General features: G+C 39.9%; 4 protein-coding genes across 4 annotated transcripts; 3 read left to right on the forward strand and 1 right to left on the reverse strand.

The window, feature by feature from the left end:
* The first annotated feature begins 5721 nt into the window (after nt 1–5721).
* Nucleotides 5722–6651, forward strand: LOC117028947 (olfactory receptor 2AP1). Its single transcript, XM_033117817.1, has one exon. It carries the CDS (start codon nt 5722–5724, stop codon nt 6649–6651), a length of 930 nt encoding a protein of 309 aa, XP_032973708.1.
* An 18219-nt stretch (nt 6652–24870) lies between these two features.
* Nucleotides 24871–25800, forward strand: LOC117029014 (olfactory receptor 6C4-like). The gene has a single exon (XM_033117977.1). It carries the CDS (start codon nt 24871–24873, stop codon nt 25798–25800), a length of 930 nt encoding a protein of 309 aa, XP_032973868.1.
* Nucleotides 25801–34733: 8933 nt separating this feature from the next.
* LOC117028829 (olfactory receptor 6C76-like) lies at nt 34734–35312 on the forward strand. Its single transcript, XM_033117689.1, has one exon. The coding sequence runs from the start codon at nt 34734–34736 to the stop codon at nt 35310–35312; it is 579 nt and encodes a 192-aa protein (XP_032973580.1).
* A 20922-nt stretch (nt 35313–56234) lies between these two features.
* LOC117028830 (olfactory receptor 9) lies at nt 56235–57203 on the reverse strand. The gene has a single exon (XM_033117690.1). The coding sequence runs from the start codon at nt 57201–57203 to the stop codon at nt 56235–56237; it is 969 nt and encodes a 322-aa protein (XP_032973581.1).
* Nucleotides 57204–72089: the final 14886 nt, after the last annotated feature.

Below are 72089 nucleotides of genomic sequence, written 5' to 3' on the forward strand. Positions count from 1 at the left end.
CTTCCTAGGCTGAATCATGGAGAACTGGAAAATCTAAATAGACCAATCACCAGTAAGGAAATTGAATCAGTCAACTGAAACCTTCCCAAGAGCAAAAGTCCAGGACCAGATGGCTTCACTATGAATTCTACCAAACTTTCAAAGAGGATCTAATATCTGTCCTACTCAAACTCTTCCAAAAAATTGAAGAAAAGACAATACTCCCTAACTCATTTTGAGGCCAACATTACCCTGATACTAAAACCTGGTAAGGATAACACAAAAAAGAAAATTACAGACCAACATCTCTGATGAATACAGATGCAAAAATCCTAAACAAAATTCTAGCAAATCAAATGCAACAATGCATTAAAAAGATTATTCATCACGACCAAGTAGGGTTCATCCCAGGGGCACAAGGATGGTTCAACATCCGCAAATCCATCAATGTGATACATCACATAAACAAAATAAAGGACAAAAATCATATGATTATATCAATTGATGCAGAAAAAGTGTTTGACAAGATACAACATCCATTTATGATTAAAACACTTAATAAAATAGGTATAGAAGGAAAATACCTTAACATAATAAAGGCCATATATGACAAACCCTCAGCTAATCTCATAATTAACAGTGAAAGACTGAAGCCCTTTGCTCAATGTTAAGGAACATGACAGGGCTGTCCCCTATCACCTCTGTTTTACAATATAGTGTTGGAAGTCCTCGCCAGAGCAATCAGGCAAGAGAAAGAAATAAAAGGCATCCAAATTGGGAATGAAGAAGTCAAATTGTCACTCTTTGCAGATGACATGATGTTATATATAGAAACCCCTAAAGACTCCACCAAAAAGTTATTAGAAATAATAAACGAATATAGTAAAGTTGCCGGCTACAAAATCAACATACAAAAGTCCATTGCATTCCTATATACCAACAATGAAATCTCAGAAAAAGAAATTTTAAAAAAACAATTCCTTTTGCAATTGCAACAAAAAGAATAAAATACCTAGGAATAAACTTAACCGAGGATGTGAAAGACCTATATGCTGAAAACTATAAGACATTTTTAAAAGAAATTGAAGAAGACACAAAGAAATGGAAAGATATTCCGTGCTCATGGAGTGGAAGAATAAACATAGTTAAAGTGGCCATATTACCCAAAGCAATATACAGACTTAATGCAATCCCCATCAAAATCCCAATGGCGTTTTTTAAGGAAATAGAACAAAAAAATCATCAGATTTGTTTGGAACCACAAAAGACCCCGAATAGCCAAAGCAATCCTAAGAAAAAAAGCATAATACTGGAGGTATCACACTCCCTGACTTTAGCTTATACTACAGGGCAACAATAATCAAAACAGCATGGTATTGGCAGAAAAACAGATACACAGATCAATGGAATAGAATTGAGAACTCAGAAATAAACCCACATAAATATGGATAGATAATTTTTGACAAAGAAGCAAAAAACATACAATGGAGAAAAGACAGCCTCTTCAATAAATGGTGCTGACAGAATTGGATAGCCACGTGCAAAAGAATGAAACTGGACTGCTATCTGTCACCATGTACCAAAATTAATTCAAAATGGATCAAAGACTTAAGCATAAGACTTGAAACAACAAACTGCATAGAAGAAAACATAGGTATTAAACTTATGAACCTTGGGTTCAAAGAGGATTTTATGAATTTGACCTCAAAGGCAAGGGAAGTAAAAGCTAAAATAAATGAATGGGACTATATCAAACTAAAAAGCTTCTGCACAGAAAAAGAAACCATCGACAAAATAAAGAGGCAACCAACCAAATGGGAGAAGATATTTGCAAACGCCTCCAATAAGGGACTAACATCCAAAATATATAAGGGTCTCATACAACTCAACAACAAGTGTTCTACTTTCTTCATGACAAATATGCCACCTCTAAAATCAGCAACCAGAAACTCTGACATTGGAATGCTTCCTCAAAAACTGTTATAATTTCCAAAATAACTATCTTCCATCAGTTACATTTACCAAAATTATTTCCTTATCCTGCAACCTAGGTACTTCCTAAACTTTAGAAAGCAGCATAGCCTTTTCAAATAATTCATTATCCAATAATTTCCTCCATGAATTACTTCCTAAGCAAATTTTCACCTCTTAAATCTCCTTGTCTTATTTTATATTGATTTTTGTTCCTAAATTCCAAACACAAGTTGCAGCCTAGACTGACTCATCAATGAGCTATGACCCTTCATTCAACTTACTTCTCTTTCCTCTCCTTTCTAAAGAACAAATTTCTAGGGAAGAGATTTCTCTAAACAAACAGAGTATTTGCAATCTATCAGAGCCAAACAGTTTCCAATAGTGACTTTATCTTTCTTCTCTATGAACACATTTGAAAGAAACAGCTGAAATACTGTCTAATATACTTTTATAGTAATTCCCTCTATGGAGAAAAGGAAATGGGAAATTTTGGCCTATACTTTGTACCAGGTATTGATCTATGCTCTTTACAATTATAATTCTATTAATTGGACATTATGATCCCCATTTTACAGAAAACAGGAAAGTGAAATTCAGAGAGATGAAGTTTCTTGTGTCGTTCAAGATGGAGTTGATTATTGTATTATGTTTGGTTAGACCGTATTCCCTCTCTGGGCCTCACCATTATTGTGAGAATTATATGAAAGCATGTATTGGGAAGCCATTTGTAAGACATTTGTGTAGTGGGTATGTTGTCCCTAATTCAGGAATTTTGTTCCTAAGGCTAACATAGGTTTTTCTGGTGTGTTACTATATTTATAAGTAGGTGATTAACCTGATAAATTAACTGCCATGAAGGTATCTTTGGGTGGCAAAGGATTAGTCCTCCCAGGCAATATACACACATCTTAACAAGCACTTCACTACCTTAAACTGAAAATGTGCAAGTGTTTTCTCAGAAGTGACTCATAGGCCAATATAGTCTCCATCTTCTGCCTCAATCTGAGAATTTCACTTTTCTCTGTGTTATATTTCATTTTTGTATGTATACTCCAAATAATGAAAATGACTGCTTACTGTCTTTAGCCAGTAACCTACAAATGGGATAATCACAACCAAGCTAGTGACTTTTCAGGACCTTCATGACCTGCAAATGGCTCCAGCTAAGCTCCTTACCCATGGCCAACTATGCCCACCCCCTCCAGAGTGTCAACTCCTTGACTGCACAGTCTACGTCTACTCTGGAGCTGATATCGTCTTGCTATGCCCCACCACCACCACCTCACCTCCAATATAGTCTCTCTGGAACCTCATCTCTTAGCCATATGTTTAAAATTTGTTTCCAGAGTTATTGACAAAGGGACATTCATTAGCCTGCTCTGAAGAGTCCCAGGGCAACTTGTGCTTCTTCACTCAATTAATTCCTAAGGGCATGCTCTCTATAGAGCAACTATAACTCGTGTCACTCTGGGTAAAGGATAATCTCGGGTGGGAGGGGAGTTCATATTCTGCCTTCTGAGGTCATCAACCTCATTTCTCCTAGAACAGAACAATCCAGGACTTCTCTACTCTTCAAAGTTTTTCTTTCATCCCCCTATTTATGGCTCCACTTAAAAAAAGACAGAACATTTAAAAAAAAAAAAAAAAAACCTCTGATTCAACTCTAGTCTGAACTAGTGGAAGAACAGAAAGAGGCACATTCCCATTCAACTGATAAGGTACCGTAGGAGACTGCTTCTTACTAAGAGAAGCCCTGCAAGTTCTTGTTATTTCTGTGAAAATGCAGGATAGCACTTAGTGGCAGATAACTAGAAAATGCAATAATTTTTATATTACTTTGTAATTATGTGGCTTTATAATATGTATTCTCCTCTAGAATATTTAGGACTAAAATTGTACTATAGCCATTTGGATAGTCAAGTGAGGATGTATATTCCCTGTTTACAGCTTCCTTGATTTTACTTCTCTGTGGTTGTAAAGCCTGAAACGGATGCAGATGTGACTACTCAATCACTCCCTGAGGATTCCAGGTTGGTAACCAGGAGGGCAAGGGCATCCAGAGTACTTTGTAACTTTTCTTGATCCTTGATTCCAACTGTGGACTGCAACCTGCTAGTGGGTTATGAAATCAATTTAGTGAGTTGAAACCAGCATTTGAAAAAGAATTTTAATAAAATAAAATTTTAAATATCAAATTCTACTGCATAGTAACCCTATTACCCCTAAAATAAGATCTAGCTGGACAATCAGCTCTAATGCGTCTTTTGGAGCAAAAATTAATATAAGACCTGGTATTATATTATATCATATCATATTATATTATATTATATTATATTATATAAGACCCGGTCTTATAGTAGAATAAGACCGGGTCTTATATAATTTTTGCTCCAAAAGACGCATTATAGCTGAGTCCAGCTAGGTCATCTTTTTGAGGAAACACGGAAGTAAGGAGTATTCTGTAAAAATTTTATTTAAGTTAGATATATACATGTCTGCCATAAAATTATATAAAATGTAGAATGAATTATGGTCAAAAATGTTTGAAAGCTGCTGCCTTATAAATGTTTATAGAAACAATACGTAGAAAAAGTCTTGAATAAATCAATAATGACACTCCCATATAATGTGATTTTTAACTACATGAGTTCACAAATCAGTAGAAATGAAATGCTATTGAAGTATTTAAATATAGTCTCTTAGAAAACCCTGGATCATAGTTTTATACACTTTCCCTATAAAATTTCCATACCTACATACACAAAATGTTTTACACATGATTTTGTGAATTCATAGACATGGTAAATCCAATCAAGGAATTAATGGAGCCCTACTTTAGAACTCTTGCTTTAACTTTTCTTTAGCTCCTAAAACTTCCTTGGAACATAATAAAATCTCCCTATCCTATGAGTAAATAAAACTCTAGATCTAAAGATTCTGAATGTGTTTGTGTAAGTAAATGTAGATTTTTATCCTAATCTAATATTTATTGAGCCCTAGATAGATATGTGGAATTGTTCAAAGAACAGAATGACAATCCTAAAACAGTAGCGCACCACCCGCCCCCCCCTTATCAACAGGGGATATGGTCCAAGAAATCTAGAAATCTGAAACCATGGAAGCTGAAACCATGAACAGTGGAGGACTGCTGTCCACAAATCTTTGAATTCTAATGGGCAGAGAAGCTTGAAGAGTCCATTCGAAAGCAATGGGGAACTGGTACTTTTTGGAAACGAGAGAATTAAGGGAATTGAACCAGAAGGGAAATGAGAGGCTGCGATAACTACATGAAAAATAAAAACAAAAATGGCAGGGAAGAGTAAGAAAAACAGCAATTCTGAGAACTTAGGCAGACAAAGGAAGTAGGGCAATCAATGGAATCAGTGGGAAGTAAGGAAGGTAAATACAGGGAAAAGAAAATTTGTAACTATTCTGGAAGGAGGCAGCTGCTGGAGACATTCCTTTAACTCATTTCACACATTTTTTGAGCATCATCTATAAGACAGACACTTGTTTTATGTTGGCACTGGGGAGAGTACCATGTGGGGAAATAATAACAAGCACTTTTCTATACAGGGCAAATGGGACTGGCAAGGATCCAACATCATTCAAATGGGCCACTGGTCTGGGTATGTCATCAGAGGAAAATTTCATTGTCCATCTCTTTTTGTTCTCTTCAGATTTCAAATGTCCATTTTAGAGCACCTCTTCCTTTCTCACCTTTTATTACTATCATTTTTTTACCTTGAGATTCAAAATTTTTCAACAATGAAAAATAAAACCATGTTTACTGAATTCATCCTGCTGGGTCTAACAGATGTTCCTGAACTCCAGGTGTTGGTTTTCACCTTCCTGTTCCTCGCCTATTTACTCAGCATCAGTGGAAATCTGACTATCCTCATCCTCACTTTGCTGGATTCCCACCTTCAGACTCCCATGTATTTCTTTCTTCGGAACTTCTCCTTTTTAGAAATTTCCTTCACAAACATCTTCATTCCCAGGGTCTTAATCAGCATCACAACTGGAAACAAGAGCATCAGTTTTGCTGGCTGCTTCACTCAGTATTTTTTTGCCATATTTCTTGGGGCAACAGAGTTTTACCTTCTGGCTGCCATGTCCTATGATCGCTACGTGGCCATATGCAAACCTCTGCATTATACAACCATCATGAGCAGCAAACTCTGCACACAGCTCGTTCTCTGCTCATGGCTGGCTGGGTTAATTGTTATTATACCACCAATCACTCTGATGAGTCAGCAGGACTTCTGTGCATCAAACAGTCTGAATCATTATTTCTGTGACTATGAGCCCCTTCGGGAAATCTCCTGTTCAGACACAAGCCTCATAGAGAAGATTGTCTTTCTTGTGGCATCCGTGACCCTGGTGGTTACTCTGGTGCTAGTGATTCTCTCCTACACATTCATCATCAGGACTATTCTGAAGATCCCCTCTGCCCAGCAAAGGACAAAAGCCTTTTCCACGTGTTCTTCCCACATGATTGTCATCTCCCTCTCTTATGGAAGCTGCTTCTTCATGTATATTAAGCCCTCAGCAAAAGAAGGGGACACCTTTAACAAGGGAGTAGCTCTACTCATTACTTCAGTTGCACCTTTGTTGAACCCCTTCATTTACACCCTAAGGAACCAGCAGGTAAAACAAGCCTTCAAAGACACAGTCAAAAAATTTGTGAATCTTTAAAGAATTTCAGAATTAAAGTCTTAATGGATGAGTCCTTACTATGTACCAAGCTCTCTACCATTTACTTGGTATCCAATAAAGAATTAAACTCCAGGCCAATATGAGAAACTTGAACATAAATAAATTACAACCTATTAAGTGTTCATATAAATAAATGGTTAATGTTTTATAAATAAAAAAGCAGCTCAATTTGAGTTAGAGGGTCAATATATGTTTTCAGAGGGGATGCCATTTAAAATTAGTCTTAACAAATAGAAATAAGTCAAGCAAGCTAAACTAAAGAGAAATTTAGATTAAAAGAATACTGTTGGTAGGAGCACAAAATTTCCATCCAACAGGACTGAGTAAATGTTGTCATTAATTTCAGTGAAATAAAAAGGAGAAAGAAAAAAAGTTGTGGAGATGATAGTTTTAATTTTGAATGAAATTCCATTTTAAATAAATTAAATGCCCATAATTTCAAAGGATGAGGATCTGGGGCCCGATCTTTGGACTTAGCATTCCTCACAATGTAGATGGTAATTTATGTGGGAAAAGAGGAAATCACAAATAGAAGCAAGTATATAAAAGTTCAAATATTAAATTCTAGGGACCCTCTCAAAATTTAAAGAGCAGAAGAGGCAGAAGAGATAAGAAAGGCAACAGATCTGTGGAATTCATGGGAAGATAATGTCTCAAGAAACATAGGTGGTTGGCAATGTGAAATACTGCAGAGAGTAATTAATATGAAGAATGAAAGTATGAGGGGTGTTGAGTAGCAAAAAATCAGACTACTGTGGCACACTGGCTAGTGGGAGCTGAAAAGTTAGAAATGATAAAATGCAATTTCAAGAGTGGAGAAATGAAAAAAAAGGCAACCTCCAAGTTATGTTTCCTATGGTTTCTCATTACTAGTATCTGTGCTTTTTCACTACTAGCATTAGTAGTGAAAAAGTAGTGAAAGGAGTGGTTATATATTTAACCTGTATTCACTTGTTATAAGATTCAGGAGTGCAGGAATAATATCTTCTTGATCACAATTCCATCTACAACACCAAGCAATGTTGGGTGCTCAATAATTAGTGTTGAATGAATGAATGAATAATGGATGGATAGATGGATGGATGGAAAAATGAATCCTTATTCACTATTCAATCCCAGAATTAAATTTTTTTAAGTGAAGAAATTGATCATTTGAGAATTTATATATTCAGAGCAATGAAGTACCAAAGCATGCCTCAAATGGACTCTTTAGATCTGCCTGGAAATTTCACTCTATTTTACAGATGAGGAAGCTGAAGCTTAAAAAGGTGAAATAACTTGCACACGGTCACACAGCTGAGTGCTGAACTAGTACTAGAAGCCAAATCTGTCTGGTGCCAGAGTCCAACTGTTTAACTACTAAGTAATACAACCTCCCACCCTTTCTAACTGGTTTTAAGGTTCACTCTCCTAAGTGTTTCCAAGTATTTTAAGTAGCCTTGGCTTTCTACCTTTTTCTCACTTCTCCCAAGCTCTCAAAAAGCTTTGGTTAGAAGTCTTTGTGATGTCAATCTCTTTAGCAACTTGAAAGCATACAAAATCCCATATTATTCCAACTATGGCTCCTAACTTCTCCTAAGAAGTTTCTCCTTTCTGTGTCCATATCTGTTCTGAACAATGTGTGTCTCAACTCTTTCAGACGGAACAAAAAGACCCCAAGAGTATGGGACCTGAGAAAGCAGTATTTTTTCTCCGCCCTCATCTCCAATAAGCTTCCATTTAGGATTAAGTTATAAACAAGGAGGCTTGCATCCACTGCTAATTGTGCTCCCTCTTCCCTACTCATCTTCTTTCGGAGCTACAGGTCAATCGCTTTGGTTCCTAGGCTTGAGGACAGCAATGATGGCCTTATAGTATATAACACAGTGCCTTGCCCATAATAGGCACTCAATAAATGTTCAATTAGTAAAAGAATAAATGAATAAGTGAACAATGTCTTTATTACATCATATTCAAGTAATTTTCATAAACTTTTCTATCACCTACTTGTTTTTAAAGGACTGGGTTCTTTGTCTTCTGAACACCTTTAAGCATATTTTGAACCACAGAGTTTTTTCACTATAGAGACACCTACAAATAAATCCTGTTAATGTTACCTTGTTTAACATATTCTAACACCAATTTTCTCCTTTTCCCAGGGATATTCATAGATAAATAACTTAAATAAGAAACAGATTTTCCCAAAGGCACTCTAAGCATGTTTTCAGAAGTCTGAGAGACACACATACCCTTTTTAAAAATGTGTTTCCCATCAACCTATCTTTTATATCTACAATCTATTAGGAATTAAATTATTTAATTTTTTAAGTCTTTATTCCTATCAAAATGCAATTAAGAGTAGTATACTGGTATACTGTATACATCCCCCAAATCCCAGTGGTTTAAATAACAAAAGGCTATAATTTCTCATACTATGTGTCCAGTGTGGGTCAGCAGCTAACTCTGCTCCATGGGATCCTTCCACATTTTATGCTGCCATCTCCACATGATGCTTCAAGGGTCAACACAACAGGAAATGCACAGAGCTGGAATGTCTCAAACCTGCAATTAAATACTCTACCCAAAACCCACTGGCAAAATGAGTTTACAACTACAAAGGATCCAAGAAGTGTGATTTTCTCACACACAGAAGGAAAAGAAATCATGAGAACTTCTGTACAAAAATTTAGAACACCCTGTAGGCTAGAATATGTGACATTGTTTCCAAGTGACAGCCCAGTTGTAAACAAAATTAGCTAAGGAAATTTGGCTGAGTAAATTACTGCCATGAAAGCTGTAGTAGGATGAAATAAAGAAAATAACTTCCAAAGGTTTGACCTTTATAAAATACAAATCATATCATGTCACTGGTTCTTATAACTCTCTGATGGCTTCTCATTCCTTAAATTACAAATTCAGAGAAGCCAAAGAAACAAGAATGAAAATTAGTAAAGAAAGTCTACATGAATTATAGGATACCATTCAGAGAACAATCAGCACATTATTGGAGTCTCAGAAGGAAAAGAGGGGAAGGCGGCAGTAAGTTTATTTAAAAAAATAATGACTGAGAACTTCCCAAATCTGGGGAGAGCGGTGTATATCCAGGTTCATAAAGCTTATGTGTCCCCCAAATTTTCAACCCAGAATGATCTTCAAGATAAATTAGAATAAAACTGTAAAATCAATAAAAAGGAAGGAAGTTTAAAACATCAAAAGAAAAAACTTCTTCACATGCTAGAGAAACCCCATAAAACTTTCAGCAGATTTCTAAGCAGAAACCTTGCAGGCTAGGAAAGAGTGGGGTGATACATTCAAAGTGCTAAAAGAAAAAACTGCCAACCAAGAATACTTTACCTGGCAAGGTTGTCTTTCAGGAATGAGAGATAAAGACTTTCCCACCCAACAAACAAAAGCTAAGGGAGTTTATCACCACCAGACATGCCTTACAGGAAATACTGAAAAGGAGTTCTTCAAGCTGAAATAAAAAGATACTAATTAATAACATGAAAGCATAAGAATATATAAAACACACTGGAAAAGGTAAACATATAGTGAAACTCAGGACACTCTAATACTGTAATACTGTGGTGTGGCAATCACTTAACTCTAGCATAAAGGTTAAAAGAGAAAGGTATTAAAAATAAATATGACTACAATGATTTGTTAATGGATATAAAAAGTAAATTGTGACATCAAAAACATAAAATGTCAGGGGGGAGTAAAAGGGTAGAGTTCTTGTATGTGATCAAAGTTAAGTTGTTATTAGTTTAAAATAGACCTTTATACCTATAAGATGTTTTATTTAAAACTTATGGTGACCACAAAGGAAAAATCTACAGTAGATACACTAAAATACAAACAGAAGGGAATCAAAACATGCCACTATGGAAAATCATCATTCACAAAGGAAAAGAACAAGAGAAAAAAGAAGCAGAGAATGGCAAAACAATCAGAAAACAATTCATAAGCACAGTCGGTAACCACAAGATTGCCACGGGGAAACGAAAGTCAATTTTGGGGTATGTAATCAATAACGTTGTAAAGATTTTGTAGGGTATCTGATGGACACTTGTCTCATTAGGGAGACCACCTCAGGGATGATGTAGATGCCTGATCACTGTACTGTACACATGAAGCTGAAGTTGAACAATAATGAATGCCAACTATAATTACATAAATAAATAAATATATACATATATATATTTACAAGAAGCAGAGTACAGCATTAGGAATAGAGACAGTGGAAATGTAATGTCTGTGTGCAATGTCAGAGGGATAGTGGATGGTGGGGGTTGTCACTGTGTGAGGGATACAAATGATAAATGTCTAACTATTACATTGTTTTATGCATCTGAAACTAATAAAAAATGGGGGGGAAAGTTAAAAAAAAAAAGATGCATTATTAAGTCCTTACCTAGCACTGATTACTTTAAATCTTAATGGATTAAATTCTTTAATCAAAAGGCTGCTAAACTTGTAGAACTTGAGTTCAAAGAGCATTTTATGAATTTTAGTCCAAAAGCAAGGGAAGTAAAAGCTAAAATAAATGAAATGGACTGTATCAAATTAAAAAGCTTCTGCACAGCAAAAATATCTATTGAAAAAATAAAGAGGCAACCAACCAAATGGGAGAAGATTTTTGCAAACAATGTCTCCAATAAGGGGCTGATATCCAAAATATATAAGGAACTCATAAAACTCAACAACAAAAAACAAACAATCCAACTTAAAAAATGGGCAGAGGACCTGAAGAGACATTTCTCCAAAGAGGACATAAAAGTAGCCAATAGACGTATGAAAAAAAATGCTCAACACCACTAATCATCAGAGAAATGCAAATAAAAACCACAATGAGCTATCACGTCACACAAGTTAGAATGGCTATCATCAAGACAAATAGCAACAAGTGCTAGAGAGGCTGTGGAGAAAAAGGAACCCTCATAACTGTTGGTGGGAATGCAGATTGGTGCAGCTGCTATGGAAGGCAGTGTGGAGGTTCCTCAAACAATTAAGAATAGAATTACCATATGACCCAGCAATCCCTCTCCTGGGTATCTACCAAAAAAATTTGAAAACATTTATCCATAAAGATATATGTGCTCCAGTGTTCACTGCAGCTTTATTTATGGTAGCCAAGACATAGAAACAACCAAAGTGTCCTTCAGTAGATGAATGGATAAAGAAGTTGTGGTATAGGGCCTGCCCAGTGGCTCAGGTGGTTGGAGCTCCATGCTCCTAACTCTGAAGGCTGCCTGTTCGATTCCCACACAGGCCTGTGGGCTCTCAACCACAAGGTTGCCGATTCAACTCCTTGAGTCCTGCAAGGGATGGTGGGCTCCGCCCCCTGCAACCAGCAATGGCAACTGGACCTGGAGCTGGGCTGCGCCCTCCACAATTAAGATTGAAAGGACAACAACTTGACTTGGAAAAAGAAGTCCTGGAAGTACACACTGTTCCCCAATAAAGTCTTATTCCCCTTCCCCAATAAAATCTTTAAAGAAGAAGAAGACAAGAAGAAGAAGAAGAAGAAGAAGAAGAAGAAGAAGAAGAAGAAGAAGAAGAAGAAGAAGAAGAAGAAGAAGAAGAAGAAGTAGTAGTAGTAGTAGTAGTAGTAGTAGTAGTAGTAGTAGTAGTAGGAGTAGTAGTGGTAGTGGTATATATACACAATGGGTTACTATTCTGCCACAAGAAAAGATTAAATATGGGCGGTCGGATGGCTCAGTTGGTTAGAATGCAAGCTCTGAACAACAGGGTTGCTCGTTCGATTCCCATATGGGCCAGTGAGCTGTGCCCTCCACAACTAGATTGAAGACAATGAACTGCCACTGAACTTCCAGAGGGGCGGCCAGATGGCTCAGTGAGTTAGAGAGCAAGCGCTCAACAACAAGGTTGTCAGTTCACTTCCCACATGGGATCGAACTGTGTCCCCTGCAACTAAAGATTGAAAATGGCAACTGGACTTGGAGCTGAGCTGCGCCCTCCATAACTAGATTAAAGGACAATGACTTGGAGCTGATGGGCCCTGGAGAAACATGTTGTTCCCCAATATTCCCCAATAAAATTTATAAAAGAAAAGATGAAATAGTACCACTTGTGACAACATGGATGGATCTTGAGATTACAATGCTAAGCAAAATAAGTCAGACAGAAAAAGTTGAGAACCATATGATTTCACTGATATGTGGTGTATGAAACTGAAAACAAAAAAAGAACAAGACAAACAAATGAAGAAACAAAAACTCATAGACACAGACAATAGTTCAGTCGTTACTATAGGGGAAGGGGACAGGGGCGTGGTAGATGAGGGTAAAAGGGATCAAATGTATGGTGATGGAAAGAGAACTGACTCTGTGTGTTGAACACAAAATGTGATGTATAGATGATGTATTACAGAACTGTACACCTGAAATCTATGTAACTTTATTAACAATTGTCACCCCAATAAACTTTAATTTAAAAAAAAATTCAAAAGGCATACCAGCCCTGAATGGGAAAAGAAAAAAGACACAACTATATACTGCCTAAAAGAGACTCACTTCAGCTTTAAGGACACACACATAGACTCAAAGTGATGGGATGGAAATATATCTTCCATGCAATGAACACCAAAAGAGGACAGGGGTAGCTATACTTATATAAGACAAAATAGACTTTAAGTGAAAAACTCTGACAAGAAACAGAGGTCAAGTCATCAAGAGGATATAATAATTATAAATACATATGCACCCAACATCAGAGCACATAAATATATAAAGCAAATATTAACAGAACTGAAGGAAGAAATAAACAGCAATACAATAATAGTTTAAGGTCTTCAATACGCCACTTTCAACAATAGATAGATAATCCAGGAAGAGCATCAATAGGGAAATAGCAGATTTGAACAACGCTATAGAACAAATAGACCTAACGGACACATACAAAATATTTCACCTAACAGCAGCAGAATATACGTTCTTCTCAAGTGCACACAAAACAGTTTCTAGGATTGGTCATGTTAGGCCACAAAACAAGTCTCAACAAATTCCAGAGGATGGCAACTATATCAAGTTATCTTTTCTGAACACAATGGTATGAAACTAGAAATCAACAACAGAAAAGCTATAAAATTCACTGATACATAGAAATTAAACAATATACTCCTGAACAACCAATGGATCAAAGAGGAAATCAGAAAATATATAGAGACAAAGAAAATGGAAACACAATATACCAAAACTTACAGGACGCAGCCAAGCAATTCTAAGAGGAAATCTTATAGCTGTAAACAAATACATTAGGAAAAAGAAAAAAAAAAGATCTCACATAAAAAAACTAACATTACACCTCAAGGAACTAAAAAACTAACAAACGAAGCCCAAAGTTAGCAGAAGGAAGGAAATATCAAAGATCAGAGCAGAAAGAAATCAAATGGAAACCAAAAAAATCAATAGAAAAATTAACAAAACTAAGGACTGGTTTTTTAGAAAAGGTAAACAAAATTGACAAAACTTTACCTACACTAACCAAGAAAAAAAAAGAGGGCTCAAATAAATAAAATTATAAATGAAAGAGGAGACATTACAACTGATACCTCACAAATACAAAAGATTATGAGAGACTACTATGACCAATTACATGCCGACAAATTAGAAAACCTAGAAGAAATGGACAAATTCCTCGCAACATACAATCAATCAAGACTGAATCATGAAGAAATAGAAAATCTGAATAGACCAATAATAAGTAAGGAGACTGGATCAGTAATCAAAAACCTCCCAATAAAGAAAAGCCCAGGACCAGATGGCTTAATTAGTAGATTCTACCAAACATTTAAAGAAGAATTAATACCAATCCTTCTCAAAGTCTTACAAAACATTGACAAGGATAGGACACTCCAAATTCATATTACAAGGTCAGCATTACAATGATACCAAAGCCAGATAAGGACAGTGGAATCTATCTCAGGGATGTACAGAGGGTTCAACATAAGCCAATCAATAAATGTGATATATCACATTAACATAATGAAGAATAAATATCATATAATCATCTCAATGGATGCAGAAAAAGTATTTTACAAAATATAACATCCTTTCATAATAAAAACTCTCAACAAAGCAGGTATAGAAAGAACATACTCTAACATAATAAAAGCCATATATGACAAGCCCACGGCTAACATCATACTCAGTGAAAGGTTGAAAGTTTTTACTCTAAGATTAGGAACAAGACAGTAAGTGGTGCCTACTCTCACCACCCCTATTCAACATGGTACTGGAAGTTCTAGCCAAATCAGTTAGGCAAGAAAAAGAAATAAAAGGTATCCAAATTGGAAAGGAAGAAGTTAAATGATCTCTGTTTGCAGATGACATTATCTTATATATATATAATAGAAAACCCTAAAGACTCCACCAAAAAACTGTCAGAACTAATCAACAAATTCAGTACACGTGAAATCTATGTAACTTTATTAACAATTGTCACTCCAATAAACTTTTTTAAAAAAATCAAAAGGCATAACACCGCTGAATGGGAAAAGAAAAAAGACACAACTATATACTGTCTAAAAGAGACTCACTTCAGCTGGAGGGCTGGAATGAATCTAGTGGTGTTGCGTTAGAACTGGAGGTGTTGATGTGAACTCATGGTGCTTAATATATATGAACGGAAAGATAGAGGACCAGCTATGAATATACGTGTGTGTGTGTGTGTGTGTGTGTGTGTATGCAGCATACAAAATCAACTTACAAAAATCAGTTTCATGAAAGAGTAATTAGGAAAACAATCCCATTTACAACAGCATTAAAAACATAAAATATTTAGGGATAAATTTAGCCAAGGAAGTGAAAGATCTGTACACTAAAAATTATGACATTGATCAAAGAAATTGAAGAAGACACAAATAGATGAAAAGATATTGTGTTCACAGATTGGAAAAATTAATATTGTTAAAATGTCCATACTACCCATAGTGATCACATTTTCAGTGCAATGAGTATCACAATTCTCCCTCGACTCCAACATACAAATCCAGACACATCAGTCTGAATACATATATTATGCTGCAATAACAAACACCTCGAATCTCAGAGGCTTACAAAGCCAAAGCTTTATTTCTTGTTCATTATGCATGCATGTCCGTTGTGGAACAGCTGAAGCTCTACTGCACATTATTTTCATTCAAGTGTCTAAACTAATGAAGAAGCTTCTATCTGGAACATTGCTGTCCTGAGATGAAAGGCAAATGGTGGACTCCATGTGGGCTCTTAAAGCGTCTGCCCCAAAGTAATTCACAGCGTTTCCACTCACATTTAATTAATTAAGGTTAATTAAAGCAAGTCATTCAGTCAAGCCTGATGTCAATAGGGTAGAGAATTATAATACCCAGCTAGAGAAAATAAAGATTTTTGAATAATAATATGTCCTATCACACAAACTAGTTTCACTTTAGACATTCACCACACACATTGATTGCTCTTGCCTTCCTGAATCTTACACTCCAAATATCATAAACTTTGACAGAGTAAGAAATAATTTAGAGAAGGGGGCAGCATGTCTAGAGCTGGGCTTTCAACCAGCGAAGAGATCGGTTACATACAGAGGGACTGAGTAATTAAGTGAATATATTGAAAATAATACGATCCAGGATTCTCACTGTCAGGAGATTGAGTTACAAATATAAAAAGTGGAGGGCTGGAATTAATCGAGTGGTGTTGTGTTAGAACTGGAGGTGTTGATGTGAATTCATGGTGCTTAATATACATGAATGGAAAGAGAGAGGACCAGCTATGAATATACGTGTGTGTGTGTGTTTGTATGTGTGTGTGTGTGTATGTGTGTGTAAATACATATATTTCCTAGCTCTGTCTATTATGAGCCGTGACACTCTGGTAGCAATGAGAACACCTAGCATGTGAAGCACCCAAATCTTGGTTTCTAAAAACCATTCTGCACCAAAAAATATTAGGGCTCTTTGGAGAATAACTGATTTCAGGCCAAATGAAGAAAAAAATACAAGTAAGCTACGACATCTTGTGTTATAAAATAAGAAAGTTCCCAAAGAATATTGAAGGGATGTCAAAAAGTCACAGGAACCAGCTTACAGGGGCTCCTACTGACCAAATCTGGGGTAATTTGAGTATCAGAATGAATAATGACTAATGGACTATAACCCTTGAGTAAAGTAGGAGTTCATTATATCACAAATAAGTAAATGAAGGAGTAAATAAATGAAAGAGAACAGAAAGCTCTACCTTGCCATCGGATGCCAATAAATATAGAAGAAAAAATGAAATTTAAAAATCACCATTGACAATCATCATAGTAATAATTAATTCAGGCAAAAATCATCAGTGCAGGTGCACAAAACAAAGTAAAACTTAGACATTTATCATTTATATCCGTCACACTGTGTCAACCCCCCTCCCCCCATCCATTATCCCTCTGACATCAGGAGAGAGGGACAGAAAAGGAGCAAAAAGAAATAGGCTCTAACATGATTGTGGCAGTGGTTTCACAGGTGTATACACTGGGTTGTATACTTGAAATGAATGCAGTATATCAAACATAAATAATATCTCAATAAAGTTGGTTTTAAAACATAAAAAAAATATATCAGTGCATGTTAAAAATTGGTAGGTTAAAAATAGGTGACTTTTTGGCTGGCCCAGTGGCTCAGGTGGTTGGAGCTCCGTGCTCCTTACTCCAAAGGCTGCTGGTTCGATTCCCACATGGGCCAGTGGGCTCTCAACCACAGGGTTGCCAGTTCAACTCCTCGAGTTCTGCAAGGGATGGTGGGCCCCGGCCACTGCAACTAAGATTGAACACGGCACCTTGAGCTGAGCTGCCGCTGAGCTCCCGGATGGCTCAGTGGGTTGGAGCGCATCCTCTCAACCACAAGGTTGCCAGTTCGATTCCTCAACTCCTGCAAGGGATGGTGGGCTGTGCCCCTGCAACTAGAAAACAGCAACTGGAGCTGGAGCTGAGCTGCGCCCTCCACAACTAAGACTGAAAGGACAACAACTTGACTTGGAAAAAAGGCCTGGAAGTACACAGTGTTCCCCAATAAAGTCCTGTTCCCCTTCCCCAATAAAATCTTAAAAAAAAAAAAATAGCTGAGTTTCCATCTAAGATTTAATTTCTGGTTATCAATTTCAAATTCCCAGACAAGAGTCCATGATTAGCTCACTGTGATAAATCACTGTCTCTAACTCTTTACCCTTTAGTATTCACAACCTTTGCCAGATACCTTTATAGCTCCTCCCACTAAAATTGAAGTATACTATCCTGCCTCTTGAATATGCGCTTGGCCATGTTGCTTGTTTTGGCCAACGGACAGTGTACCAGTTCCAAGCCTAGGCTTTAAGACTCCATGTGTATTCCCACTGCCTTTTTGCACCTTGGACATCCCCAAGTTAGGAGATTCCCCTGAGTAGCTATTGTTCCTTAGCCTTGGACACCAGAATGAATACATATGGAGTAGACATGACATGAACCCACCAAAAGAGCCAAGCCCAGCCAGACCCACAGCTTAAAGTATAGTCACCCAGCTGAACCAAATTGAGTTCAGCTAACCCCAAGCCAACCTAAAGATGTAAAGAGAAATAGATGTTTTTTCTTGCTAAGATACTGAGATTTTGTGGTTGGTTGTTACACAGTAGTAACTGGTTACTAGACACACCAGCTCACAAAACTTCACATTGGTCTGTTATATTGAGGACAACAGGACCTAAGCAACAAGAATAGCTGGATTCCATGGCAAAACACATGCTTGCAAAGGAAGGAAGATAAATTCCAAGACACCATAGCTCCCTGCTTCCTCAGTGAAGTTTCTGGGATTCCAGACACCTTAGGGTGTATCAAGATATACCTTCAAAGTGAAATAAAAATGACTGCATTCACACCTGTACATATTACTAAACAAGAGGTCCAATACACCACCTTTGAGAGGTAATATACACCACATTTGAAAATGCTATTCTGGCCCATTTATCAAATAATTTATAAAACTGCTCATAATAAGAGAAAGCTCTCCAGATAGCCCAAATTTCTACACAAGTAGAGTCCTTATGACTCTGGATTTAAATGCACTCAAAGTATCTGTGGCAAATCAGGATGCTGTGTGGAATTTGTGGCACACCTCAGTGGGTAAGTCCCTGTGAGATAAACCCATGCCATCTTTAGCAAGTAACTTGTCCTTTTGAGAAATAAGTGTTTTGAGAAATAAATGTCTATTCATGGGGCAACCTGAAAACACTTATCTTGAACTATTCACATGAAGTGAGTGTTAAATATTCACTAAGTCATAAAAATGGAAGTGTCTAGAGATATCCCATTTTCAAGAGGAGATGGGACATACAAGATGAAGCTCATACAGACGGACCCTAAAGGCAGAAGAAATTTGCACAAGTACCATGTTTCCCCGAAAATAAGACCTAACTGGAAAATAAGCCCTAGCATGATTTTTCAGGAGGACATGCCCTGAACATAAGCCCTAATGCGTCTTTTGGAGCAAAACTTAATATAAGACCCAGTCTTATTTTCAGGGAAACACGTAGGAGCCTCACATTCCCAATACATTAACTCTTCCTCCAATGCCTCTTCTTCATCAAGCCACACATTAAACTTCATTGGGGTTGGGGTGGGGGAGGCATTCCAGTGATTAGTCGACTAAGGAAGAAAAAATAAAGCCTTCTTCTCAGATGGCTCTGTGCAATATACTGACATCAGCCAGAAGTGGACTACTATGGCATTACCGTCCTACTGAGGCTTGGCCTGAAAAGCAGTTGGGAAGGGAAACTGTCCCCACCAACAGAATTTTTTTTTTTAATTAAAGTTTATTGGGGTGATAATTGTTAGTGAAGTTACATAGATTTCAGGTGTACAATTCTATATTATATCATCTATAAATCACATTGTGTGTTCACCACCCAGAGTCAGTTCTCCTACCATCACCATATATTTGACCCCATTTACCCTCACCTACCACCCCTCGCCCCCCTTACCCTCTGGTAACCACTAAACTATTGTCTGTGTCTATGAGTTTTTGTTTCTCATTTAACCAACATAATCTTAATATAAATAGTTGTCCACTTTGTCTGAAAGGAGAGATGTCTATAGGTATAGATCCATGCCATTTAGCAATTAGAGGATAATAGCTTGTCTATATAATCGGGGACTTAGAATGAAAAAAAAAAAGTGGAGAATTGGTTAACCAGGAGGTTTGGAGTAAAGAAATAAAGATAGACCTCTCATAATGTGACTAAAGTTGAGGATATTCACATACTCTATGAATATGAGTGCTCACTATAAGTCTTCTTCAGCAAACATGCACACAGCACACAGCTATCAAAAATTTGGCAGACAAGCTGACTTTTTCTGTGGATGAGAGTCAACCTCTTTCCCACCACTCTAACACTTGCTCAATGAACTCAGAAACAAAGCAGCCATGATGAGAGGACTACAGATTATTCATGAGCCTTTCCTCACCAAGACTGATATGACCACTGTCACTGCTGTATCCAATCTTCTAAAAGCGAAAACCAAAGCCAGTCCTGTGCCACGGCACCTGCTCATTCCATATGCAATCAACCACCAACTACTCAGTTAATTGCACAGGATCTTTTCTACTGTAGTGGAGGCAGCAATTGCCTTCACTGGAATAGACCTTCATTCTGGTATGGATTTCTTTTCCCAGCTCAGCATTATCATGCATGGGCAAACCTTATTTACCAGATGCTGTCCCACAACATTTCTTACAGAGAAGTATTTATAGTATATATAGTATACTATAGTATTTATAGTATATAGTATATAGAAGTATATATATATATACACACACACATATGTATATATATACACATATATATGTATATACATATATATATGTATATATATTTATTTATTTATAACATACATATTGCCTTTTAGCTTGACCACTCACAATTTACCACCCCAGATTCTCTTCCTAACTCCAAATTCCAAAAAGGAGAATATAATTAGCTCAGTTTGACTCATGTCTATACCTAGTTCATTCTCCTCTTACCAAGTTCTCTCAAAAAGAGGTGTGAACTGGGAGGAAAATAATATCTATTATGTGTACCACAAAATTATCTCTTTGTCTAGCCTCCAGAAACCAAGGATTACCCACAAATAAATGCTCTCTCCCCTGAAGCTCTGGACTAGATTGCATTAATCCCTTCTTCTGCAAATTATACTGTTCTTGTTCTGTTACACCATCTCTCTTGCCTTTTCCCTATACATCTATTGTCCTGATGTATGTATTATTGCCCTCCAGTAATCTCTCAGGACTATGTTTGTTTTTCCTAAAGAGCTTTGTATACTATATTGTTATATCACATTAGCTTTCTCAAAAATCCATACTTGCCATATTCATCCATCAGGTCTCTCTGTCTAAAGCCAAACTGGGAACAGGGGGAGAGACTGTTCATAGAGGTAGCTGAAGGTAAAGCTTCTTAATCACAGCCTGATTGTCTAGGAGCCACCCTAATAGAAACACTCCTCTCACCAAACATAGGTTGAAAATTAATGTCGTATCATATAGCGTCTTGGCTGAAGCCAATCAATGGTCCCTCTAAGACCATATTCCTCTGCTGCATCCAATCTGAAAATTCTTTTGTAAAGGACATTCTTCTTACTTGATAGCTCTTAAGGAGCCACATGACAATTACCAGTTCCATGTAAAGATTTAGAGATTGAGAGCGTACGGATTTGAAAAGTTTTGAGCAGGAGTGTTGGGAACAAGTGGAGGAGGGGTTTTCAAGCCTTATAGAGGAAATAGAGGAAGGACACATGACCTCCTCTGTGTTATGAGGGCACAAAATACTAATGAGAAGGGAAAGGCAGTAATGGGGAAAATGCTAAACCCTCTTCATAGCTCATGTTACTTGACCAATGTAAAATCGCCACAGCAGCAGAAGGCAAATGCCCTAACAGCTACTATCTTGCTTTTTAGGAGGCATATAGTGTTATGAACAGTAAGCAAATAATTAATATGTATTATCTAGCACTGTACTTAAGATAATAAAGGCATATTGTTTAGCATTATTCCCAGCACATAGTAAGCTGCTCAAAAAATCATGTGTTGTTCTATTTTCCTGTGATTATTTTTAATCATTATCATTACTGCAGCTTTTACAAGGCCTTTTTATGGTACTGACTGATGTTCTCCCGTTAACTCCCTCAGTGTCTCTTTAGACTTCTTCCCCAATCTCTTATTAAAAGTTCAATTCCAGAGTTCTTAACAAACAGGGATTGTTAGCATGTTCTGAATGTGGGCCTCCTGGGATCTTTTATTTCTTTCCTCACTGATTATCCTGAGGTCTCTTTCAATAGAACATTTAAAATATGTTTCATTCTGGTATAAAATCAGAAGCAGCATATGTCCTGGCTCAAACTAGTCAGAACAGAGGAAATAAGACTTTGAAGGGAGGGTGCTTTTATTATCACTACAGTAAATATTGCTTAACTTAAATAAATCACATCTCAAAGGATTACTTACTTGCCAGGGTGCATTTTAAATTAACATGGAAATAACTGGCAAATGACAACCCAGTTTATATATAACAGGATCAATAGGATTTTTCCTACTAAATTTTCATAAGTTTGTAAACTTTTGTGAATAATTAGGTCAATAAGTACTGGTGGGCAAGCAAACAAGTTCAATTTTATGCCACTTTTCCTCCACATCTGACTTGTAAATTGTGATTCATCCATGGACATGTATGGATAAAATCCCATAGCACTGCCCTGAAAGTCAAGTGTAAGTATATTCTCACCTTATAGTTATATGAATGTTACCTGGCTGTGAACACAAAATCATGCAACTGTGAGGTTTTTTAATTAAAAAATTACTTATGGGGTGGCCAATTAGCTCAGTTGGTTAGAGTGTGGTACTTATAACACCAAGGTTGCCAGTTCGGTCCCCGCATGGGCCACTGTGAGCTGCGCCTTCCTTAAAAAAATAAAATAACTTATGCTTTTCACATAAGTGAAAAGTGTCCCCCACTTCCCCATCTAATTCCATAGAAGTAACATTGTTAACAATTTATTTTTCCAGATATATGTGACTATATATGCACATAGAAAGATAGTTTTATATCATATATTATTTTCATATTTTTATATAATTTTTTAACCCAAATGGAATCATACAATACACTGTTGTTAATATAGTAAGGTTAATTTGAAGGAAAATATCCAAAAGAAAGTGCATTATAGAGAATTAAAGATACAGGACTGAAAATTAAACAAGACTTCAGACCTAGAAATATTTGAGAGGCAGCATGAGATAGGTGCAGGACAGGATTGCTTCACTGGTTTGGAAACTAGAGCAGGCAAGCAACTTGTAAAGAATGTGTCTTTAAAGGAAAGAAGAACAGCCAGTGTAAGACATGCATCATTAGAGTCCAGAGAAAGGAGGAAAAATTAGGAAGGAGCCATTGGCTAAAGGAAGAAATTAAGAAGATAACAGAAGAAGAAAATCAAAGACAATGTAGAGGCAAAATATAAAGATGCAAAAATTTTTTTTTAAAATATGCAATCATCATTTAATAAATTTGTTAACAAATAAAGAAGCAAGTTTAGTCTACAATGCCTATTGTAGAATCAGAAGAATTTGCTAGCTGTGTGTTCTTGGCCAAATCACTTTAATTTTCCGAGCCTCAGTTTCACCATCACCATCATCATTATTATCCTCGCAGTATTGTTAATCCACATTATCTTATTGTAAGGTTGAGACAATAGGCATAATCACACTGCCTCTGAGTGAGGATGGAAAATCAACACAACATGGCAGTTAAGTGTGCAAACTATGGAGTTAGGTGGCACCAGGTCAGAATCCACAATATACTGGCTGTGGGAATTGGAACAATTTATCAATTGCTCCAAACCTCAGTTTCCTCTTCTACAAAATGGGGATAGTAACAGTGCCTATTTCAAATGGTTATTTTGGGAATCAAATAAAACAATGGCAAGGCTGGGCACATAGTAAGTTATCAGTTAATGATGGTTATTATTTATTATTATTGTAGTTATAACCAAGTAAAACAATACATGAAATGCTTCTTAATTTAGAAGATGGTAAAAATGTTTATTACTTGTTTCTATTTTCAAGAGTCAAAAAGGGACTGACCTTTGACACAAGAGGAGTCATCTACTCTTTTGAACAGAGGTATGAGAAGATGAGTAGGGCAGAAATGTCTTGAAAAAAAGAAAGGTAAAGAGGAAGATTATGCCAGAAGAAATTTTACTAATTATTAATAAAATGTAAGTTAGTTACCTACTGAGAATGGCTTTGAGGATGTGACAACTGTGGAGAAATTAAATAAATTTAAAATCTAAGTTAAATTTCATTGTAATAGCTATGTAAATATGCAGAAACCTGTTCCTTATCTATAAACAAAAAAATAATTACTCCAATTGTAAAATTATGGTGTAAATAGCCCCTTAGTCATTCAAATTCTTCATTAGAAACTCCTAAATGAGGCTTGCAACTTTTGATTTCAGCTATATTTTTCTAGCCAGAGCAAAATTATATATTTATTAATAAACATGAATATGGGAAAAAATGAAAGCAGGAATCTGATTGGTGAGATGCCATCTGTTATGTTTCTCTGTTAAACCCATCTAAGAAAGGAGAACTGGGACCTGAGGGAAAGCAGACACTGGCAGCAAAGATTTAGAGACTGATGATATTAGTTACAAATCCACAAATTCAAAACAATTGAAGAGAAGTTGTGGACCTCTTTGGTTACCACAGTTGTAATAGTATTGCTGATTCCCCCTAAAAGCCCCTCAAATGTGAACTAACACAATTAGCACTTCTTCTCTCACTGAGACCAAGAGAGTGATGGAAATGAGATATCACTGCCAAATTAGCAGGGAATAAGAAAAGATCAAAAGTAGAGTCAATGTTCAAAGAGAAAATAAAAGTAGAAAATGGAGAAAATGATAACTTAGACATTGGATTAGAAGGTAGACTAGGAAAGTACATACAGAGCCTTTAAAGGAGACATGGAGAAAAATCCTCCTTATATGGGAATTTATGAAGCCTCTATCCAATAGAAACATCTCATTTGAGTCAAATTGATGAGAAAAAAGGCATTTGAACCCATTCAACGGGAAAACCTTAGCCTCTCCTGAAGGTTTCTGAGCATTCCTTCCGTTCTCATCACTGATTTCTTTCCTTTGTACCTTCCTAGACTGCAAAGGTTAACAATGAAAAACCAAACCTTTCTGACAGAATTCATTCTGCTGGGACTAACAGACATCCCGGAGATTCAGCTGGTAATCTTCATACTTCTCTTCCTCGCCTACATATTCAGCATCATTGGAAACCTGACAATCATCACCCTCACGTTACTGGACTCCCACCTCCAGACTCCCATGTATTTCTTCCTCCGGAACTTCTCCTTTTTAGAAATTTCCTTTACAACCACTTTTACTCCTAGGCTGCTGTTTAGCATCTCAACTGGGAACAAGAGCATCAGCTTTGCCGGCTGCCTCACTCAGTATTTCTTTGCCATATTCCTTGGCGCCACAGAGTTTTATCTTCTGGCAGCCATGTCTTACGACCGCTACGTGGCCATCTGCAAACCCCTGCATTACACGACCATCATGAATAGCAGGGTCTGTATGCTGCTGGTTCTCTGCTCTTGGCTAGGTGGATTCCTCATCATCGTGTCCCCAATCATCCTGACCAGTCAGCTGGATTTCTGTGCCTCCAACCTCCTGAATCATTATTATTGTGATTATGGACCCCTCATAGAAATATCTTGCTCAGACACAAGACTCCTGGAGCTGGTTGACTTTATCTTAGCAATTATGACCTTGGTGGTCACCCTCGTGCTGGTGAGTCTCTCCTACACAAACATCATCTGGGCCATTCTGAAGATCCCCTCTGCTCAACAAAGGAAAAAGGCCTTTTCCACATGTTCTTCCCACATCATTGTCATCTCCCTCTCTTATGGCAGCTGCATCTTCATGTACATAAAACCCTCAGCAAAAGAGGGAGTTCCCTTCAATAAGGGAGTAGCTGTGCTCAATACCTCAGTGGCCCCTTTATTGAACCCATTCATTTACACTCTGAGAAATAAACAAGTGAAACAAGCCTTCAAGGATGTGGCCAGAAAGATTATGAGTCTTTAATGAATGTAAAGACCTCAAACTCAAAGGAAAATCTGAACAATATTCATGAAGTTCCTCCCCAGGAAAATAAAGAGAGAGCTTCTCTAACACTCTCTTTATTAAAGCGACATCTCAGATGAATTTCATGAAGAGACTTTGAAGTTATATTTCAAACTTACCAATGAGGGGGAAATCTGCCCAAAAACCAGTTTAAATATTTCTTTCTAGTAAATAGATTTTTGAGCCAGACTTTTTAAAAATTTACCAAAATATGAAATAATACCACTCTTCTCATTTTTTGAGACTATAGTTATTTTAAATAAAAATATATTGCTTGTACAAAATGTTTATTACAGTTATTTAAAACAAATTAATGTAGAGATTTTTTTAAGTTCTTAGTTTAATTTCTAATATGATAAAAAATAAATATAGATATAATCCCTTAGTAAATAAATTTTTATAGGAAAAAATATGTAGCTAGATAACATTGGTAGTCTGAATACAAAAAAGGAAAGGAATATCTGGATAAAATTACTAGGGTTGTCACAAGACTGACAGTCCTGGGCTTACTGGTAAAGTTTAGCTTTACAAATGGGGCTTGTAATTTTATCAAAGTCTTTAAGAAAGTTATCCAAACATATTATCAGAAATACTAGCCACTTCCCCAAAGAGGCTAGTAATTACATCTTGCATTAAAGCTCTATTCTTGCAATAGAGACCATCGTTTCTCAAGTTTGAGCCAATTTTCTTTCTTATCCTTCTTGCTCTGATGTCTTTAAAACTGTCTCTTTTTCAGATACTTAATACAAAAAGAATTTCCAGTTGTAGGGTTGATATTTCTGACTCTATCTCTCCTTCCAGTCATGAAATTGGAATGAAAACTATTCCCAGGGGTATCCCTAACACAGTGGATATCCAATCTGCTCTCAAGGGAAGATTTAGAGGAGTAGGAATCTTGAGCCACGTTGGCAATAGTCAAAATCTGCAGGTCTCTATGAAGGTTCCTGAGCTTTAGGGGACGTACTTTGTATATGAACCTGAGGAGGCTGAGAGTGAAAGGGTTGCCTAAGGATGCCATAGGAAACATCATTCAAATGTTTTAAGAATTGTTTTTTTAAAGAGTAGTTAAAGTGGGAAGGCAGAGAAAGAAACCTATATGATGCTAAACTGTCTACATTTCATTTAAAGTAGTACAAACTTGATTCTAAATGGACTGGGAAAAGTTAAGCATGTATAATTGTAATTCCTACAGAGTTGACTTCAAAAAAATTAAACAAAGATATAGTCAAAAAATACATGAATTGAAGTGAAATACAAAAAAATTCAAATAACTCAAAAGTAAGCATGTAAAGGGAAACAGAGAAACTCAAACAAAAGAAACAAACAGTAAATAAATAATGATGGACATAAATCCAAACATATAATAATTACATTAAATATAAATGTTCCAAACATGTCATTTTTTTATTAAATTTATTGGGGTGACATTGGTTAGTAAAATTATATAGCATTCAAGTGTACAATTGTATAATACACCATCCATATATTGCATTGTGTGTTTACAACCCAAAAGTCAATTCTCCTTCCATCACCATATATTTGATCCACTTTACCCTCTTCTACCACCCGTTTTCCCCCTCATATATGAACTCTCATGGCCTCTGCTCAAGATGATGCTGGCAAGGGACAAATCCGCCAGAGAGGGGACTCAAGCCCCGGGCTAAGAAGTTTCTTGGCTTCACATAGGAAAGAATTCAAACATGAGCCAATACAGAGTTCAAAGTGAACATAAGTTTATTTAGCAGAGAGTAAATAAGAAGAAAGGAAAGGCCACCCCACAGAGAGATGGTGGTCTCTAGTCGCTAGTGGAAGATAGACCCCCTTATCCCCCGGACTAGAGTTTATATGTGTTTTCTGTTTCCATGGAAAATGTTCTTGGTATAGGGGAAAGGAAGAAAGAAGACCAATGGTAAGTTTACCTTTAACTTCTGTAAGATGCAAGAAGAATAGGGGCAGGTTTATCTTTAACTTTTGTAAGGCACACCTGTGTCTTGTTTGTAGTAGGCTTAACTCCAGGAATGGCCATAATGTAATCTCTGTGCTTAATAGCCTTTGGATGGTTTGTTCTGTGTCATTGATTAACGTCTGCCTGAGTTCTGTCTTGCAGCACGGAGCCAGCAGTCCTGGAATCCAACCTCCTAGTTTCTTCTTTTGTAAAAATAGTCCTCATGCCCTTTCCCTATATTAAAATTATTCTGCTTATGTCCATAGACTCTTTTGCCCATACAGATTTGGGAACCAAAGCTTATTCTTCAGTTATTCCTTGAAACATACATATATGTATATTAATGTTCAGATTAGCTATAATCTGATAAAGTATAGAAGAATTCTCTGGAACTTCAAAAGCAGAGGGGAAAAGTAAGAAACAATAAAATGGTAGCTATATAGTCTTTCTGCAGTTTATCTCCCTGCTTTAACTCAATATTTTATTTCTCCACCCCAGCTGAGTTCATATTCTGGTTATAAACCTATCAGCAATTGTAAGGGTGAAATTCAGGGAATTTATAACACAGTTACACTAAGCTAGCTTGCAGTTTAACTCACCACGTAGCTTGCTATCTAGCCAGCCACCTGTAACTAGACTTTGTTTGCAGTTAGATCCATCCTGATATTCATCTGTTTTCTCCTTGTTTCTCCCCTCACTGATTAACTTAAGAACTCTGTTTGTTCCTTTCTCAAGGCTACCCATACCTCGTTAATTAATAACATCCTAACCTGAAAAATGCAATTTCTTAATCCCCAGGCACCCTTCAGAAAGATATCCATTGGGGGAAGAACAAGCCCCTCTGCCACACACCCTGGACTTCTTCATCACCATTAAATTGCTCTGTAGCAATAGATTCTCAGTCTCTCAGATCTTTGCCTTCAGTCAGAACAGTTTCAGATGACCAGAGTGATGATTTAATTGGTTTTTTCGTCACTTCATTGCATGGGCAGAACATGAATAGTGGAATCATTGCCAGCTCATCCCAACAACCAAATATATTTTTTCCTTGGGCCCCCTCTCTGGCCAATTCCAGGAAATAATAGAAACCAACTTATTCTAAGGGTCCCCAGGTCAATCTCATTGTGAGGCTTCAGTCCCACAATAAGTGCTTCTTTGTAATGAGATTTTATCTGCGTGGTGGTTAGACTGTATGATAAATAAAAGAAGTCTATAATATAAAAAACGAATGCAACTTGAAGAAATATAACAGTTTACATATAGTCCTATGCTATATTTGAAATGTAAGTGTGTGCTTGGTTTTTAGTATTATATTTTTAAATGTTTGATGAGTTACTTGTGCCTGGGCTTCTCTGGCTTCTTTCTATATGAAACAAGTAGACATGTAGCTGGTCCCATAAGAACAACATCCCTGAGGCCATTTTCCTGGGGCAGAGACAACAAGGTGTTCTTCTGTGCCTGCAGAGACTTATTGATAAATTGTTGTGCCACCCCGAGGTCATTTCCATTAATTCCCAAGAGTCTACACATAGCTCCAGGGTGGGTAGGCAAAAGGGAGTCTGGAATTTCAAATGGGATCATGAAGGATATAGAAAGGGGGAGCAGAAACTTTTTCACAATATTCTAGAATATGAGAAATATAGGGAAGCTTCTTGAAGCTTAAAAACATTGAAATTAAGACAAATAAAAAGACATCTAATTTACACCATGCCCCTATCAGTTTTAAAGTGCTGTTAGAAACTGAAAAATTAAGACTAGGGAAAAAATTATCCAAGACCCCAGTATTAATAGCAGAACCACAACTAGAATCTAAGCTTTCTGACTTCTGATATAGTAGCATCTCACATTTGCACCATGTAGAGGTACCCATATATAATGCCATACCTAAACATAATATTTTAGCAACAGAATTGAAAACCAAATTAAAATTGTTGAGTAGGCTGGATATTTATAGATGTTTGACCAGCCAAAATTATAAGGTTAATACAGTTGTCTTTGGTGCCTTCCAACTTACTTATCTGTTCTCAAAAATATTTATTCAACATCTATTGACAACTGCATTACTAACAACTGACAGCAACACAAATCCTCACTTAGAAGCAAGTTCTTAGGTAAATATTTTGTCATTTTGCTCAGGGATTTTTCACAAAGTGTCCTGCTTACCACTTCTAGCCAGAACAACTATATCCAAGGCTCATTAGTGAATTCTGAACACAGATTCTCCTGAGCACCATTTGCTTTTTCCCCCAGAATCAATCCCCTGAGTCTGTGATGAAAGAGTCTATAAATCAAATGTCCCTTTTCATTGGATGGAATCTGCTCAGAAAACTCTTACGCGACCCAAAACTTCAGAACCTTAGATTCCAGGGGGGAGACTATAGGCCATAGCACAAGCTTCCATCCTCATCTCAGAGTCTCTCTGACCCTTCTGCTGCATGGTTTGGATATTGACTGAACAACAGAATTTTGTCTTTGGATAGCTATGTTTTAAGATTGTTGCTGCTGAAGGGGCAGATATCCAGAGAGAAATGCAGAATGAGTCAAAACAAGAATTCTATGGAAATGTAACCCTGTGATTATTTCTACAGAGTTGCTCCACATTTTGATGCAAGTCTGAGCTCTTTTCATGAAACCGCATACCGTGTTTTCCTGAAAATAAGCCCTAGCATGATTTTTCAGGATGACATCCCCTGAACATAAGCCCTAATGCATCTTTTGGAGTAAAAGTTAATATAAGACCCGGTCTTATTTTCGGGGAAACACGGTAGACATTCAAGCTTATACACTCTCTGCTCCATCTTTGGGGGAACACCAGAGACCGGAGCAGCTCATGTTGTCCCTGGGCTGGTGAGTTCCTGAGGCTAGTTCCCAGAGAACAAACCATCGTACAGCTTCCCTTGCCAGGCCCCAGAAATGACCCATGCCCAAGGTTTCTGAATCACTAGGTGAACTCTACACTGCCCCTGGAAGCTCTCCTGTGCTCATTCTGAGAAAACAACAGACTCAGAAACCTTAAAAAAAAAAAAAAATGAGGCTAAAGAATCGTTCTTCTCCCCAAAGAGAAGATAGACCTCTCTACAAACATTGTCTGGCTATGGGAAGGGAGACAGGCAAGAATGCTCTAAACTTTTTTAATTATACATCCCATCAGTAAAAATTGAAGTTGAGGAAGTATCCCCAATATATGTGTATATTAATTAATTTTTAAATTATTTACATGCACTGCTGTATAAACGTATAGTTTCTATTTTAAAACATACACAACAACAGAACCATTGAATGAGCTAAAGATAAATTCCATAGTTCATCAAGTTGGTCCATCAACAGATGAATGGATAAAGAAGATGTGGTATATACACACACATATACATACAATGGAATATTACTCAGCCATAAAAAAAGAATGAAATCTTGCCATTTGTGACAACATGGATGGACCTAGAAGGTATTATGCTAAGTTAAATAAGTCAGACAGAGAAAGACAAATACCATATGATTTCATTCATATGTGGAATCTAAAAAAACCAAATAAATGAACAAACAAAACAGAAACAAATTCATAGATATAGAGAACAAATTGATGGTTGCCAGATTGAAGGAAGTTTGGGAAGATGGGTGAAAAGACAAAGGGATTAAGAAGTACAAATTTCCAGTTATAAAACAGGGATCTGAAGTACAGCAAAGGGAATATAGCCGATAATATTGTAATAACTATATATACTGTCAGGTGGGCTCTAGACGTACTGGGGTGATCACTTCATACAGTATATAAATGTCTATTCACTATGCTATATGCCTGAAACTAATATATCATTGTCAACTGTAATTAAAATTTTTTTTTAATTTTTTTAATTAAAAAAAGAATACATTTCAACATCTCTGAAACCGGAAGTCATCTTATGATCAGTGGTATCATAGCATAATGTCATAGTCTAGCTAGTAGGTAGCATCTTTTCTTTCGTAATGACACATAAAATAATAGTGTATCTCACATTGACTTGTATCTTCACTTTTATGAAATAAGGTACAACTGAAAGGCTCTCATCTCTCCTTCCCATACTCTGGCACACCCCATGATGAAGGTGCCCCTACATTTAAAGACCAATGGCGAGGACCATGGAGTTCCTGAGCCATTGGTCCCAAACAAAAAGGAGAGAAAATCAATCATTCATAAGAATTTCATAGATTTCTCTCTAGGTAATAATCCCCTTTCTACTCAGTAAAATAACAAGGCTGAGATCCTCAGAGAATCTGATCATGGCAAGGAAGCATTCACATGGCTTCCACTTAATTTTTAGATTCTTATAATGGCCATAGGCCAATAGTTAACTTCTGTGGGGTTTACCTTCCTCATCAAAACATTGGTGCAATAAATCCCAAAGTATATTTCACTTCTTGTCAGTACCACCCTAGCAATCTTTACAGATAACTACCATACACCAGGCCCCAGGGATCAGTGTGAGAAAGGGGTCTGAGCACCTGAATAGACATCTTTCCAAAAAGATATACAAATGGTCAACAGGTATATGAAAAGATGCCAACATCCCTAATCATCAGGGAAATGCAAATAAAAACCACAATGAGATATCATCTTATACCCATCAGGGTGCTTATTAACAAAAGACAAAAGCTAACAAGTGCTGGTAAGGAAAAGGGAACATTTGTACACTATTTGTGGCAATGTAAACTGGTACAGCCACTACGGAAAACAGTGTAAAGGTTCCTCAATAAGTTAAAAATAGACTACCAGATGATCCAGCAATTTTTCTTCTGGGTATATAGCCAAAGGAAACAAAATCAGTATCTCGAAGGGATATCTGTATACCCACGTTCATTGCAACATTGTTCATAATAGCCAAGATATGGAAGCAATCTAAGTCTCTATCAACAGATGAATGCATAAAGAAAATGTGATATACACAATGGAATACTATTCAGTTTCAAAAAAGAAGGAAATTCTGCCATTTGCAATATCACAGATGAAACTGGAGGGTATTATACTAAGGAAATAAGCCAAAGAAAGATAAATACTCTATGATATCACTTATATGTGGAATCCAAATAAAAAGTCAAATTCATAGTAACAGAGACTAGAATGGTGGTTGCCAGGGGCTGGGGGTAGGGAAAATAGAAGAGGTTGGCAAAAGGGTACAAATTTTCAGTTATAAGATGAATAAGTTCTGAGGATCTAATGTATAACAAGGCGACTATAGTTGAAAATACTATACTGTATAACTGAAATTTGCTAAGAGAATAGAACTTAAATGTTCTCACACAAAAAAAAAAGGTTAATACGTAAGGTGATAGAGATGTTAATTAACTGGACAGAGGGAATTCTTTCAAAATGTATACACATAGCAATTCATCACATTGTACACTTTAAATATCTTACAATTTTACTTGTCAGTTATACCTCAATAAAACTGGGGGGAAACAAAAAGGGATATGACCAAAAATGAGTGAGATGTTCCTTATTTTCAGGTAACTTACTAACTAAATGCAAATTTCAGGCAATTTTTAATATGGGCTCAATGTAAGCAAACAGCAAGGTTATGGAAATGGCTTCTTAGTCCAAAATTACATGCTACACATGCGAGCAATGCTTTAGGAAGTAGGAAGTTTTGTTGTGAATACAGATCTGAGAAGACCAGTGCCTCTGCTAAGAAAGGAAAGGTAAATGCTAAGATACACAGATAAACGAAAACACAGTCTCGGGCTCAAGGTGTTTGTGGTCTAACAAGTGTGGGGAGCGGGCTGTGAGCTGACAAAGGCCTTGCACCTGCAAGGTCATTCCCATGGGAACCCCCGCCTCAGCAATGTTCCATGTAGGGTGTGGGCTGTAAGCTGATAAGGGCCTTGCAGCTGCAAGGTCATCCCTATGGAAAGCCTGCTTGTTCTGCTTATACTTGTTTGTATAGATAACTATTCTAAGACTGTATAAAAACTGGGTGTGAAATAAAGACTGGGCCACTGCTCCGCCATCCGTGGACGGTGGACCTCCCGAACCCAGCTTTCCTGTCTCTGTGTCTTTTCTCAATCTCCTCACCTTTCCCCCTCAGGCCGAGCCCTCCTGGTCATGCGGGCCGTGACAAACAAGAAAGACAGTCTCTGTCCTATATAACTGGCGCTATGGAAATATAACAGAGGCACAAACTATATGTTATGGGAGCCGGGAGGAAGCAGTTAATTCAGCCTAGGGTTTACAGGAAAGGATTCATATAACAGGTCACACTTAAGCTGGATTTTGAAGGATGAATTGGTATTTGCCAGTTCTTAAAGAGGACTAGGGGAGCAGCAGAGAATTCTTTGCAGGTTTTTTCAGAGGAAAAAGGAGGAAAGAATAAAGAAAAGAGGGAGGAAAGAAGGGAGGAAGAGAAGAAAGTCACTAACATTCAATAATTCCTTAAAGATTCTGAAAGAAGTGACTTTTCTGACTAGGGAAGAGCCTCCGGGAGCTTCTGCTCTGCCTCTTTGAGTCCATGGGGAGGCAGCAGACAGGTAAAGGAATAATGGGCTTGAGGCGAAAATTCCTCCTCTTTATCCTAATTTCTGATGCTTCTATCTGCCCAGGCTTGCATGTTTCTGGAAAGGATCTCAGATCCACAATGGCCAATCACACTATAGGGACTGAGTTCTTCCTCCAAGGCCTGACAAACACCAGAGAGCTTCAGGTGGCAGTTTTCCTGTTCCTGCTGCTTGCTTACCTCATGACTGTCTCTGGAAACCTGGCCATCATCAGCTTTGATCTTGCTGGACTCCCACCTGCAGACCCCTATGTACTTCTTTCTCCAGAATCTGTCCTGCTTAGAAATTTGGTTCCAGACTGTCATTGTGCCCAAGATGTTGCTCAACATTGCCATGGGGACCAAGACCATCAGCTTTGCTCACTGCATTGCTCAGGACTTTTTCCACATCTTCCTGGGAGCCAGAGTTCTTTCTCCTCACAGCCATGGCCTACGACTGGTACATGGCCCTCTGCCAGCCCCCCGACCCCCACCCCATCCTCATGAGCAGCAGAGTCTGCTCACAGCTCATCCTCACCTGCTGGCTGACAGGGTTCTCCATCATCATGCCTGCCGTCCTGAGCAGTCAGCTTCCATTCTATGGTACCCACGTCAACCACTTCTTCTATGACTATCTACCTCTAGTGGAGGTGGTCTGCAGTGGGCCAAAGGTGCTGGACATGGTGGGTTTTACCTTGGCCTTGGTAGCACTGCTCAGCACTTTGGTGCTGATTACCCAGATCATCCGGACAATTGACAGGATCCCCTCTGTCCTGGAGAGAAAGAAGGCTTTCTCCACCTGTTCCTCCCACATCATTGTGGTCACCATGTGCTATGGCAACTGTTTCTTCATGTATGTCAAGCCCTCTCCAGGCAAGGGGATCTATCTCAACAAAGGAGTGTCTCTAATCTATACAATCATTGTCCGATTCTTGAACCCCTTCATTTATACTCTCAGGAACCTACAAGTTAAGCAGGTAGTGAAAGACCTGCTCAGAAAAGTGGTGTGGCTCCAAAATAAATAATAACCCTACAGGCACCTATCACGGAAACATGAATGCCTCCCCAGAGTCCAAAAAAATCTACAAAAAGTATTTTCAAGGTTAAGCTTTCACTTATAGTCTCTTCCAAATCCGTAAAGCTTTTCGAGCTTCCTCCCACTCCCTAGTCCCAAAGCCATTTCCATATTTTAGGCATTTGTTATAGAAGCACCCCACTTCCAGGTACCAGAATCTGTGTTAGGTATCTATTGTTGCTTAATGAATTGACCCCAAAACCTAACAACTTAAAACAACAAACAATTATTATCTCATAGTTTCAATAAGCCAGGAATCTAGGTGTTGATTTAGCTGAATAACTCTAGCTAAAGGTCTTTCATGAGGTTATAGTCAAGCTGATGAGGCCAGGGCTGTGGCCTCATCTAAAGGCATGACTGAGGGGGATTTGCCTTCAAGCCCATTAACTGGTTGTTGGCAGGATTCAATTCCTTACAGGCTGTAGGGCAGAGGCCTTTCTCAGTTCCTTCCCACATGGACCTCACCAAAAGGTAATTCATAACGTGGCAACTGGATTCCATCAGGTCAAGTGAGGAAGAGAGCACCCAAGACAGAAGCCAGTCTTTCTGTAACCCAATTTCAGAAATGTCATCTTATCACTTTGTCATATTTTGTTTGTTAGAAGTAATTCACTCGTCCAGCCCACACTCAAGGGGAAGGGCTTGCACAAGAGTGTGAACCAGGAGGGGAGGATTATTGAGGGTTGTCTAGGAGACCGTCTACTAATTTAACCTTTTCGTTTTACAAATAAGAAAAAGGAGGCCAAGAGCCAAGGGCCCTCAACTAGAGAAGTGTTCAATGTAAACAGTCATTATCGTATCCATTTCAATTCATTAACGGTATAAAAATTTACTTATGTGTTTTAGAAAACAATAGAGTGACTCTACATACAATTAATACTCAGAGTTCATTTATTTAGAGGGATTATTTTTAAGGATCATAAGACACAGAGATTTATCAAGAGTTTCTTCTCTCTACTGTTGCCAAGAAACCAAGAATACTCAATGGATACAATTCTAAATCTGTGACTGATTTGCTAACTGGGAGATAAATGAGATGCCTAAAAAGATAGAAGAACACGTCCCATGTGGTTGGAAATGACTCCTTGCTTTCCTGCCTGATGCTGACATCTCTTTAAGGTCCCCTCCCAAGTTTATATATAAGACCTAATCCCAGAAGAACGAGCCATTTCCAGACCCAGAATTAGAAAGATGAAGTTCCAAGTTCATTCTCCAGAGGATCAACAGGACCTCCTTTCCTACTACGTGCCCCACTAATAACCAAGTCTTGTTACTCCTTAGCTCTCAGGACCCTGAGGATTTTCAGCAGGAAAATGAACCTGAGAGACGGTGTTGTCACTACACTTGCTCTTGTCTCTTCCCCCTTCTTTCCTCTAAGTCTCATGTCCCACTTCAAAGCTTTACTCCTCTGCAAACCACATCCACTATTCCTCCTATACTTTACCTTTCTTTGAATCAGAATCACCCCTGCTTTCCTTTCACATCCCAGAGCTACTCAGCACTACCTTTGAGCCGAACGTGAAAGTCGAGCTTGAAAATCAAGCTTGAAATTGCTTCATTGCATTAGCCCAGAACCACCTGGCCCCAGGGATAATTAGTTTTACCACACTTAAAGACATGTATATTTTCAGATTACTATTATTTCACATGTAATCATTTCTTGCCTCCCAAAGCAACTATCCCAAACCTTTTCTATTCTCTTTTACTTCACAATCCCTACTCTCCTCCTCCTTCTTTGAAAACGAAAGGAGAAAAGGGGATTTGTGGGAGGACTGAGGAATCCAAGAAAGAAGTTTCTAGTGCTCACGTCTAGGCAGTGAAAGCAAGAATATCTCTGTGGGATCAAAACCACAGCTTCTTGTGAGATTAAGGAAGGGGGTGAAAATGGAGAGAGGAAGGTAAGACTGGGGCAAGAGCCTGAATAGGTATCATTCAAAAGCATAGAGCTATTACCACAATGGCAAGTATAGATACTCCTCTGTATGGGGGCACAGCTCTAAAATCCCCAGGAACACAAGCTGTTAGAGGGCATTAAGGGGAGATTTGAGTTGCACACACAATTACAAACTTCCTTGGACTTCAGCTGTCATCATCATCAAATACCCTGTTGATAGACTTCCAGCTCTTAGGCCTCACTTGCCCTCCTGACCTCTCCCCAGGTCCATCATGCCAAATCCCATCTGGTTCACCCCAATATTGGCCTTCTCTTCCTCTGCTCCCAAGACAGCATGATCCTAAAGAAAACACAAAGCTCCCAGACCTGGCCTGTTTGGGCTTCATGCCATTCCATCCCGACCTGGCCCTCATGGCTGCTCAGAAATTCATTTCATCACCTCTTAAATCCCTGACAAATATCCCCTTCTCCCAAGATAATATTTCTCACTTGAATCATGTGATCCCTGCCCTGTCCCACTCTTTTCCTCTTTGGTGAGCTTGTCACCTACTTTTCAGAAAAGGAAGCAGCTGTGCAACTTACGCTCAGAAACACCCACTCCCTTCTCCTCGGCATATCTCTGAGCCTACCTCCACTCTCTCATCTTTGCCTCCCCTCTCCAAGGAGGAGGCATCTCTACAGCTCTATTAGCTCAAAAGAGGCAACATGGGGCAGGGGCATTAAAAAGAACATAAACTCTCAAGCTAAGCAGGCCTGAGTTTAAATCCTACTTCTTCTTTCTAGTTATGTGGCCTAGAACAAGATGTGTCAGCCCTCTAAGCCTTGGTTTCTTCTTCTAAAAAACAATCTGCAATGAAAAACATTGGTGCTTCTAGCCAATTTCTTACCCTCCCACCCAAAGGAGTGGCCCGTCACTCACAGGAACGAGCCCCTAATGCCTTGGTAGTGCCATCCCATATTGGTGCCGGGTTTGGCCATGTGACTTTGTTTTGTACTTGTCTCAGCCTACCAATAACCAGTGTTGTGGCTGGCCTGGCATTACATATAGTTCTTATGATTGCAAAATGCCCTCACCAATAACCATGTGAGGAAATTTTGAAAACAAATGAAGGTTTATTACTCACAGGACCTGGAATTACATGGCACACCTGGGGCCACACAACAAGGCCATGCAGGGCAGGGACAGCATGAGTCCACAGTCCTGGGGCTCTGCTTTCACAGGAATTGATAGCGGGAACCTAGGATTTCATGGGCCCATTCTTTATTGGTGAGTTTAAAACGTAAGAGCAGGAATATAAAGCATGGGAAGAGGAAAAAAAAAAAAAAGTAGCCCAAATGGTCAGTAACGGAAATCAACTATGTAAGATCTCTAAGCTAAGGAGCCTCAGTGGGGAGAAGTGGCCTGGATCTTTATCTAGTCAGTGGTTGGCAATGTGTTAATTCGTCTTTGAACTGGATGACTTTTTGAAATGGATGCCTCAGCAATCAACACTTAAGTCATACATTTACATCACAAAAGAGAAAAATAACTATCAGGGTTTATACCACCGCTTGCTTAGGTCAATGTGAGGCTAGCAAACACGATGCAAACATAAAGCCCTTGAAAGCCTCTGACTGCGGGGCTAATTTCCTAGATGATAAAAGACAGACAGCTTGCTTGCCCCCCTCACCCTTGCTGATTATAATCACACACACACACATACTCTGCTGTCCTGAGACCAAACTACAGAGCTGACCAGCAGCCAACAGAGGGGGCATGAATATACCCATCAAAGACCAAGAGAAGGACCACCCAAATGACCCAGCCCAAGTTGTCAAAGCCACCAAATATTGAAATGGTTTATTACTCAACAAAAAGTAAGCATATATGGTTAACACATGCTGTGTCCTGGTTAAGGATCCAAGATTAAGAAGTGAGGGACAGAGGGTATTTACTCATGTGAATTGAAGTTGGTGTGAGAGGGACAGGAAAGAGAACCTAGTCTCTTCTCATCAATGGTCATAGGCCACAGGAAGTCACCAAGAAATAAGCCCTAAACAGGAGTCATACTGAGGCAGAATTATTTACTTTACTTCTGGGCGTTCAATGTCCTCTTCACAGGTAATCTGGCGCTGAAGTAGGACTCAGATAGGGAGGTTGGCCCAGTAGACTTTGGAAGTCTTATCTCAAGGAGCCTCACTTGAACACATTCTCTGTGTGAAATGAGGTTTTTACATTTCCCAGAAAGCTCAGAAATCATTTGTGTGCTCAAGTCCCCACACCCTCGTCAGGAGCATTTCTGGGACACTCTTTTCCAGGGACTCCATCTCCAGAGAATAAAATTCTCAAAGGAAAGTGATAGTCTACAAGCGAGAGACCCAGAGCTGCCCAGCCTGAATATGTATTTCTCAGAAGCTATGGAAAAATGGTCAGGCAGAAGGAGGATATGTTGATTCGCTCACTTCCTAGCATGAATCAGTGATAATTGAATGTATTCCTTTCCTTTTCCCAAACTCAGTAAAGACACACACAAAAATTTATGAGCCAAAGCCAAAGCAGACAAATGGTGTATGTGCCCAGTCTCATCTCAAGCACTAGCACACTACACGAGTACCTTGCAAATTCATTCCATCATCCCTTCAGAGTGATTACGATGGGAAGGTAATTCCTGTGTGAACACCCCCCAACAAGATCTGTGGAATGAGGAGAGGGATTGAGGATGCAGGACACCATTTATAATGCATACATGTAGAAGAAACCAGATTCGCAAGGTACAGAATTGACATTCAAAAGATAATCTAGGTAAATGGCTCCCTCTCCTGGGATATTCTATTGCTACAATGTTGCACATACAACAGGTAAAGAAACTCGAAAGAATTTAAATTCTCAAACAATAAAATCTCTGAATTAGAATAATCTAAGCAAATACCACCCCCTCTAGTGGGGATTTTTGTTGTTTTGTTTTGTTTTGTTTTGTTTTGTTTTGTTTTGTTTTGTTTTAGAAAATGTTGAACATTGAAAGGGAGTACTCAGAGATTAAGGAACTCTGCTTAGATACAATTCCCAATACCAATCTTAAGGACTCTAAATAAAAATTAAAAGGTCAAAGTAAAATCTTTAAAGAAAATAATCATAATTGAGTATACATTGTTCTTGCCTGACATCTCCAGTGGGGAAAACAGTAATTTGGAGTTTTCTTTTCCTCCCTTCATAGTAACAGGTGCCAAAGATTTCTCTGAGGTAAGGGTGAGAGTGAAGCTCTGAAGTGCTCTAATTTTTCATTCTGTTTTAATAGCATTAAGATCGTCTTTATTTTATTCCTAGCTAAAACAGCACCTTCTAGAGGTAAGGGAACGGAGGAAGGGAGGAAGAAAGAGGAAAACAGGGAGGAAGAAAATGGGGAAGTAAAGGGTGGAAGGGGAGAGAAATGGGAAATAAAGGGAGGGAGTGGGAATGATAAGAAGAAAAGGAGAAAGGGAAGTGAGTATCCTGTGCATATTGGCTATTGGCTAGAAGAGAGTTTCTGTTGCTGCACACAAGGCAATTGTTTGTTAACCATACAACTGATGCTCAGGGGTGATGTGTTAAGCATTTTACATACTAACGTAATGGTTTGTTACTTATGGGTAACACTTTACTGTCTTAATTTTTTTCCAGGAAATTGGAGATTTAGGGTTGCCGAGTGTCACATGATATTTTGTCCTATCTAAAATGATTGGAAATAGGCTCCCAGTTGTCATTTTCACAGCGAAGACCTGATTTTCATGAACAGATTATTGATCTTAGACAGGAGACGCTTGTGTAAAGATTCAGACATCTCAACAATAGGATTGGAATCATGAAGACCATAGCATACTATCTTCAAAATTCTAAAGAAAACTCAATTCCATCTAGATTGCTATACCAACTGAAACTCAATCAAGCTCCAGTATAAAATAAAGACTTGGTCATATGTGCAAATTCCTAAAATTATGTTTCCTATGCACCACGGAGTGGCACCTGGACCTACTGGAGAATGTTCCCCACCAAAACAAGAGTAAGCTAAGAAAGAGAAAGACATTAGCTCCAGGAAACAGAAGCTCTAATTCGAGAGAGCAAAAAGCATTCCCAGACATCCCCAGATAGCAGCTGTGCGGCAGGCTGGACAACTCTCCAGAGTAGAGCCTATAGACACTCACTTCCACATGCCACCCCAGCCAAATACAGCACAAACACCCACAGGTCCATCACGGCCAGACTGTACATACATGGCACATCTACACCCACTGCATGACCACACACCTCACCAGACACACACTATACACATTCTAGGCTCAGTTCCCAGAGCCAGTGACTAATGGGAGACTTGGACATTCTTTTTCAGGTCCCAAGTTTAAGGTCCCTTTTCTAAGGTCTTTTTTCATGTTCCAAATTCCAAACATGTTCCAGTTGACATCCAAGCCAGAGGTCCCCTCCCTCTGTGAGGCCAAGCTATCCTCAGGAGCCTCTTTCTACTTCATACCTCCTCCAAGAGTGTCATCTCCTGCCTTCACAGGTCACCTGGCCATCCAGTCATTCAGCCAGCCAACCAAACCTCCATCTATCCATTCTCTGTCCATGTGGCCAGTTATCCATCCATTTATGTGCCTATCTACCCATCCTTCAATCAAATTGTCCATCTATCTGTTCCCCTGCATTTACTGTCAGCATAATTCTTACATCCACGAAGAGCCTTACCACAAACCCCTCTCTAGGGAGCTGCTGTTCCATCTTCATTTCATATCTCTGTGAATGAGGCAGGAATGCCACCCCAGAAGCAGGGAGCCTGGCCCACTTTCTCTGTCCTCAGGGGAACAGTGCAGCCAATATACATCAAAGACCTCCCAGGATACCACATTCCAGAATCGGGAAGGCTTGACCTCTCTGAGCTGTTGGTACACAAACTGGCCCCCATACATGGAGATTAGGAAGACACAGAAGAAAAAGGCAGACCACTCCAGACCAGTAGGTGACAGTTTTAACAAACAAGGAAACTTACCAGGCTTATCTCGGGCGCCGCAAGACGAGTAGTAGCTCTTCCAACCCGTCCGCCAGAAGCTTAAAAGTGTATGAGGCTTCAACAGGATTCAGTCGCGTATACCATCCAGGTGGTCTCAATAACACTTTACTTTCGCGAGGTTCTGTCCTTGAAATGGTTCCAGCTGTGGAAACAGAACTACGTTCCTAAGACAGGGGAGGCCCTGAGGAGCCTCAGGTTGCCCGGATCCAGCTCACAGGTCAACTGGTGTGGTCACATCCTCTTGATGACTTCCTCCAAAATGAGCTGAGAGAATAGTGGAGAGTCCTACCAACCCTGCTTTCCTATTCATCCATGAAAAACTTAGGAGGAGATACTGATGGCCTCCACATTCTCTTCCTAAGGAATATCTCACTCAACTCACACCCACATCTGTGACAGAATTGGGGAAGAAGGCAGGCAAAGAAAGGAAAAGGGAAAGCAAGGAGAGAGTGAAATCAGGAGAGATGGGAGCTGAAAAGCAGAGTGGGGCAGAATTAGAAGCCAGTGTGCACTTCAGAGGACAGTAGATAATCATTTATGGAACTCTTTCATGACTGAAAGCCAAAGACTAACAGTTTTTCCATCCTCTGATGTAAGCTGGATCGTCACTGTCTGTCTTTAAATCCAGTGAAATCAAATGATCACTCCTATATTCCCATTCTTGCAGCCTTCTCTGATACTATATATGATATCAGTGTATCCATCAGGGTTTAAGCAGAAATATGAGTAATTCAGATAATTAGGTATTTACAAAAACAAAATGAACGGAAGGACTGGAAGAGAAGATTCTCGGCTAAGCTTCTAAGAATGCGTTTTGGAACAATACCGTAAATCAGACCTATCAAGGAATCAGACCTATCAAGGAATCTGCTACCACTGCCAAGATCAAGAAGGTAGAGCATCAGGAGGCCACTGCCCTGGCTTCTGGCTCCAAAACCACATCACCTCCCCCTCTATCCGTGCCAGGTAAAATGGCTGCTCCAGACCCTAACTCTTGGCACCTGTAGTGCTTGGGACCTCTGCTACCACTGCCACAGAAAACCACAACTAAATATGCCAGGAGAAACAGCAGAAGCAAGAGAACACAGCCTCTGCCTCATTTCTTCTGTCTGCCATATCTCACAGATACTTCAACTTGGTGAAAACTAGGTCACAAGGAGAACCTGAGCTATAAAGAAGTTTGAGGAATATAATCTTTAGCTTTCTAGACTCCAGGAGACAGAAAGTCATGTTATAAAGGAGTTGGAATGAACTTGAATGAGCAATATGTAATATCTGTCAAAACGCCTCAGCTAAGCTTTTTACCAACTCCTCTTCTAAGCTCTGCAGCAACAGCTATGAATAAAAGAAAGTACCTGCCTGAATGAATCACACTTTTTAGTGGGGGAGACATACACTCACCACCCAAAAAAAAATTATATTTCTGATTGAGATAACATGCAATGCAATAAAGAATATGAAACAAGGTGATCAGGGTATGGTGCTACTATGTCTAGGACAGTTTGAGAAAGCCTTTCTAAAGAGCTGAGATTTAAATAATGAGAAGACATCCGTGAGAAAATCTAGCGTAAGAGCCTCTGGACAGAGGAAATAGCAAGAGCAAAGAACTTAAATTATGTTTAAGGAAGAGAGAGAAGACTAGTATAGCTGGAGTATAATGGACTGGACCAACAAGAGCAAGGTGTTTTAAAATGGAGGTTTTATTATCATTATTCCACCATGGTGAGGACAACAGATCAGGAGACAACTGCCATTTAAAAGATAGTTTGTTACTCATTGTTTCCAAGAGAAGGAGGCATGCCACACCACACAGAGCCTCCTGGAAAAGCACCAGGGTTGAGCAGAAGGCAGAGGGAATGAGAGGGAATGCAAGCAAGAGCTTCTATTATGGTTTTCATGAGATGGAATGGGCAAGGCAGGGTAAACAGACTAAGCAGGTATAGGATTAGCCAGTTTGAATAATTTCAGTAGGCTCTAGGTTTAGGGGCTGTCTCTAGTTGTCTGGTACCTGGCACTGGGATGATTAGGTCAGGGGAATATTGGCCCAGAGTGTCAGAAGCCAATAAAGGTGGTGACTGAGGGTATGGACTCTGGATTGGTTGGTTTGTATGTGAAAAACAGGCTTGCGGGTAAGTCTACCCAGGGTCACTAAGGCCAAAGATGTCAAAACATCAAAATAAAAATCCATGCTTAATACACAGGGGCCAAATCATTAGGGTCTTATAAATCAAGGGAAGGACTTTGCATTTTATTCTAATTACAATAAGAAGCTATTGAGCTATGGGGGAGTTGAAAGGAGGGAAATTATATTATCTGACTTACAGTTGGAGAAAATCACATCGGCTGGGTGGAGACAGGATTATGGAGAACAGGAATGGCCCAGGTATTAGACAATTTGCTGAACTAAGATGTCAGCAGTAAAGATAATGAGAGGTAGTTGTTTGGGGTTAAATTTTTGAGGAAGAACTGACAAAACTTGCTGAAACTGAATATGGAGTGTTAATAAATGAATTAAAATGGACAGCCAGATTTTTTTAAGCAACTGGGTTGCAACAGGTCACTTACTGTGATGGTGAAACTTGAGAGACAAACAAGAGTTCTACTGGGGACATGGTAAATTTGACATGCCTCTAAGACATCTAAGGGGAGATACTTATTTGTATATACAAAGAGAAGCCAGGGCCAAAAATGTATGTTTGGGAGATAAACAAGTTAAAACACAAGTGTTTCAAGAAGGAGAGGGGATCAAATATGTCCAATACTGCTTAGAGATTAGGATGAAGACTGAAAATTATCTATTAAATTTGGCAACATAGTGGGGGAGGTTCGTGATCTTGATAAGAAAGAATCAGTGGAATTATAGGGGCAAATGGAAAAAATGAGGGATAAAAAGTAGAGGCAGCAAATGTCAACTAGAGGGCCTCAGAGGCTGAAGGAAAGGCCCAACCTACGCCAAGTAACACCTCTGTTCTACCCTCAAACTTCACCACCTTTCCCAGACTAAAGACATTTAGAAGGCTAACTCTCTGTATAAGGACCCCACTACGTACCTCTGTAGTAACATGAAAGACCTAGAGATTAAGGGGAACCCTGTCCTCCCTGCCATGAACCCCTGGATAACCAGACAAGAAATGTCTTCACTGGAACATTTTCCATCTGAAAAGCAAACCAAGCATAGAGATCAATGTGACTAGATTATACTTCACTGTTATTAACTTCTAGAATTTTACAGCATCATCTACATTTAACAGAAAGCCAAGATTCATGCAGAGGAATAAATTACCCACAGTGAGATTCTAGACATAAGGGAGGGAGACCCTCAAATCTCATGCCATTTGTGACCAAGGAGACCCTACAATGAGTAAAGAGGCGAAATTTAGCCAGGAAAGGGAACGGGTATGAGAAAAGGGAAAAAGACATAGGTTGGCCAAGAGAGATGAGATTAAGGAAAGGAGCGCGGATAAAGCAGACATAGGGGATCCAAGCAGAATCACCTGGCCCATGACACTACCTCAGCTCAGAGTTACCCAGGGAAACCACAAGACTCAGACCTCCAGGTCCTCAGGGAGTAGAGGTACAACAGCAGCTGGAAAATAACTGTGGGCACACAAAGGCTGAGACTTCCAGGCAGAAGGAGGAAACAGCAGATCCCAAGTGTGTGCCCGGAAGCCCCTGCCCTGGGTGGGCGACCATTTCTATCTCCTCCAGGTAAGTGCTCCACTCTGTGCTGGGAATCCTTGGCCTTTCCCTAACAAGGCTAGACCCTCCCAGCTCCCTTGCCCCCAAGAAGACAAATCTATCCCTCAAGAGCTGCTGTCTATTCCAGCCCCCCTTTAAGGTCCTCACCTCCTACATCCAGGGCTCTCTGGGCTGACCAGTCATGCAGCCAGCTAGCCATACCTCTGTCCATTCATCCTCTGTCCATCTAACCAGTTATCCACAGGTTATCTGTCACTCCTTCCACACACCCATTAGCTGATCAATTTATTCATCTGCCTGTCTCACTAAGATTTATTGAAAGGGACGAGCGATTCTGCTTTAAAAAGAGCCATGGGGAGGGGTAAATAAGGAGTTGTTTAAAAGGGAGTTTTAGTTTTGCAAGATAAAAAAGTTCTGGAGATTTGTTGCACAACAATGTGAATATTCTTAACGCTGCTGAACTGCACATGGAAAAATGGTTAAGACAAGAACTTTTATATTATGTGTTGTTTACCATAATTAAAATTTTTTTAAAAAAAAGAGAGCCTCAGCCCCTCTCTATGACTTAGGACTCTCTGTCCTTTTCTCTTTCTCTGTGAGAGATTCTGAAAAAGAAAACAGTGTCTCCCTGAAGATTGCCCAACTGTGTCAGGATGTATGGGAGATAAGAGAAGCTGAAGAGGGAAATTAAGGGAGGCAGAGGAAGATGATTGCTGAGGAACAGAGAAGGGAAGAACAAAGGATCTGGGAGACAGTCACCTCTCTACCCTCACGAACAGTATCTTGGGGCAAAATCTAATTAGAGTACTGAGAGTGAAGAGACACTTATAGTGTGGCAAAGATGCAGCAGGTATGGATGAAGAGGCCTTGGTGAGCACAGACGGCTGAAGAAGAATCTCAGCTTTCCTTGCAGAAGGAAGTCTGGGATTGCCACTCATGTCCAGTTAAAGGAAATCCAAAAATGTATATTACATTGCAAGAATAGAAGAGCTTAAGTAGCAAGCGTATGAGAAATGTTTGTTAAATCATAATGGAGATATTTAAGGAACTTCTACAAGAACTTTAAAAAGGATCACTCAAAATACTGTGATCTCAGGGCAAAATACTCTGAACAAGCATTAAAAAGGAAAGGAAAAAGACAAAATAGTATACATATTTTGATTACAAGCATGTATAATAGGTTTGCAGTGTGACAAAAACTTGAGGGCAATATACAAGAAAGAAAAGAACTTAACTAAGGTGGTGAAATCATAGATGACTTTACTCTAAATATTTCTTAAATATTTTAATTGCAAAAATTTGAAAACAGCAAGATCTATCCCATAAGCTAACTAAGTGGTGTGAGCATCTGAAGGGTGATTGACAGGAATGAAGAAGACCAACGGCCTCAGACACTCCTTCTGTCCAAATTGACTAGATGGAGTTCATCTCTCCAAAGTGTAGGGGGAGGCCGTTGCCCTCACTGGAGATACAGTGTGTGTAGTGGTTGAAACCTCAGGCTCCAAGTTACAATTCTGGTTCTGCCACTCCCTAATTGTGTGATCTTCGGTAAGTAATTTAAGCTCTGGTTCCTTATCTGCAATGAGAAAATAATAACTATCCCTAGAGTTGTTATAAAATCAACTGAGATACTGCACAGTGCCCAGCTCACAGCAATCTTTAAATGTAAGCTATAGAGTAAATGATTTACGGCAAAAAAAATGTGGTGAGAGGACAAAGTAAGTGTGAGAGGAAGGTTAGGCCTATGAGCAATGAGCAGACCGTTTAAGACTTTCCTGGCTGATGATGAAGATGGCTGGGCTAATCTCATACATGGGGTGAATATGGGTGATAAAAACTCTGCAGATCTTGGGAACCAAGACTTCTAAAAGATGTGGGCCCAGTGTCCCATTTTTGTCTAACAAGCTGCCTAACTTTAGGCGAATCGCTTAATCTTTCTGTTTGTCAGTTCCCCGGTCCTTATAAGTGGGATTTATTCATTCATTTCCTAAATGTTTAGCTGAACACTTGGCATACGCCAGGTACCGTGCTAGTTGTTCTGGTGATTAAATGAGCCTCTAAGACAGTTAATAACTTCGTGCTTAAGAGCACAGGCTCTGGAGTTAGGCAGGTCTGGACTTGAGCCCAAACTCTCTCAGTTACTAGATGTGTGCCGTTGAGAAAGTTGCTAATACTGTCTATACTTTCATTTGCTCATCTGTAAAATGGAGAAAATAAAGATTTCTATGTCCTAGAGTGATTGTGAAGACCCCAGGAGTTAATGACTATTAAGCACTTAGCATAGTGCCTTGGCCCCCACCACCTCCCCAACCCTTCCGCATGACCTTACAGTGGAGACCTTTCTCTAAAAGTGCTGAGACCAAGGCACAAGTAATGTCTCGTGCAAGCACAGGTAAAGGTGCTTTCTTCAAATATTTGAAGGGCTGTCTGGTGCAAGAGGGCTTAGACGTTCTGGAAAATACTAAGAATTTAGCCAAGACCAATATAATGAAGACTTTTCCTACAGGCAGAGGAGGCCAAAGCTAGACAGGGCTACCTCAGGAGATGGTGAGTTCCCCATCACTGCAGATGGTCAAACAGACACTGCACAGCAGCCGTCTAAGACGCTGTAGATGAGATTCAAGCATTGTCATGACCCCTAGGGTCACTTTTAATCCCGAAATGCCATGGGTAAGTATTTCTGCCAATGCGAAGAGAAGCAGCCATAGGGGAGGTGGAATTTGAACTGAGCTTGAAAGACGAGTGGGATTGTAATAGAATGCATAGGGGCATTCCCTGCAGGGGGCACACTACAGAAATACATAGGGGCTGGGAGGACAGAGAGAGGGTGCTGAAACAGAGCCACTGGTGAAGCTAATCACTGGCCCCTGATAAGAGATCCAAGTACAGTATGGCCAGTCCCTGCCCTAGCCCCATCACAGGGCAGGGGCTAGAACCTAATAATCTGTAAAAAGGAGTTCTATAAAATCCCGAAGCATGATACATTTGAGCGGTATTATCACAAACACTCAAATCATTGCATGACATTCTAAATCCACAACCCACCATGGTGATCATTGGACACCAGCCTGGGACAGTCCCTGACCGAATCCACAGTGGAGGTGCTACATAGCTTCTAGGCTGAGGTTTCAGGCCAGAGAGTACAAAGGGGCCCGGGACATAGCAGCTGTTCCGTCCCCACTCTGAAGAAAGACCCAAAGTACAGGACTGGGATCTCTACACAGGGGAGTCAGGCCCTGCACACAGGCCCCGCAGCTTAGGGAACATGGGAAAGGCATGGAATGGAGCATCAGGAAACCTCGATTCAAATCCCAGGCCTGCCACTCCCTGAGTATTACCTGGGATAAATTATTTAACCCTCCTGAGACCCACGGCCTTATCCATAAAGTGGAGACCCTAACTCTCTCAGTTGATTCAAGAGGGACCATATGGAAAGTGGTCTACTAAGTGGTCTATTGTATGTCAACTATCATTTAATATATATATATAGTCGTGAGATATAGGGAATAGAGTCAATGGAATTGTAATAGATATATACGATGTCAGAGGGGCACTAGATCGGGGGTCATCACGATCTAGTGAGGGATGAAACGTCTAACTATTGCATTGTTTTGTACACATGAAACTAATTTTAAAAATCCAAAAACAAAAAGAGATGAGTAGCACTAAACTACAAGAACACAAATAAAAATAAATAGCCAAAATTTATATATTATATATATATATTATTATTATTATTATTATTATTACAAGGAAAATAAATCATACAGTAATATGCATAATTTTTAATTCTGGTTTTACATAAAACTTCCAGATAAAATATTTTAATATTTATAAGAAACTTAATCTTGCTTCTGTGAATAATTTTTATATTAGATTCTGTGCTTGGAAAATGTATAAACACCTCCTGATCAAGATCTTTAAGTGTTGATTTTTAAAATAACTGATGGTCACCATCCAAGAAAACCACTCACAGAAGTGGGTGATAAAAAATGTAAAACCTTTTTCAAAGTCATTCAGAATTATTCACCTGTTGAAATTATATGTAAATTTATGTTTACATTTACTAGCTCTTCTTTTTCTTTCATTGACAAATGGTTATGTTTATAATTCTTGTAATCATGCAAAAGAATTTCATATCCAATCACAGTTTTTCTTTTTTTGGCTTAAACAACAGAAGTCTAGGTTCTCACAGTTTTGGAGGCTAAAAGTCCGAGATCCAGGTGTCAGTAGGATTGGTTCCTTCTGAGGGCTGTGAAGGCCTCTCTCCTCGATTTGTAAATGGCCATCTTATCCCTGTGTGTCTTTTTATTATTATTATTTTTCAATTACACACTATATTATGTTAGTTTCAGGTGTACAAGATAGTGATTAAACATTTATATGACTTACAAAGTGATCCCCCTAATAAGTCTAGTACCCATCTGACACCATACATAATTATTACACTATTATTGACTATATTCCCTATGCTGTGCTTCATATCCCCACGACTATTTTCAATCACATTTTCTCATGTCAAGTATTTTGATACAGTACTGTTGGAGCTCTAATGTGCAGAACGTGCATGCGTTGTCAGAGCAGCCACCATGCAGCCAGCTTATATACCACAATAGGGCACATCCGTAGTTAATGGACAGAAATATTGGATATATATGAAACAGATTCAGGACCACCATGGAGAGCTGAGGACCATACCTTGGGCCACGTACTGTGTCCCTTGGGCATATGAACCCTATCTCCTCCACAGCTCCATGGGTCCCTCGTCCACTGTGGGTAGCAGGACACTTGGGAGCTGGCTGCTGGAATAGACGTGAAGATTGCAGAGCACCTCTTGGGCTGCCCTCCGCCTGTTGAGGCCAAGCAGGGGCTCTGGCTCATTTTTGTCACCAGCTGCAGGCACCTCAGGGCGCATTACCAAACCCCACTCTTTTGGGGCTTGCCCCTGAGTAGCCCCAGACAAGGCTATTTATGGCCAGATGCAATGCGCCTGGGATCTCTGTCTATTCCAAGACCCCACAATGCAGAAACCAAGGGCTAAGAAGATCATGCTCTTACAGACACTTCCAATCCATATGGCCCTCCAGTGTGCCATGATGTACCCTTTGGGAAGTTCAAGTTTAATACATTCATTCAGAAAATACCATGTCAAGCTATGTGCCAGGAATTTGGTGCAAAGGAGAATAAAACAAAACCTAATGAAGGAGACAGACCAATTAACAGGCAATCACAATTTTACACGCGATGTGTCCTATAGACAACAAGACAGGATGGTCAGGAGCACAGAAGAGAAGTCCCTAATCCAGCCTGAGAGGGACTGAGAAGGCTGCAAGGACGAAGGGATATCTTAACTGAAATGTGAACAACAAGGAGAAGTTATCCAGAGGAAGAAGTAAGAAAGGAAATAGAATGTGCAGAGGTCGATAGCTGAACAAGAGCACGGCTCACTCACTCTAAGAACTGCAAGGTGCTCATTACGATTGAGTATGGTGAGCAATGGGGAAGTGAGGAGGAAAATATGTGGTAACCAAGTCGTTGGGGGTTAAAGAGGTTAGTCAATCACACTGCTCCCTTTTGGGTTCTCTACCAACTAGGAAAATACAGTGGAGCTAGACAGGAGGCGAAAGATCAGCTTAATTATTAGGCAAGCTGAATTGAACCATAAATTCTGCATTGCTCTATCACAGCGTTCAGCTCCAAACCAAAGTATCATGCCAATGAGTCTAACGGGTGGAACCAGTCACCTGCCGGTGCCCTGGCTACAAAGGCAGCTGGGAAAGCAAATTTTCTGGTTATTACTTTGGGGAGAGTGAACTCAAAATGCAGAAAACTTCCCAAACAGTAGAGTCGTGTTCAAAGGGTTCTGGAAAGAGAAAAACAAGGGCTTGAACCCAACGTCAAAAATGAGTTTCCTACTCCCCACATTTACCACCACTCCCCAGTTAGGGCAGAGGATCTGTACTAATAACACGTTATGGGACAAGAGGGCCTGTCCCCAAGCTTACCACCTGAAGGATGAAAGACGGTGTGCAGCCTAAGGCAAGCCAGCCTGAGAAAGAAAACCAAAGAGGCCTTAGGCCATGCATGTGCAAAAATGCGTTCTACAGTATCGTCAGTCAGTAAGCTTACTCCTCCCATGAGAACAGTGAGGGCCTAGAGAGAAAGGGGGGAAGTATTTCTATCCTTGTTTCCTTTGAGAAGTAGAAGTTTTAAAATCCCTTATCTTGTGGAAAACCTAAGGGTGATAGGTGTGCTCCCACCACCGTCCAGAACAGATCATGAAAGATGTAGGGATCACTTTAAAATTCAGAGACTCATCCTGAGTGACAAAATCAGAACTGAGTTTTTAAAAGATCATTCTAGCTGTGGCGTAAGGAATAGATAATAGTGGCAGAAAAAGGAGACACAGAGACCACTAACCAGTTTATCAGTCAGGGCATCCAGTTGCAAACAACAGATTCCACTCTGGTTATCTTATGCAGAGAGGAATTATTCAAAGCTAGTTTACAGAGTCTCCAAGCAGGGCAGAGAACCAGAGACTTCAGCCATGCTGCCGGGAACACTCAACACTCTACCGGGTGGCCTGGGTATCCACACGGCACCGCCCAGTGCATACTGACGGCACTTGGGACCAGACATCAGAACTCTGCCACAGCTGCCCCCAAGAGCCAGACAACTACCTCTTCCACACATTCTCCAGACTATAAATTCTGCATTCCTCTATCACAGCGTTCAACTACAAACCAAAGTATCATGCCAATGAATCTAACTGGTGGAACCAGTCACATGCCGGTGCCCCGACTGCAAAAGCAGATGGGAAAGCAAGTTTTCTGGCTATTACTTTGGGGAGAGTGAACTCAAAATGCAGAAAACTTCCCAAACATTAGAGTCGTGTTCAAAGGATTCTGGAAAGAGAAAAAAAAGACAAATGTCCACCAGTTACAGATCCCACTGCTGTAACTGAAATCCAGGTGATTCTAGCACACTCTCCACTGAAAAGAGGAAAGAAATAACCGTGCAGTGGACTGGTAGAAATTTGAGGCATAAAGTAAGTGATTAGGGCCTGATCAGGAAGCACAGAAAGGCAGTAGAGTCAGGATGAGTAGTAATAATAATAGCTAATACTGCTTGAGTACATAATTAGTAAACATAATACTAACCTCTTAACCAACAATTGTCTGTTTAATTCCCATAAAAACCCTATATGGTAGGTACAGGGATGGATCCCAATTTGTGGGACCTAAAACTTACATAACTTGAGATGGCCCTATTTAATAAAGTAAAACAAAACTACAAATATAAAATTAGATACAAACGTTTATTTTGAATGAAAAAATAAATTATTAAAATTAATTTTTTTTAATTAGCAAATGCCACCAATGTCATACAATCCAGAAAAATAACATGTTAATTAACTGCATGATCACCTCTATAATTCTTTTTATCATACATTTTTTGCTGTGTACTATTTGATTGCTTTCATATTCATGGCAATGATTTTGTAATACACTTTCTGCAGAGATTAGAAAGATGATTTGTCTTTCGCCTAGCATGGTTGATTGAAATTTGTTGTTCTTTAATTGATAGTTTAGAAAAGAAATTTTTCAACTTCACAACTCATTATTGGTAATTTTGTGTAAGTTTTTAGGTTTGTAGTCAAATTTGGTCAAACCTCTGTCAACTTTCTTTCATATATTAACTGTAGATTTCCACAATGTTTCAAGTATTCCTGTGCAATGAATTCTTAAATAGTCTTTGAACTAACCTGACTCAATCGTCAGTTTGTCCTCAAGGTTCTCATTGGAATAGCATATTATTATTTTTTTTTTTTTAAGATTTTAATGGGGAAGGGGAACAGGACTTTAATGGGGAACAGTGTGTACTTCCAGGACTTTTTTCCAAGTCAAGTTGTTGTCCTTTCAATCTTAGTTGTGGAGGGCCCGGCTCAGCTCCAGGTACAGTTGCCATTGCTAGTAGCAGGGGGCGCAGCCCACCATCCCTTGCAGGAGTTGAACTGGCAACCTTGTGGTTGAGAGCCCACTGGCCCATGTGGAAATCGAACTGGCAGCCTTCGAAGTTAGGAGCACGGAGCTCCAACCGCCTGAGCCACCAGGCCTGCCCTGGAATCGCACATTAAATTTTATGTTTTCTTCTTTGATGTCAATATTTTATGTCTAATCAACAAGAGATCTAAAACTTTTTCCAATGTGTTAATATGATTCAGCCTTCTTCATTAATTACATGGTGCTCAAGTTATCTATTGCTGCGTAGCAAATCATCCCAAATCTAGTGGTCCTAGACATCAATCATTTTATTATGCTCATACTTTCTGCAGGTCAGAGATAAGCACAGCAAGGATGGCTTAGCTCTGCTTCACAATGTCTGTGTCATCAGCTATACAGCTAGCTAGCTCTACATGCTCTCAGGTGAGAGAAGCATGAAGCCACCTGGGGCAGAGCCAGTTCAATTTCAATGGAGGAAAAAGCCTCTCTCCTTGTCTTGTTCAAATACTAACTCAGGAAGTCATTCCTTTATCTAACTTTGATGCCTCCTGCTGCACTATCAGTCTAAATACATCTCCCCCAGATGTATTTGGTGAGACTGAAGGAAAGTGAGCTCGTGTCCTCCTCATCAGATCTTTTCTGCATTACAAGAATATAAATATCCACACCGCCCCATGCTTCCCTTCCCCAGGCCATCTAACTCCAACTCATCCCATTTCCTTGCCCTGAAAATTGGACTGCTCTCATTTGGACTGTAAAACAATAAAAATTCTTTTGGAGGGTAATTTGGCAATATGTTTTGAAAGTTCTAAAACTGTGCATATGTTTTGACTCAGCAATTCCATCTCTAGAAGTTTGTGCTCAAAAAAGCATAAGTATATAAAGATACAAGTGCAACGATATTTATCTCAGCAATATTTATAACAAATTTTAATTCCAATAATAGGAGATTGCTTTACATTACAGCACTATATTGTACACCTGAAACTAATATAATATTGTATATCAACTATTTAAATGAAATAAAATAAAAATAAATAAATCAGAGTACATTCATATAGTAGGATACAATATGGAAATCATGCTTTAGAAGTCTACTTATATGGTAAAATTCTACAATATAGCTTCATAAAGTGGAAAATGAAGTTTATAGAACAATTTATACAATATAATCCCATTTTTAGTTTTTAAAAATGTGTATATATACATAGACAGAGGGAAACCAGACTGCAATAATTTCCCAAGGACATTATTAACACCAAAATGTTAATAGTTATTTTCTTTTCCTCTGGATGCAAGATCTTCTGCAATTAAGAGTGTTACTTTTGTAAACCAGGAGAGAAAATAGGTACTGTTTTAAAAGTCCCCATTTATTGTGCCTTGAGAGTGATTTCCCTCCTTGTACCGCTCCCTCTGGAGGCTTATTGCTGAAGGAGATTTTATGAACAAGCAAGGATACCTTCCCAAGAAAGGTAAAATGGTGCTAGATCCCTCTGGTCAGCAAATTAAAGTGACCCCAAGTAGAAATAGTGGACAGTTTGCAAGAAACAAAAGCATCATCTTGGGAGTCTAGGGACCAGATCTGACCAGATCAGACAGAGAAGAGAGATAGATGTATGATCATTTCTACTGTAGCACCAGAGATGGAAATGAACAGCAAGTCTTGCCCCAGGTGAGAAAGAAGCTAAGTAGAGAATATCAACATCTCAGGGATCCCTGGGAGAGAAGTTGTCAGTCAGGAGCAAAGTAACAAGACCTACCTAAAGAAGCACTAAGCAGTGTCTGAACTGCCAAAGCCAGGCCAACTACTCTCTATTTCTCTGCCACCCTAGTGACCCAGGTCAAACCTCACACCCTAACCAAAGGAGCTCTCGCTGTACCAGAGGTGACTGATGTAAGAGACAGAGTCTTGCACTGGGGAGTCTGGGAGAAGAAGGAAGGGGAGGGTCTCCAGGAATCATAGCCTTAATGAGCCTCAGGAAACACCACGAAATGCTTGGTCATCACACAAGATGGTCACAGCTGCCTTCCTGCCTCAATCTTTCCTAGTGCATGGTTCTTCAGCTCTGCACCTACAAACAAATCAGCTCAAGGCCGTAAGAAGAGGCTCTGGAGGAGAGCTCTGAGCAGTATGTCAGTGCCTTGAGCCCTTGAGCTAGACAGGCCAAGGAATCCCACACTCATCATACAGAGCCCAGGCCAGACCCCTGAGAACTGTAGGTCCCAGCTTCCCTCTTCTCCTTGAAACTGTCCAAGGATCAGGTCCCTGTGTCCAAGAACTTCAGTGACTCAAGGCTCCAAAGATATCTCTTCAGGAGCCTCCTCATGGCCCCTGTGACCTCCTGGTTCCTCAGAGTGTAGACAAAAGGGTTCAACATGGGAGTGATAACTGTGTAGAAGAGGGCAAGTAACTGGTCCGCGTTCTGACAGGAGCCTGCGCACGGCCTCAGGTAGGCAAAAATCCCAGGCCCAAAAAACAGCATGATGACAAACAGGTGGGAGGAACAGGTAGAGAAGACTTTTCGACGTCCCTGGGATGTCGCAACCCCAAGGATGGTGGCAAGGATACAGGCATAGGAAGCTATGATGAGTAAGAAGGGGATCAAGATAAAGGCTATTGTGACGGCAAGATTGCCCACTTCACCCCAGAAGGTGTTCGCGCTAGCCAGTCTCAGCACAGGCAGGATGTCACACAGGAAGTGATGGATTGTATTGGCACCGTGAAAGGGCAAAGTGAAGATGAAGATGGAGTGCGTGGTGCCGGCGATGATGCCCATAAGGTAAGAGGTCCCCACCATGCTGGCACACGCGCCGCGGTTCATCAGGGTGGTATAATGCAGCGGCCGGCAGATGGCAGCATAGCGGTCATAGGCCATGGCGGTGAGCAGGCAGCATTCTGTGATGCCAAAGAGGACAAAGAAATACAGCTGGGTGAAGCAGATGGCAGATGGGATGGTGGGGCAGGAGGAGAGGAGATCAGCCAGCATCCTGGGCACGATGGTTGTTGTGTAAAGGGTCTCCACCATGGAGAAGTGGCGGAGGAAGAAATACATGGGGGAGTGCAGGGCAGGGTCCACCAGTGTGAGGGGGATGATCAGGGAGTTGCCCAGCAAGGTGACCAGGTAGATGCAGAGCACCCCCCAGAACAGAGGGCCCCTAAAGGAACCAAAACCCGAGAACCCCAGCAAAACAAACTCAGTTACTACTGTGCCATTGTCACCTTCCATGTTCCCAAGGCCAAACTAGTAGGAGCCAGGAGAGGGCTTCGGCTGCAGCAGAAAAGGTGAGGAATCAGCCACAAGCACATCCCACTTCTCAGGAGTGGGATGGGTGAGCACCTGGGCTGCTAGCAATCCCCTCCCAGAAAACCCTTCAGGACAGAAAAAAAACGGTAAACTGGGGGAGTTGACTGGGAATGGTTCTTTTCAAGTTCCTTGAGCCTGGGAACTTGAAAGATTAACGGGTGGTTTGTGCCACTCACCCGAGTGCTGGCTTCTAGAAGCAAAAAGCTGGAACTGGTGGAACAGTTCCGTTTAAGAAAATGGTGGAGAATATGGGCAGAAAGGTGGGTGAGCAGACAGAATAAATAAAGCTGGCAGAAGGAGATTGGAAGAAAAATGGATCCACCATGAGGCAGAGGAAAAGCTGGAGCAAGAATAAGACCAAGAGACAGAAAGAGAATACACAGAATCAAAGGCTACGGAGAGAAGGCAGGTGGGGCTTTTACCTGCAGATGGGTCCCCATGGACGTCAAAATGCCCCTCCCTGGAAGCACGTCACAGAAGCTCAATTCCCTCAAGAGACTAATGCCCAGAGCAGAGGATGGGGAGGAAAAGTAGGCAGGGGAGCTGAAGAAGAGGGAGAAGAGTTTTACCTGGGGACCAGGGAGAAGGAAGTAGCTTCCTCCTGCCCCATCTAGTGCCTAAGCCCCTCCAAATTCCCTGCTGTCGGGCCTGCCAACTAGAGTCTCCACCCCAAGGACAATAGAGACCATGATGCAGGAGGGTCTGTGATGCATCCTGGGTCCCTCGGCAAGGCCTGAATGAAGCTGGGCTCAGAAACCAAGTGTTCTAGCTCCCTGGCCAGCACCTGTCTTCTGAACTGCTCGACCCACTGCCCCAAGAGCTTCCCCCTGCCCATGGCCCTCTCCCAGAATTGGCCCCTAGGTTGCTTCTCTCCTGGAAACTAAGAAAAGCACTTTTTCAAAACCCTCTTGTAAAACAGTGCTAAAAGCCAAAGAAAAGAAACTGCTGACATAGCAACAGGTTTGACTTCTGTTAGAACTTCCCAACCAACCCAGGAGTTCAACTCTCTCCCCCAGCTGCTGAGGAAGGTTTTAGAAATAGGAAGCACTCACCTAGATCTCAGCTGGGGCAAATGACACCCAGTAGCAGGGAATGACAGAGACGACACACAAGTGGATGCCTAGAGCACTAATGACGCAATGACTAAAAACCACAGAGAAACTGCAGATCCTTAGAATTATGTGTATCACTTAACCAGGAAAGAAGTTTCTTTGCCACAGGTTCACTTCCTCTTTAGTGTTCTGTGGAGAGCTTTCTAATTCAGGCATTCTCCTGCTTGTTTGGCTTATTTTCTTTTTTAGGTTGCAAAAGTTTATTTATTAATAATTTCAAATAATTTATGTAGATAGTCCACCTCAAAGAGAGGAAGCATAACTCCCCACTCCTTCAGTGTGGGCTACATATAGTGACTTTCTGGAAAGAAGGGGGGAAATGATAACTGTACAGAGGAGCAACCTGACAAACACCACCTGAATCAAGTGATCAAGGTGAACATCAACTGTGTCTAATCGTGTTGGTAGTACGTACTTTTGATCTGATGTGATAAGAATGGCACATCCCCTTTGTGGCCTCCGTCCTACAATCCATAAGCTCAGTTTACTTATAAGAAAAACATGAGACAAATTCCAGTAGAGGGTCATGCTACAAAATATCTGACCAGTACTCTTCAAAACTGTCAAGGTCATCCAAAACAAGGACCGTCTGAGACATAACAGCTAAATGTAATGTGGCATCCTAGAGAGAAAAAAAAATCACCTCAGGCGAAAACCAAGGAAATAATCTCAGGTAATAAATAATGTGCCAATATTGGTTCACTAATTGTGACAAGTCTATCATACTAATTTAAGATGTAACTAATAAAGGAAACTGGAGTGGGGTACATGGGAAATATGTGTACTATCTTGGCAATTTTTCTGTAAACCTAAAACTACTCTAAAATAAAGTGTTTTATTTTTTTAAGTTAATTTATTGCCATGGAAAGATGTTCACAATGTAGTATTCAGTGAAAAAGGTGAGGTACAAAACTATAAATTCTGAATATAAAATATATATTCAGATAGATAGATAATTAACAATGATAGGCTGTGGGTGGAATGGACTTGGAATGTTCTTGATTTTCTCTGTTGCATATCTTTTTAATATAATTCTGATCCATTGATCATACAATGGGAAAAATCATATTACTATAAAACATTAAAAGGATGGAATTTGTTTAAACATATTTTTAGATGTTTAAATTATTTTCAACCAATTATGCCTTTGGGAATGTTTTTTATTAATAGTTTAACTTTGCAATTTGCTCAATCGTGAATGTTTCTAATTGTCAGTACACATTTTTCAAACGTATACATTATAGAAAGGCTGTGATTAGAACATGGATGAGCGCACTTGTTTCCAGAAATGTGATGTTGAGCATTTCTGCAATTTTCTATTAAAAAGAGTTTAAAATATAAAATAAAATAAAATAAAACAGGAAGAGGGGTAGAAACTGGGATATGGACCCAAAAGGGCAGACTTTTTTCCTAAAGACCAACATAATTCTGAGATTTGTTCAAAATGAGATCCCATCGCCCCCGTGTGGTAAATCTCCAAATAGCCACATTCAACGCAGGCCCCACTCTGAATTATGTGTGTGAGATGGTAAAAGGAAGGTGCCTTGAAGATCTTCTACTCATCCAAACTCCAGTCTCCAGGGGAAAACAAGATCCAGAAAAGCTCACTTGGTTTACCCAAGATCACTCAGTGAATTCAGGACAGAGCTAAAACCAATAATAACATGTCATTTTACTGCATCAGCATTGTTGCATAAATCAGCTCATTTAATCCTGACACAGTGAGGTTTAATTAATCCCACCCTACAGGTGAGGAAGTAGGTGAGAGAGAGGAAGTATCTTGTCCCGAGTCATACAGCCTGACAGCAGCAGAGCCAGAACTCAAACACGGTCTATCTGCCCCCAAAGCCAGTGTAACTAAACACTATAAACCCAGCTTCCAAACCCAATGCCCACCCCACGTCTGTAATGTGTCTGCATCTAGATCACAGAAAGAAGATGTTTTGGAGACATCTGAATGTAATTCCATTATGTCACAAAAGAAGACACAAACATGGAGCGGAGATAGGATTTTTCCATGGTCACTGAGGGTCAAAGCTAAGGCTGGAACACAGGTCTCCAGGCTCCTCACCTAATGCCCTCGCTGGGCCTCTGCTCTACTTACCCACCTATTGCAAATGTGTGTGTGCATATGTGCACATGTGTGCCTTGTATGGACATCTGTGTAACATACTCATGTATATATGGGTGCAGGGACCATCCTACACACAAAAACAGTAGCCAGGAAAACCCCCGGAGTAATCCCTGGGAACAGGAGCTTCTCAAATTGGCACCAGCCCCTTTGCAGCACCTGGAGGTCAGTCAGAGTCAGACTGAAGAATTTAAAGGAAGAAAGGGGACGCTGGTGGTGTAAGTTACCACAACGGGGGCCCTAAGGGACTGGGGGTGCTTCAGTGGGTACAAGATCGCAGGCATATGTTACCCTGAAATACAGTGCACAAGGCCCACAGGGACGCTTGAGGCCACTAGGAGGCCAGACATCCCATAAATAAGATGAGCTCAAGCATCCCCCAGGACAAGAAGCCCAGGGAACCAAAAATAGACCTGCCCCAACCAAGAAGCCTCTTTCATACTCTTGCCCAAGCAGCACTGGCAGGAGAGAGGAAAGCGTGGCCACAGACAAGGGAACCACCTCCCTGATGCCCCTGAGGTGGGAGTACCCTGAGTGCCAGAGAGTCATGCCAGAGAAGCTGACGGCAGGTGTGAGGCAGCACAGGACAAAGGCCACAGGCATGTATCTCTGACACGGAAGGGCCCACTCTCACCTCAAGTGAGGCATTTTCATCCAACGTCCATTTAGGCATTTATGTAGGTGAGGTGATTTCCACCAAACCAGAGTTCGTATTCCTGGAATACACCTGTTTTCTGTTCCCCTGCCTGAGAACCTTTCTCCACCTTCTCCTCAAGTTTACATCCTGTCCACCCTTCCAGGCTCAACACAGAAACTTCTCCTCTGAGAAGTCTCCCCTGGTTCTCCCAGAGAACCACATTCCCCTACAGCCCTCCATGTTGTATTACCTCAAAACTTAGTAACTTAAAAACACAAACATTTACTAACTCATGGTTTCTGAGTCCAGAATCTAGACATGGCTTAGCTGGGTGCCTGTGGCTCTCAACAAGATGGCAATCAAGATGTCAGTGGGCTGCCCTTAGCCTCAGGCTCCACTGGAAGAGTGTCTGCTTCTAAGCTCACTCACAGGACTATTGGCCCCACTCACTTGGGACATCAGCTTCTGGCCATGTGGGCATCTTCACAGAGCAGCTCACATGGCGGCAGCTTCTTTCTCTCTGAGTGAATCAGCAAGGGAGAAAGTGAGAGAAAATGAACAAGATGGAAGCCACAGTCTTGTTGTAGCCTAACCTCAAAAGTGACATCCCATCACTTTTGCTATGCTACTAGAGGTAAGTCGCTAATTCTGGCCCCAACAGGTTCAGATTACAAAAAGCACTGTGACTTCTGTCTTGTTAGCTCTGTCTTGCTCTCTCCCTCTCACACCGAGGGAAGGATCTGTCATGTTGTGAGCTACCCAATGGAGAGGCCCACGTGGCAAGGAATTGAGGTCTCCATTTACTCAAGGGAAGGGGATTACATGAGGGCTTGAACACCAGGAGGTGGGGATTGCTGGAGCCACCGGAGGGGCTGCCTACCACACATGTGCACCTCTGTCCCAATGGGCGTAGCCTGAGCATCTACTGAGTCTAGCACTAGGTTGAGTAATCATATTACTTAAATCCCATCATCCATCTAGTGAGCCAGGCAGTATTATTATCTCTTTGCAGATGACGAAGCTGAGGCCGAGAGAGATGATGTGTGTGCCTTTTTCAAGGTCCAGTTTAGTCAATGAGCAAACCAGGATTCCAACCTGAGCCTCTAATCCCAAGTCCACGCCCTTTGTACTGTAACTGCCTGCCGCTGGTCACTTTCCACATTGGGCTCCTGGCTTCACCACCTATAAGCTGTGTGATCATGGGCACATTATTTAACCTCTCAGGGACTCGGTTTGCTCATCTGTAACCAAAGATGATTCCTACCTCATAAGGCTGTTTCAAGAATTAAATAACAAAATGTATGAAAAGCACTTAACACAATGTCTGGTGGTATAATAAAAAACAGCGTTATTTCACATGAATCAGGAGATAGAGACGGTGAGTGTACTATGTCTATTTTCACCCTGGACTGAAAAGACAAAATTTCAAAACAAAATAAAACGCTACTCAAAGGATAGCAACATCAAACAAAGTATGGGATCGAAGGCAAAGTATCTTGAAAGTTACTACTTTAAGTGGAGAAAAGGCTTAGCAGGCCCTCCTGTCCCAGCCTCAAGGGCAAGGAGAGGCTTTCTTGGTCAGGACCTATGACCTTTCTCGCAACATTTTTATTGGGGTGAAAATAGAAATTGGTTGGCTGCAGTGTCTGGGGTATGTGTTCATGAGGGATGTGAGGGGAAACAAGGAGAGGGAAAATAAACTGAAGAATAATATGAAAATGAGAGAAAAGGAACCAGTGGCTGTCAGCCAACCCAGCAAACTTTAGAAGATGAAACTGGCCTCAAGTTGCAGCTGAAGACATTACCCAAGAAATTAGAATTGTGCTGGCCTCCCCCACAGACATCATGATTAAAAAAAAAAAAAAAAAAAAAACCCACATAAGTCTGGAAAATCCATGTACCCTGAACCTCAGAACCTCTCCTGGGCCAGGCTTTCTGTAGGAAAAACGAGTGAGTAAATATCTCATAGGAGCTAAGAGCTCCTGGGACAGGGAACTTGGGGCAGGGGACGGCCTCTCCAATCCCGTGAGATCCTTTTTGCTCTACAAGTCTAAACTCACTTGAACACATTGGACGCAACTTGATAATTAAGAAATACTTTCTCCCCACGGATGCTGTGTAAGTTTTGATTAATTCCCTGGGGTCAGCGGAGTCTCTCTCTGTTTCCCTCAGGCGTGCTCCGCAGCCCTGAAGCCGCCAGTGCTTCTGTAAAAGTAATTACCTGCTCCAATGAGGCTGTCTCCACCAGCACAACAGTAATCACAGCCACAGTAAAACCACAATTATTTTTGTTCCTCAACATTAAAAAATAAATAAAAAGTTTACAGCCTAGCCATAAATAGAGCACATCAGTAATGTCCTTTCATTATCTCATTTGGTCCTCATTCCAACCCTTGAGATAGGCCTAGCAGGTCTTACTACTCTGTTTTAGTGACAGGAAAACTAAGGAAACATGTGACTACAAAGTCACTTGGCCAACAAAAGGTGGATCTGGGACGTGAAACCTAGAAGTCAAATTCCCGGCTCCCGGTCCAGGATACTCTAATATACCACCCAGTCTTGCCCATCTTTGGGCCCCTTCTCCTACCTGCTCTGTCCACACATCTGTGACTTGTCCTCTGGAAGCCCAGCTCCTTCCAACAAGAGGTCATAGTATCCTACACAGCAAGCCAGGAACAGCTGACGGGCTCTAAGAATCCCCCTATTTCCTTACACCCTGTCGCCTCACCACTTAGCCAGGCTTCTGGAGCAAGAATGAGTACACCCTGTGGAGAGGTCATTGGTCCCTGCCCACAGTCCTCACTTCCCTCTGTAACCCCACCCACGACTCTACCACCTTCTACCTCCTACTTCCATCCCAGAGCTAAGGAGAGACTCACTGTTTATATTAGGTTGGTGCAAAAGTAATTGCAGTTTAAGTGGTTAAAAATAAAAAAAAAAAATTGCAAAAACCACAACTACTTTTGCACCAACCTAATATTTGTTTATTCCATGTGTTGTTTCTTCTTACACCGCATAGCTTACCAAGACAAATCAAACACCACAAGATGGCAAAAATTTAAAGTAGGAACAAAGGAAATAGAGAAAGAAAATAATATTTTAAAAACAAAGAAAAAGAAAGGTAGAAGTATAAAATGGAGCCAGGAATAAAACTTAAAAATGTAGAATATAAGACCTATGCCCTTTCTAAAGGTAAGCCACAAGTTTGGCTCCAAACTGTTTAGCCGCCAACCCAAAAAGGAAAGTCCAGTCCATTCCACAGTTCACAGTGTCCATGAGATAAAACAGAGACAGACTACACAGGGCAGTACAACTGTTCCTGGAGCTAAGACCAGGCAGAAGTTTCTCCCAAGGACACTCCTGGAGAGATGACTGTGGTTCACGTCCTTACCATCGCCTTAACAGTGAGTTTCCTAGGGTGGCTTCTAAGAACTGACCTCAGCATAGGGGATGCCATTGCTCCAAAGGACCACTGCAATTGTGGGAGACCCTGGATGCACTGCATACCTGCTCTATCCTGAAGGAGCTTGATCTAGAGCAGGATTTCTCAACCTTGGTGTGATTGACGTTTGGGGCCAGATCTTTCTTTGTTGTGGGGGCTGTTCTGTGCATTGTAGGATGTTTAGCAGTGTCCTCAGCCTCTACCGACTAGATGCCAGTAGCACTTTCCCCCCCAACTGTGAAGAACAAAATGTCCCCAGACATAGCCAAATGTCCCTTGGTGGACAAGATCACCCCCAATTGAGAACCCCTGATGCAAGGGTAAAAATCATTGCTCCTAATTTTTTTATAATGTGGAGAGGCAAAGAAGGGACCTGGTTTTCTTTGTATTATTTTTATAGCTTTTTTGAGGTATAAGTTATATACCATAAAACCCATTTATTTAAAGTATGCAATTCAGTGGTTCTTAGTAAATTCACAGAGTTGTGTAACCTTCACCACTATCTAATTTTAGAACATTTTCATCACTTCAAAAAGTAAGTCTATACCCCTCAGAAGTCACTTCCCATTCTTTCCTCCACCTGGCAACAACTACCTAGTGTCTCTCTTATGGATTTGCCAATTCTGGGTATTTCATGCAAATAGAATCATGCAATATGTGGTTTTGTGTCTGGTTTCTTTCATTCAGCATAATGTTATCAAGGTTCATCCATGTTGTAGCATATTATCAGTATTTCAATCCTTTCTGTTGCCAAATAATATTCCGTTGTATGAATATATCATGCTTTATTTATCCATTCATCATTTATGGGCATTTGGGTTGTTTACACTTTGAGGCTACTATGAATAATTCTGCTATATGCTTTCATGTACAAATTTTTGTGTGGACATATGTTTTCAATTCTCTTGGGTATATACCTAGGAATGGAATTGTTTGTTAAATGGTAGTCTATGTTTGATTTCTTTTTTTTTAATGAATTACTAGTTTTCCAAAATATCTGCACCATTTTATATTCCCACCAAAAATAAATGATGTTTTTAATTTCCCCACATCCAACATTTTTGTCTTTATTTTTTATTTTGGCCATCCTAGTTGGTGTGAAGTGGTATTGCGCTGTGATTTTGATTTTCATTTCCTTAATGGCTAATGATGCTGAGCTTCTTCCATGTGATTATTGGACATGTGTATATCTTCTTTGGAGAAATTTCTTTAAATCTTTTTCCCATTTTTCAATTGGGTCATTTGTCTTGTTGTTGTTGAGTTGTAAGATTGCTTTATATATTCTGAATACAAATCTTTTATCACATATATGATTTGCAAATATTTTCTCATTATACAGGGTATCTTTTCACTTTATTGATGGTACTCTTAGAAGCACAAAAGTTTTCAATTTTGATGAAGTTCAACATGTAGGTGTTTACAATGAGAAATTTCCTTCTTTGACACTGGTTATTTTGGAATGTGTTGTTTAGTTTCTACATATTTGTGAATTTCCTAATTTCCTTCTGTTATTGATTTTTCACTTAATTCAATTGTGATCAGAGATGATACTTTGTATAAATTTAATCTTTTTTAGTTGATTGAGCCTTATTTTACTGCCTAATATATAGTCAGTCCTGAGGAATGTTCCATGTGCACTTGAGAAAAATGTGTATTCTGCTGCTGTTCAGTGAAATGTTCTACAGATGTCTGTTAGGTCTGGTTAGTTTATAGTGTATTCAAGTCTTCTAGTTCATAGTTGATCTTCTTCCCAGGTATTCTACCCATTATTGAAAGTGGAGTATAGAAGTCTCCAACTATCGTTGTTGAATTAGCTATTTCTCCCTTCAATTTTGTCAGTTTTTGCTACCTGTATTTTGAGGCTGTTAGGTAGCTATAATAATATCAGACAAAAATATAGTTTAAGCAAAAGTTATTGCTAGAGATACAGAAGAATATTTTATAATGATAAGAGATTCACTCTATCATGAAGGAAAAATAAACATTAATTGGAAATAGAAAAACAATTGAGAAAAGCAACAAAATAAAAGTAGAGTCTTTGAAAAGATCAACAAAACTGACAAACTTAGCTAGACTGATCAAGAAAAAGAATCAAAGTAATTAAAATCAGGAAGAAAAGAGGGGACATCACTACTAACCTTACAGAAGTAGGAAGGATTATAAGGAAACATTACCTGTCTAGTAAGTCCAAAATCTAGCCTTTCTAGGGGAACAATCCCATTGATTGCTTTTTTTTTCCTGTATGTGGACCATACACTATTATTTCTTTGCATGTCTCATAATTTTTTGTTGAAAATTGAACATTTTAAATAATATAATGTAGAAACTCTGGAAATCAGATTTGTACCACCTCAGGGAATTTTGTTGTTGCTGTTTGTTTGTCTGTCTGTTTAGTGACTTTTCTGGACTAATCCTATAAAGTCTATATTCTTTGTCATGTGTATCCAGTTAAGTCTCTGCTTGGCTAGCTTAACAGTGAACTAATAATTGAACAGAGAATTCATTCAATTTCTTCAACCATTAAGTCTCCCTCCCACCCCTTGCTGAGGGGCAATACGCGGGTGGTGGCAAGCCTTCCATATTCTAGAAGTTTACAACTCTGGCTTACCCTTCACTTCCTGCTTGCACAGAGCTTCCAGGTCAGCCAGAGGTGAGCTCAGGCAGCTGCAGTTTTTAAAGATGGCCAATGATTATTTGACAAATGCCTTGATGATAGGGCTTTCCTCACTGACCAAATAAAGACAAGCCCTGTGAGTGGGGCTTTTACAGTGATCTTCCAGGAGGTCAAATAGTGACAATTCTTTGGGGACCCGCTCTTTGGGGCACTCAAACCCCTTCTATCAGCTCTAATTGCTGCTAGGCTGTTGGGTTCTGCAGTTACCGTGGTTCTGATGTCACTGGTTTCAAGGCTACCATGGATCTAAGAAATAAAGATGGGAATAAGACAAGTGAAAATACCCAAACTCATTGTTCTTATAAGAGTCAGCCATTTTCCTTGAAAAAATGTTCCTCGGATTTTTGTAAACCTTTGGTTAATTTCTAGAGTTATGAAAAACTTGATTTTGACAATTTTTGTCAGGGTTCTTATTGTTTTTATGGAGGAACATGCTTTCAGAGATCTTTCCTCCACTATTGCAGAGATGTTTCTCCTGTTCTTATGTTTTAATCACACTTTCTTAATAGTTCCCGGGAGTTCTCAGGGAGAGTGGGTCCTGAAGAAACAACCCAACCAAAAAAATATTTTGAAGATTTAGGGTCTGCCTTTTATAAATCCCAGAGTTGTGAAACTTCAGAATGAGCCCTCTGTTGTCCCAGGACCACGGTTTTGGGGGTATGGTGTTGCAGTAGCCATGTTGGGAGACCAGGGCCAGCCCAGGCAGGAGTGCCTCAGCAGCTGGACAGGACTGGAGTTGGTTGGGTGAAAAGTGAGGTCACAGGTTTTTGTGATAATAAGTTAGTCCGTAACACTGGCATTCCTGGTTTACTTTTGTTTTTAGTGCCTATCTTGAAAGGGAAAAATGTAATTTTCACACTGTTTTAGAACATTCAGAACCATGAGTAACTTTCTACAGTTGTTATAACTGATTGCACATTCTATCTATAACCTGCATGTGGCAGGCAGGGACACTCAGAGGCTGAGAGAGGACTAGTCCTCTTCTACTTTCCAGGCGTGGTTATGTTAAAAAAAATGAAGAAATGCCAGAACAACTTACTAAAATATTGGTACATTTTAGATGTTTATTTTTAACCAACCAAAACTTTGAACACAATCAATAAATATGGAGACAATGTGATCTTATTTGGTAATAACAGCAAAGTCTATACTTGAGGCCCTTCGTGAATACAAGGCCCAGGCCATACAGTTCTCCTGGTTTCCCAAGTGATAATATAAAATGACCCTTCCTTTCTATCCTACTGGGGGTTATTTTCTCCCCATAGGAGGAAGGAAATGGGAATTCAGATACATCAATGTCAAGTTCTCTCTTGCCAGGAGAACCACCTGCAGCTCAGGAGATCAGAGTGGTGGCTCCTCCTAGCAAACCCAAGGAGGTAGGGAGAAGTACACCCTCCCCCATCTATGGCCATATCTCGGCCTCTGCCAATAGCCTCCTGACTCTCCAGGCTTCCCCAGGGAAAAGAAAAAAATCCCTCCCAGTGCTATACTGGAGATCTGCACCATTTCTTTCCTGTCTGGCCAGAGAATTATTACAGAACAGTCCAGAATAAATGGACTAGAAGTGTGTTTTATCTAAATAACTCATTCCCTTGTGTCACACAAGCAAAAGAGCCCTATCGACCTAGGTCTTAAGAAGAAAGGGTTTCTTGTGGACCCTTCCTCTTTCTCAACCAATGTTCAAGCTTCAGATTTCAGCCAAATGCTAATAGAAGTTTTCCTCTGTCTGGGTTTTAGCAGATCCAAAGTGTGGAGGAACTGTCTCTGATTTCGTAAATGGAGTGGATTTTGTGTACTGGGAAGCAAGGGAAGGAAGCAAGCACACCTCAACATAGCAAGGATTAATTTTTCTCCCAAGTCATAAAATCTGGTTTCACAGTAAGAAAATATATATTGCCCCTAATGTTAAGATTTTGACACTATTTCTTGCAAAATTATAACCTGAACATGACTGTGCTAAAGAACACTTGACTTCTTCCCGAGCCTGCATCAGCTCTAATAGGTTACTCAGCCCCTCTCAGGCCAGATGCAAACTCTGAATTCTGATCCACAAACCTCCCTCCTGACAAAAGAAAAGGGGAGGTCTCAGTACTTCTTAATCTATATCATAGTTAGCATTCTAATTCATATCTGATGGCCTCCATTATTTTTGCTATGAAATACCAAAACATCATATTTGAACAAAGAGGGTGCATGCAGAAGTCATACAACAAATATAGATAACAAGAAAAGCACATTGCGGTGCTGGGGGGCACATGCTCTTCTGCCACTCCATCCCAAGCTCCCCGTGAGTTATCCTTAGGACCTCAGGCAAAAGTGCCAACTGAAGTATAAAGCAGGGCATTTTAGCACAGCCACTCCTTCAAAATGTAAAAATATTGCTTTGGATTACCAAGAACGATGTTTATACTAAAAATTCTGACCCTTACTCCAACCCTGAGCCTCGCCACATTCCTGAAGCTGAGGGCCCAGCCCCAGTCCCTGCCCCAACCCCAGGAATTATCTCCTCTGATCCTCCGGCCCTGGCCCATGCTCACTGACCAGGCCTCAGATGGTCTCACCTACCAATTCCATCTAGGTCCACCTCCTGACCCACCTAGCCTCATCCTGGCTGGACTCCATTTGAACCTACTTAGCCAAGCCCAGTTCCAGGCCCCAGAAAGCTCCTGTTTGACCCTGCCTGTGAGCTGCTGAGTGTCTAGATGTGCCCATCTGGGCACAGCTGCTAAATGAATTCTTTGCCATCACCTCGTTCTGAAGTCAAGCTCTGGAATGTCCATCCAGCCAAGTTCCACAGAGCACTGCCTCCTGGATAAGCGAGAGGAACCAAAGACCCTGAGCTCACAAGCCCCATCCCCTTTTTCAGCCAATAAAGTGGTTTTTTAATGTAGATGCACATATGAATGACCTGGGGATCTTGTTAAAAATGCAGACGCAGATTCAGTAGGTGTAGGACCCAAGATTCTGTGTTTCTAACAAATGCCCAGGTGAAGCCAATATTGCTGGTCCAGGGAACACACTCTGAATAGCAAGTTTCTAGAATACTAATTAATGTAGTTTTACAAAACAAAAGAAAAAATAATTCACAGTAACAACAGCCCTAATTTCAACCAAGGGGAGAAGAGAACTTATGCTCTCACAGTACGCGCCAGCCCACAGATTTGGAATCTGTCCCGTGCATATTTGGCACTAATCACATACAATACTGATTTGAATTCCACTTAATAGTTTCCTATAGGTGTGTTTTGTTTACTACTCATGCATCTGGTTTCTTTATAGCCTTCATTCACTTTGCAAACATTATTGATTATTACTGTGTTGAGGCTACAGAAATATATGACATAGTCCCTGTGTTGAATAAGCCAACAGGCCATTAAGGGAGACAGATATGTAAAGAGATAGTTTCAGCACAATATGTAGGTACAATAATAGTATCTGTACAAAGTGTGAGGGGAAAGAGGCCTATAACTTCATCAGAGTTGAGGAGTCATCAGGAAAATGATTCTGGGCAAAGAAGAGCCTGAGCTGAATCTAACAAAGAGAGGGAGTGAGCCAAGTGAGGTGTAGGGGACCTGCCTGGCAGAGGCTCCAGTGCAAGACAGGGTAGGAGGGGAACTGCACATGCTTTGTGTTGCCAGAGCACAGTCAGCAAGTGAAAAAGACTCAGAGAAGAGGCTGAGGTGTTGATCAAGGGCTGATCACAGAGGGCTTTGTCTACCATATTGGACAACAAGGAAACAATTCAGAAATTTAAATAAGGGTGTGGCATGATCGTGTTTGGGGTTTACATAAATTACATTTGGTGACTGGGTGGAGAATGGATTTGAAGGTGCCAAAAGTAGAAAGATCCAGGAGACATGCTGAGGAAGATGTCATGTAAGCAACTGGATATGCAAATCTGAATGAAACTCAAAAGAAAAGTTTGCATTGAAGAGATAAATATGTGAATAATTAGCATATACCTTGTATTTAAAACCATGAAAATAAATGAAATTACTTAATAAGAGAATGTAGACAGTAGGAGACAGTAAGACCAAACCCAAAGAAACAAAATCTAGAGGTTGAATAGGTGAGAAAGACCTAATAAGGGAGTCTGAGAAGGAATAGTCAGGGGAGTGGTATGGAAACAAGAAGACTGTGATGTTGGGACAGCCAAATGAGACAATATTTCAAGGAGAAAGTAGTAGCCAACTGTTTCTGAAGCTGTTAAGAGATCAAATAAGATAAGAAGAGGGAACATCCACTGGATCTGCCAATGTGGAGGTCAATGACAGCCTTGATAAGAACAGTTTTTATTAGAGTAATGAATTGGAGGGGGTGGAAGAGTAAGAGGATGTGTCAAACTGAACATGTCCAAAATGGAATTTATGATACTCCCCAAATCTCTTGTTTCACTCTGTGCCCATCCTCTTCACCATCTCAATAAATGGCACCATCTGCTGGTCAATCACTCAAGCAAAAACCTAGGACTTACCGTATTTGGCCATGTATAATGCACTCCTGTGTATAATGCACACCCACGTTTTTGGCCCAAACTTTCAGAGAAAAAATCTTTCATTTTACTTTTTTTAATTCAAATTTTTATTTGTTTACATTTGGGTACTTGTTTTTTGTATTATAAAGGAGTTTAGCATTTATTTTTTAACATATTATGGTACAAGAAATTTTATGTAACGAATAATTACAAAACACAAGAACAGATACAAGGTACAAGAAATTTTCTGTACCGGTAACAAATTTATGATATTTACACATTATAGAAGGCCAAGAACTCTTCATCATTGCAAGTTCATTGTAAGTTCAACAAAACTG

The sequence above is a fragment of the Rhinolophus ferrumequinum genome, chromosome 10, assembly GCF_004115265.2.
Source record: "Rhinolophus ferrumequinum isolate MPI-CBG mRhiFer1 chromosome 10, mRhiFer1_v1.p, whole genome shotgun sequence".
Classification (NCBI taxonomy): Eukaryota; Metazoa; Chordata; class Mammalia; order Chiroptera; family Rhinolophidae; genus Rhinolophus; species Rhinolophus ferrumequinum.

Excerpts from the sequence above, each read along its gene's own strand:
- LOC117028947 (XM_033117817.1), top strand. The coding sequence starts at position 5,722 with ATGAAAAATAAAACCATGTTTACTGAATTCATCCTGCTGGGTCTAACA.
- LOC117029014 (XM_033117977.1), top strand. The coding sequence starts at position 24,871 with ATGAAAAACCAAACCTTTCTGACAGAATTCATTCTGCTGGGACTAACA.
- LOC117028829 (XM_033117689.1), top strand. The coding sequence starts at position 34,734 with ATGGCCTACGACTGGTACATGGCCCTCTGCCAGCCCCCCGACCCCCAC.
- LOC117028830 (XM_033117690.1), bottom strand. The coding sequence starts at position 57,203 with ATGGAAGGTGACAATGGCACAGTAGTAACTGAGTTTGTTTTGCTGGGG.